The sequence below is a fragment of the Guyanagaster necrorhizus genome (genome assembly GCF_019112545.1).
Source record: "Guyanagaster necrorhizus MCA 3950 unplaced genomic scaffold BT62scaffold_78, whole genome shotgun sequence".
In the NCBI taxonomy this organism is placed as follows: domain Eukaryota; kingdom Fungi; phylum Basidiomycota; class Agaricomycetes; order Agaricales; family Physalacriaceae; genus Guyanagaster; species Guyanagaster necrorhizus.
The window spans coordinates 26,445-95,313 of NW_025064957.1; the positions used below are offsets into that span (position 1 = coordinate 26,445).

The 68,869-nt window shown below is 46.0% G+C and overlaps 9 protein-coding genes across 9 annotated transcripts; 5 read left to right on the top strand and 4 right to left on the bottom strand.

The window, feature by feature from the left end:
* Positions 1-27,503: 27,503 nt before the first annotated feature.
* BT62DRAFT_913951 (uncharacterized protein) lies at positions 27,504-27,701 on the top strand (the record flags this gene model as incomplete). Its single annotated transcript, XM_043183900.1, has 1 exon — positions 27,504-27,701. A coding segment is annotated over one exon (198 nt), but the record flags the coding sequence as incomplete, so codon positions are not given.
* An 8,137-nt stretch (positions 27,702-35,838) lies between these two features.
* Positions 35,839-37,780, top strand: BT62DRAFT_1081653 (S-adenosyl-L-methionine-dependent methyltransferase). Its single transcript, XM_043179690.1, has 9 exons — positions 35,839-36,193; positions 36,244-36,255; positions 36,305-36,476; positions 36,526-36,607; positions 36,666-36,810; positions 36,864-37,213; positions 37,269-37,280; positions 37,332-37,414; positions 37,462-37,780. The coding sequence occupies exons 1-9, from the start codon at positions 35,960-35,962 to the stop codon at positions 37,725-37,727; spliced, it is 1,356 nt and encodes a 451-aa protein (XP_043032817.1). The 5' UTR covers positions 35,839-35,959; the 3' UTR covers positions 37,728-37,780.
* Positions 37,781-39,194: 1,414 nt separating this feature from the next.
* On the top strand, positions 39,195-40,085 carry BT62DRAFT_1014106 (uncharacterized protein; the record flags this gene model as incomplete). The annotated part of the gene is made up of 3 exons (XM_043178163.1): positions 39,195-39,388; positions 39,443-39,529; positions 39,587-40,085. The coding sequence occupies 3 exons, from the start codon at positions 39,195-39,197 to the stop codon at positions 40,083-40,085; spliced, it is 780 nt and encodes a 259-aa protein (XP_043032818.1).
* A 4,784-nt stretch (positions 40,086-44,869) lies between these two features.
* On the top strand, positions 44,870-45,587 carry BT62DRAFT_924789 (uncharacterized protein; the record flags this gene model as incomplete). Its single annotated transcript, XM_043184661.1, has 4 exons — positions 44,870-44,880; positions 44,956-45,265; positions 45,314-45,443; positions 45,502-45,587. 4 exons carry the CDS (start codon positions 44,870-44,872, stop codon positions 45,585-45,587), a joined length of 537 nt encoding a protein of 178 aa, XP_043032819.1.
* Positions 45,588-45,942: 355 nt separating this feature from the next.
* BT62DRAFT_939081 (short-chain dehydrogenase) lies at positions 45,943-47,893 on the bottom strand. Its single transcript, XM_043187651.1, has 6 exons — positions 47,437-47,893; positions 47,201-47,381; positions 46,950-47,153; positions 46,865-46,896; positions 46,493-46,806; positions 45,943-46,430 (listed from the first exon to the last, which is right to left on the bottom strand). The coding sequence occupies exons 1-6, from the start codon at positions 47,729-47,731 to the stop codon at positions 46,353-46,355; spliced, it is 1,104 nt and encodes a 367-aa protein (XP_043032820.1). The 5' UTR covers positions 47,732-47,893; the 3' UTR covers positions 45,943-46,352.
* Positions 47,894-49,524: 1,631 nt separating this feature from the next.
* Positions 49,525-51,054, bottom strand: BT62DRAFT_740607 (uncharacterized protein). The gene is made up of 4 exons (XM_043182110.1): positions 50,990-51,054; positions 50,821-50,929; positions 50,663-50,707; positions 49,525-50,605 (listed from the first exon to the last, which is right to left on the bottom strand). The coding sequence occupies exons 2-4, from the start codon at positions 50,880-50,882 to the stop codon at positions 49,897-49,899; spliced, it is 816 nt and encodes a 271-aa protein (XP_043032821.1). The 5' UTR covers positions 50,883-50,929; positions 50,990-51,054; the 3' UTR covers positions 49,525-49,896.
* On the bottom strand, positions 51,055-51,551 carry BT62DRAFT_740606 (uncharacterized protein). The gene is made up of 2 exons (XM_043182109.1): positions 51,503-51,551; positions 51,055-51,436 (listed from the first exon to the last, which is right to left on the bottom strand). Exon 2 carries the CDS (start codon positions 51,395-51,397, stop codon positions 51,167-51,169), a length of 231 nt encoding a protein of 76 aa, XP_043032822.1. The 5' UTR covers positions 51,398-51,436; positions 51,503-51,551; the 3' UTR covers positions 51,055-51,166.
* A 1,083-nt stretch (positions 51,552-52,634) lies between these two features.
* Positions 52,635-53,114, top strand: BT62DRAFT_913978 (heme peroxidase; the record flags this gene model as incomplete). Its single annotated transcript, XM_043183901.1, has 4 exons — positions 52,635-52,742; positions 52,798-52,856; positions 52,910-52,983; positions 53,041-53,114. Coding segments are annotated over 4 exons (315 nt in total), but the record flags the coding sequence as incomplete, so codon positions are not given.
* Positions 53,115-54,310: 1,196 nt separating this feature from the next.
* Positions 54,311-56,658, bottom strand: BT62DRAFT_939086 (pyruvate decarboxylase; the record flags this gene model as incomplete). The annotated part of the gene is made up of 15 exons (XM_043187652.1): positions 54,311-54,442; positions 54,495-54,608; positions 54,660-54,738; positions 54,790-54,882; positions 54,933-54,960; positions 55,010-55,171; positions 55,224-55,364; positions 55,421-55,729; positions 55,782-55,896; positions 55,954-56,041; positions 56,097-56,140; positions 56,196-56,273; positions 56,325-56,368; positions 56,423-56,464; positions 56,514-56,658. Coding segments are annotated over 15 exons (1,614 nt in total), but the record flags the coding sequence as incomplete, so codon positions are not given.
* Between the last annotated feature and the right edge of the window lie 12,211 nt (positions 56,659-68,869).

Here is a 68,869-nt window from a genome sequence, read left to right on the forward strand (position 1 = left end):
ATCATGAATTCCAATGTATTCGAACCATCCTCTGCAATGTCACACCAGACCTCCCCCTCCATGACATCTCTGCCTCTGCCCAACAGTCCTTCTGACCCACAGAAGGAACAGACCTTGAAAATGTCCCTGGGAGCTTGACTCAGAAATGTCCTAGGGAAGAAGAGAAGCAGCATCAGCAGCACACATACCCTCCACAACCCCTGTCTGCAATCATCTGAGACCCTGGAAACCCTTGGACTACAGGGTTTCAATGACTCCAACCCAACACCCCCATTCTATCCCCCAAGTATGGCATCCCAGCAACAAGGATGACAAGCCCTGTCTCTAGCACCAGCATTGGGTGCCATGCTAGAGACTCCTTGGATACCCCATGGATGGCTTGAGGAACCATGGGTTCAAGAGGCTGCGGGTTCTAAAGATCAGCATCAGCATGAAGTAGAAGTACTGACCACAGGACAGGAGTCGACAATGACCTCTACTGGAATGACGACAGCAACAAGTGCCACTGGTAGTGAACTGCTGCTGTCAAGGCTGACTGGTTGGAGCACTGTGCAGCTAGCAGTGATACTAGCAGAACAGAGGGCATATGAATGATTCTAACAGGAACACAACCAACCCCAGTCTTCCCTTTGGTCCTCTCTAGAGAGGATCAAATTTGATGTACCCAAAACCTTCCCAAGTACAGGCAGGAGCAGGCACACATCAACAACAAAATCATGAGGGAGAATGCCCTCTTCAGGCAGTACCTCTGAGCACAAGCAGCAGAGGAGCATTGAAGGAATGAGGGAGGTAGTCAGACTACCACAGCCATTGGAACAACCACCTCCAACTCCCCATTCCAAAAACCAGCCACTCCCACCACTGAGTCTGACCTCTGGGCCAACCCCATCAGGAACAAGGCCCCAAGTCACCTCAGCAACAGCCACCCACTATTGTATGGGACTGATACCATTGCAGATACAGATGATATTCTAGTATGAGCAAATGGGATACCAGGAGAGAGGGAGACCATCAGAGGGGATGATGAGAGTATCAACCCCACCAGCAATCTCAAGAAGTTCCTTGACAGGAACTTTGCTGCCCTATTCCTCAATCTGAAGTTTTACAGAAACTTCCACTGGTATTGCAGAGCAATGGCACTAGGAGCAACAACAAGTGTCAAGGAGCCACCAGAGCAGCTTGAGCAGCCTGCTCCTTGACCTGGACCTGATGATGCCAGTCCCAGCACACAACCTCAGCCCAGCTGCCCCAGAGGTCTTTGATCCACATGACAGTTCTCTCCTAGAGGAAGAGGAGGCGACTGATGCAGATGATGAGGATGAGGGAGAGAACCTCAGTCAGGAAGCTGAGGATCCCCTCTCTGAGTGGAAGGTGGGATTTAAGCCCCTAACAGGGGAGGAGTTGCGACAGAAAGAATGTGAGATGTGAGAAGAGGAATTCACTCAGCTGTACCAGGAGTAGGTAGCTGAGTTATAGAGGGATGACCACTGGTTGAGGTCATCTATGGGACAAAGGTATGCCTCTGCCAATTTTATTGAGCATGAGGAAATTTTGCAATATGCAGCCACTGAGCAGGCCATTTTTAATTTTAATCAAAGATATTTACATTATCAGATGGAACCATTACCACTATACAAGCCAAAGTATGGCAGAAGAGAGGCACCCAAGCCTTAGATGCTAAGTGTAATGCCACCCAAATCGGCATACACAGCATCGTCAATCCGATTGGTGACATCATGATATTCATTTGCCATGTTGACTATATGAAGCTCAGCATCTCAGCTTTCTCAATACCAATCCAAGCTGAGCAGCCACTTCCTGAACCCATGGAGGTTTCCAGTTTGGTGACCATTTGTCAGACAACCACTGCCTGATGAAGCTGAAGACAGTGGAGTGGCTCCTGTGGCTCCAGAAGGCAATGATCCAGATACCATGGCCCAGGGCTGGACTATCCAGAATGAGTGGATCATGCGAAAGAAGCCTCCTCTGCTGAGAAGTCCCATCACTGATGACAGATCTCTCCATTCATTCCCTGGCCCACCAGAAGGATGGGTGGACCCACCTAGAGGCACACCCTTAAACCCAATGCCCCCTATCACTGCAGGGGTGCAGATTTTAAAGGTCACACTGACCCTAATATGAGACCCACTGCCCTTCAAGAGGGCTTCAGATGATATTGACTGATTCCTCATGGACTGTGATCAATATTTCCAGGTTTTTGCCTCGTACTTCCTACTCGACATGTACAAGGTGACATATGCCTCGACTTATCTGGAAGATAAGGTGAAGGTATGGTGGGTGCTTCTTGCCCCTGCCTTCTGGTCAACCACACAACAACATCACCAATATCCCTCATGGCTGGTATTCAAACAAATGATCTGAGACAAGTTTATGGATCTGGCTGTCTAAGAAGTCCACAAACAAAAGATGAAGGACTACAAGATGGGCGACAAAGCGGCCACTGACTACTTCGATGAGTTAGAATGACTCAGAAAGCTTGCCAGAGTACAGGAGGATGTGGCCAATACTGGACAAATAGTCGAATATATGAAATGAGGACTACCATCCTCATACCTCAAGACCATCTCTGACCTCAGTCATAGTATTTCAGTTGGCTACAAGGAATGGAAGGCCAGAATTATCATCATGTGATGCAAACGACAGTGGCAGAAGGCAGAGTCATCCATCCTATCATGGGATGGACACAAGACTCAGGGACAGGGCTGAAAGCCCTCTACCTCTCAGGCAACCACATCAAACAGGCCCAGTGGCTCAGCTCCAACTTCTCAATATGCTGAAAAGTGAACTGGTATGGGCACAATGTATACCAGAACGGGTAAGCCGATAGATGTGGATCACCTCAAGAAAGGAGAGAAGTGTTTCAATTGTGGCCAGAAGGGCCACATGGCATGAAACTGTCTCCAGAAGAAGAACAAGCACACCCAAGAAGACATTCAGGCACAGATCACTGAGCTGATGAAGGAGGAACAGAATCTCAACCAAGATGACAAGGCCAAGGAGGTAAAAGGTGAGGCTAAGCAGTGAGTGATTCTGCTGACTCAGCCAAAGAAATGAATAATGGATCACAAACTGCTGGACAGACTGACATTTTACCCTCTATAGTATCACTCCCTATGTCTAAATTATGTGTGCATTCAAATATACCTGACTCCATTATTCACCATCATGAATTGCCTAAAGAACTGACTCCAATGACTCAAGTGCCGACAAAGGGCTGAAAAGAGGCAGAGAGCCCCAAAGATGTGTCATCATCAAGGGTTCATCAAGCTAAACATATGAAACAGACTCAATCACCTTCAGGCCGAACAGGGGTAGAAAACTCCACTGATTGGCTAAAGCCATTCAACACTAAATGGACTTGGTGGGCCATCAGAGATGCAAAGGACAAAGCAGTGGTGAAGGCAGTACTCAAGAACTGGGTACACAAGACCCAAGCCGAAGAAGTGATCGATGAGATGATCACCAGAATGAAGGCTATAGAACGATGCTGAGCCTTGGAATGGCTTGATGAATTACATGGACCACAAAAATTCATTTAACAGTCTAAGTCCCTCAGACAAGACCTATTGGCCAAGGCCCAGATCGAGACATTAATATCTCGATCTACCTATGCAGTCACTGCCCTGATTGACAGTGGCTGCACAGAGAGTTTCATCAACAAGCACTAACTGCCTACTTGGGCAACAGCAGCACCTATCTCAGTCTATAATGCAGATAGAACAAAGAATCAGGCCAGGTCAATTACCAAATATGTAGAGCTTAGGCTCACTATTGGCAATCATTCAGAATAAATTGACTTGGCAGTGACCAAACTAAGGACCAAGGAAATATTCCTCAGTCATAATTGGCTAATCAGACACAATTTGTTAATCAATTGGAAGACCAGATGCATCATTTTCACTCAATGCCATTGCCAGAAGATTCCATTCGAATTGCCAGATGAAGATTCCAAGGACTAGTGAGATGAAGAAATGGAAGACAGCAAAACAATTCTCGCTGTCAACCTACAAAGGGCCATTAGCATTCAAGCAGTACACCATGCTAATGATCTAGCAGCAAAGGCCAATGCCAGAAAGAAGGAAAGGACATTCAAGGAAATGGTACCTGAATGGGCATGCAACTATTGGAATTTATTCAAAAAAGAAAGCTTTGATGAACTACCCAATGCAAAACCCTGGGACTATGCCATCAAATTAATTCCCAACTTGAATGCCAACTTAGATTGCAAGTGTTATTCACTAGGCAATAACAAACAACAGGAGCTAGATAAGTTTCTCAAGGAGAACTTATCTAGTGGAAGGATATGGCCATCAAAATTGCCAATGGCATCACCCTTCTTTTTCATCAAAAAGAAGGATGGGAAACTTCGACCAGTATAGGATTATTGGAAGCTAAATGAGATGATGATCAAAAATTGTTATCCACTTCCTTTAATTGTGAAGTTAATGAATAAACTCTAAGGTGCCAAGTATTACATCAAACTGGATGTTCGGTGGAGGTACAACAACGTGCACATTAAAGAAGGTGATGAGTGGAAGACTGCTTTTTGAACTAACCATAGTTTGTTCAAGCTGACAGTTATGTTCTTTAGACTCACCAACTCACCGGCCACCTTTCAGTGGATGATGAATGACATCTTCAAAGATCTCATTGCCATGGGGAAGGTAACAATCTACTTGGACGACATACTCATTATGTTCAGAACCAAGAAGGAACACTGAAGGATAGTACAACAAGTACTATCCTTGATGAGAAAGCACCAACTCTTCCTCAAGGCTGAAAAGTGTGAGTTTGAGGTATTAGAAACCGAATACCTCAGAGTCATTATCAGTGAAGGAAGCATCAGGATGAATCCTGTCAAAGTGGCAGGGGTAACTGAATGGCCAGAACTGACAAAGAAGAAGGAACTGCAATCTTTCCTTGGATTCACCAACTTCTACCAACAATTTATCCAGGATTACAGCAAAATAGTCTGACCTATGATGCAATTAACTGAGAATTCCTCATGGACTTGGAGAATTTTCCAACAGGCAGCATTTAATGACCTTAAATGCTGACTAGCCAAAGACATCATTCTGGCTATACCAAGTCAGGATGGAAGGTTCAGGGTAGAGGCCAACTCTAGTGAAGATGCTATTGGAGCTGTACTCTCACAGGAACAGGATGGCAGATGGCAACCCATCATCTTTATGTCAAAGGCACTCACAGTAACCAAGTGCAACTATGAGATCTATGACAAAGAACTCCTTGCCATAATACTCACCCTTGCCAAATAGTGGCATTATCTCATTGGAGCTAATCAAACCTTTGAGATCTGAACCGATTATCAGAATCTCTGATATTTCCAACAACCTCAAAAACTTAATCGCAGACAAGCCAGATGGGTTATGGAACTATCCGAGTATGAATATATGCTGCACCACAAAGCTGGCACAGCAAACAAGAAGGCTGATTTCCTCAGCCACAGAGCAGATCACAATCAAAGAGGAGATGACAACAAGGAGGTTGTTTTATTACAACCAGAACACTTCTGGGCAATGATCATGCCAATGGAAGAAGTGATGCATGAATGCATCAAGAGCACCACTTGGGACCCCCATAAGTGGAATCAAAGGATTGCTCCATCACTCAATCATGAGCAGGGACTGAAAAAAGAAGGAGGAATGATCTGCTATGATGGGCAGATCTATATCTCAAGAGATCAGGGACTATGAGGTGACATTATTGCCACCTGTCATGATCATGCGACCACCAGACACCCAGGGATTGCTAAAACAAAGGAATTAGTCTTGAGAGAATATTGGTGGCCAAAAATGAATCATGATATCACCCAATATGTCAAAGCTTGTGAAGTTTGCCAGTGAGGCAAGACTTCAACACAATCCAGGGCAGCTCCACTCCACTCAAATGAGGTCCCTTCATCACCATGGACCTACATCTCAGTGGATATGATAACCAGACTTCCTGAAAGTGATGGCTATGATGTAATCATCATCATAGTCAATCACTTCTTGAAGGCAATCATTTCAATCACCTGCTCAACAGAACTCATATCTGAGGGATGGGCAAAAATACTATGGGATGAGGTATATGCAAAATACGGCATGCCTCAAGTAGTAATTTCAGACAGAGAATCACAATTCATCTCCAAATTCTTGGATGACTTATATCGACTCCTCAACATCAAACAAAATGCTTCAACAGCATATCACCCACAGACAGATGGCCAAACAGAATGGGCTAATCAGAAAATTGAAAAGTATCTTAGACTTTTTGTCAACTACCAACAAGATGACTGGACAGAATGGCTAGCACTAGCAGCATTCCAACACAATAACAGAATTCACTCAGCAACAGAAAAAACACCATTCTTCATGAACTATGGATGAAACCCACCAGTTGCACAAATGGGGTGCATTCACACAACTACACCAGCTTCAATGGACTTTGCAACAACAATGGCAAAGATCCATGAGGAAACCAAGGCAGCACTTAAAAAGACTGCAATGGCAATGAAAAAGCAATATGACAAACATCGGTGGCCAGCACATCAATATTCAACTAATAACAAAGTTTGGTTGGATACAACAAATCTCCACCTACCAAGGCCAAAGCAGAAGCTTGCAGACAAATGGATGGGATCATTCAAAGTCATTGCCAAAATTGGCAATTCCACATATAAGTTGCAGTTATCTGCAACTTAGAAAATTTATAATGTTTTTAATGAAACATTGTTGACACCATACATAGCACCAGCCTTCCCAAACCAAGAACAACCATCCCCACTGCCAGCAGAACTCATCAATGATGAAGAACACTACAAAATCAATGAAGTGCTAAACCATAAAACCCAAAAGGTTAAAGCATGAGGTGGAAGCATGAAAACAACTGTTGACTACCTAGTCAGCTGAAAAGGCTACAGACCAGAATCAAATCAATGGGTCAATGAAAAATATATGAATGCAGAAGAGGCCATCTGAGACTATGAACACAGAATCAACAAGGTGGATGCAGAGGGGGTCATATTCAACATTATCCCTGATCAAATACATCCATCTCCAGTCAATGTCTTTATGAATCTACAAAGACATCCTACAATGGGTCCAGCAGATCAGCCATCTGAGATCAGCAGAGGACATGTAGGAATATAAAAGGCTAACTTCAAGGAGGATGGAGATGCTGACACTGTGACTGGCCAGGATGACTTATCCTAACTTAACCATTGGAATGATGGTCTTAAGGAGAGAGTAATGTTATGATTTTTCCTATTTTCTTTTCTTTTTCTCTTTGGAAATAACCCCTATCTTTGCTTAGTCAGGGCACTTAGGCCAGCACTTAGGACTGTGAGAATGCTTAGCTCAGCAACCCAGTCAGTCATCATCTTATCACACTGCTGTGTGCTGTGAAGAGAGAGACAATGCTTCTTTTGTTCCCCAATTGCAGTGCAGTGGTAACAGCACAACAGCAAGACAACAGTCTTTGTGGAGAGCCTGGCAACAGCAGAGGTAACAGCTCTATAGCAGACAATATCTTTTGTGAACTTCTATTAAAAGCTAGATAACAGAACAGTATTTAAGTAGCACTGTTTTTGTTGTAGTAGCTTTAGCATTAAGCTAAAGTTTATTCTTCACCATCTACTCTCAAGCTCAAGCTTCTTGCCATGCCTTGAACCACTACCACTATTACCTTGTGAACTCAGTCAGTCTAACCTGAAGTGCAAGGTTTTGAACTGTTTATCACATGTTGATAGTCATGTGGAATTTGGGCTTAACAGAAATCTTTCTTGGTCATGATTGGCTGATTTGACATAATCCACTAATCAATTAGAAAACTGGACATATTACATTCACATGATGTCAATGCCAGAAAATTCCATTTAAATTACTGGATGCAGATCCCAAAGACCAATGGGATCAGAAAATAGAAGACAGGGAAACAATCCTCCCTATAGATCTGCAAAGGGCCATCAATATTCATGCCATATACTACACCAATAACTTAGCAGTGAGGGCTAATGCAGGGAAAGAAGAAAAGACATTTGAAGAAATGGTATCTGAGTGGGCATGGGATTTCTGAGACTTATTTGAGAAGGAAAGTTTCAATGAACTACCTGATTCTAAGCCTTGGGACTACACCATCAAACTCATTCCTAATGCCAATGCAAACCTTGATTGCAAGACATATCCACTAGGCAACAATGAACAGCAGGAGTTGAACAAGTTCCTCAAAGAGAACTTATCCAGTGGAAGGATTCAACTATTGAAATCACTGATGGTGTCTCCCTTCTTCTTTGTCAAAAAGAAGGATGGCAAACTCTGACCAGTACAGGATTATCAGAAGCTCAATAAGATAATGATCAAGAACTGCTATCCACTTCCTTTAATTTTAGAGTTGATGGACAAACTCTGAGATGCCAAGTACTACACCAAACTGGATGTTCAGTGGGGGTATAACAACATGCATATCAAAGAAGGTGACAAATGGAAGGCCACTTTTTAGACAAACCATGGTTTGTTTGAACTGATGGTTATGTTCTTTGGACTCACAAATAGTGCAGTGATCATATGAGAACCAGCATACTTATCTCTAATTATACCATTGGAATGATGGTCTTAAGGAGGGGGTAATATTATGATTTTTCCTATTTTCTTTTCTTTTTCTTAGAAATGACCCCTATCTTGGCTTAGTCAGGATACTAAGGCCAGTGCTTAGGACTGTGGGAAGGCTTAGTCAGCAACCCAGTTGGTCATGATCTTATCATGCTGCTGTGTGCTGTGAAGGGAGAGACAATGCTCCTTTTGTCCTCGAACTGCAGTGCAACAGCAACAGCACAACAGCAAGACAACAGCTTTTGTGGAAAGCCTGACAACAGCAGGGGTAACAGCTCTATGATAGACAATATCTTTTGTGAATGTTTATTTATAGCTAGATAACAGAACAGTATTTAAGTAGTGCAGTTTTTGCTGTAGTAGCTCTAGCATTAAGCTAAAATTTATTCTTCACCATCTACTCTTGAGCAACTTGCAACACCTTGACTACACAACTCTATTGACACATCAGTGAACTCTGTCAGTATAACCCAAAGTGCAAGGTTCTGAACAGTTTATCACATGTTGATAGTCATATAGAATTTGGGCTTAACAATATCAGAGATGATCTTAGTGTAGAAAGAGGGAACTCTGATCTTCAGGGCTTCTACAAGATGTTCTGTTTTCTCAAGCTTGCTGAAGTATTTGCTGGCCATATTGTCAGCCATCAGAAGTTTCTTCATTTTGTTCTTGTGAATGTCCTGTACAGCAGAATCAGTGAATTTGTTGTGTATAGCCACTTTGAAGTTGGACCAGGATGGCAGGTGGTAATACCCCCTAGTTGTAGAGTAGAGATCTATCAGCTTCATTATCCACCACTCCTTTATCTTGTTCTCAAAGTATGATGCAGCAAAAGTGACCTAGTAGATGTCAGCTGTTAGATAAGTGATGTACATTTAGAAATATACTTTACAGTTGGTGAGAAAGCAGTCAATATCATCAGAGTGTCTCTTGAAGAGTTGAGGCTTCCTCATCAACTCTGGTTTGCACTGAATAAAAGCAGCATCAACTGCAAGGAGGCTCATTGGATTCAGATATTCACTGAACAGTGGATTGTTCCATTCATAGAGAGGCTCAGGGAGCAAGTGTAGAGAGTGGTCATCAGCAACTGGACTTTCCACTCTCATCTCTTGCTTCTTTCTGATTTGCCTATTAGTGATCTCAAAACTGAGCTTCTTGGCTTCAGAATCATCCTGCTCTTCTTCAGCTTGGTCATCAGGCTCATTGGCAAGTGGTTGCTTGGCAAACAGTCAACTCTCTCAGCCCTTCAGCCAGAGATATCATGAGGAAGTTGCCAATTCAGCATATGGAAATAGTCATCATGAGACCATGAGGGTGATAGATCAGATTGATGGTGCCATATAGATAGCTTGCTTTGGTTGGACAGAGAATGTGTTTAGCATAGGTTGGACTTCAAATCATGACTGATATGTTGGTAGGTTATCTATTGGCTCTTTGGAATAGGCCTCATTGAACAAGTAAATAACTTGTTCAGTGGTACAATACTGTAAAATATCAATTTTCTCCTGATTATCTGCTAATATATACTTCTTGCTCAGAGGAGTTATTTTTCAGATGACATTCTGTGGGATTCCTACTATTCATTCTCTGAATAGCTCATTAAATTCCTTCTGCCACTTCTGATACATCCTCTTGAAGAGCCACTCCTCATTCCACTCCTTGTTTTCCTCTTCTGGACAACCCTCAGATGGGTCAAACACTGAGAGGGCTCTCTGCACTTTCATAGTTGCTGGAGACTTATCTTGGCTGGCTGGGTCCAGGATCAGTAGGAGACTGGTCTCAAGGTCAGAAAAGTCTGGCAACAGATTGTCTGATCTGGTCTCAGGATCCTTCTGCTGTCTTCTCCAGTTGGTCACAATATTAGTAGAACTGGTGGAGAAACTCATTGCTGTTATAATTTTTCTATTTTCCTCTTGCTTTAACCTCTATTTATGCTTAGTCAGGGCACTAAAGACAGCACTTAAGACTATGAAATAGGCTTAGTCATCACAACAAGGCTGAGTCTATCATTGTCTTCCAATGCAATGATGCCTCTTGATGATAGACAACAATACTTTTGTAGGTAGTAATGACACTCAAGAATAAAGAGCACAAAGGCTCAAACAGACACAATTAGTAGTATTATATTTATCTTGATGGATGAGTAGTATATAAGTAGGATAGCTCTTGCTGTATAACCTCAGCTTTGAGCTAAAGTTTATTTCTTACCATTCTACCTCAAGCCTCTTGTAAACAGCCTTGGAACACAATGCCATACAAACACACACAAGTGAACTTAGATGTGCTTGTATGAATACAATGCAGCATCTATTTATCATGTGTTTAGGTCACATGTCACTTGGGCTTAACAATTGCTTCTGAATAATCCAGCAACTTGGCCTCTAAGGAATCATTGGAGGGTGTCATCACTGATGTAGATAAGATCAGATCTTCTGATACTATAGGTGAAAAGGAGAGTGTTACATGTGGTGGGGGGTGAAAAGTTGGTTCAACTGGAGACAGGCTTTGAGCTTGGCTTGTAGAAGGGTTGATGGGTTTCATCTCAGAATATGAGTCTGAGGTGCCAGAGGTTTGTAGTATCTTCAGATAAGAGCTCAAAGTCTCTATAGTCTGAGTACTCCTGTATGAGGTGTTCTGTGTCATTAGATCAGAGTTCTCCCATTTCTTCTTGGTCCCTTTGGCTAATGCCATTACTGTTAAGGTCAAACTTGAAGAGGATCTCTGAGTTGTAAGGGCTCTGAGTTCTGGGTGCTGAGTGATAGTTGAAGTCCTGGTCAGAAGCCAATTTGATAGCATTATCAGAAAAGTCTTGAGCACAGTTTTCAATTTCATGATCAGAGAGAGCAGAGGAAGAGTCAGTAATAGTCAGAGTGTACCAGAAGCCTCTTGGGAGATTGTCAGTGAGCTCAGCTGAGACTGGAGAAAGGTGTGCTGGGATTCAATTGAAGCAGCACCTTTACTGCTCCACAGAGAGACTGTCTCAGAGTCAGAGTGGATGCTGAAAGTTGCTGAGCTGGTCAGCTTCTTCCTTTTATACCTTATCAGCAGCTTCTTGAAGCAGCTGGAGGACAGTTTCAGATATAGGCCTATTCACAGGCTTGTTGGCATTTTGGAGAGGCTCTACTGGGAGGTTGTGGAAAAGGAGGATGAGTGAGACATTTCATCTAACTTAGTATGCAGTTCAAAGGACAGTATAGTATCTAATCACTCAGATGATGACTGACTGATTTTCTTGGCAAAGATAGATAATGACAAAGAGCCTGAGCAGGGTGCTAATGACAGTGCTCAAGAGCTTGAAAAAGTTTGATGTGAGATCAGAGGTTGATAGCATTTAGTTTTCTTCACACTGATATGTATAAAAAAAGAAAAACAAGAAGCTTTGAGCTAATTGTTAGATCTGCTTGGCATGTGATCAAGACATATGATAAACTAGTGCTGTATCAAGTTTATACAGTCATGCTAGAGTCCACTTATTGTGCAATCTGATTATGTGCATCAAGGCCATTGCAAGTTAGGCTCAAGAAGAAAAAGAGTAGTATAGATAATCTTTAGCTCAGAGCTGGGGTTTTACAGCAAGAGCTATCCTACTTATATACATTTCTGTGAAAGATAAATATAATCCTCTACTTGTCATGCATTTCTATGCTATGGTATCATAATTTGTCTGATTATTGAGAGTGGGACAATAAGGTATTGTCTGTTGATGAGGCATCTATTGCACATCAAAGGATAATAGTGAGAGATGCCTATTGTGGTTGGATAATCATCTCATGATTGATAAGCACCTTAGATAAGATAGATGCTCTGATAAGATAAGAAAAGATAAAATAAGTAAGAAAAAGAATAAGATAAGTGAAAAAACTGTAACAGTGCTAGCCACAGATCATTGGATCCTATTTCCTACTGCTTCTGAATGGGGGTGCTGTCTTTACTCAATACTCCACAACTTGCTATGGTATTATATCCCTATCTGTCTTAAAATATACTAGTCTTAGTAGCATATAGAATTGGTCCCATTTGAGATACTATTTTTAAGTCCAACTTGGACTTAATAATTTCCAAGGTGTGGTGCAGAACTTTTTCTCAGTTCAAACTCAACTTAGGATTTTTATCCTTATGCTGTGCTATTTTACAAAGTCTCTTTTGGACTTAGTACTGGTGACTAGCATGACTATCAGCTTAGAGCCTCAGCTATAGTTCTCTACTGGCTAAGATCCTCAGTTACTAGTGTCTTAGTGTATTATGCAGAATTTGCAAATTATAGGGCTGAATATGTACCTAGTGTATCATTGGCCAACTTGAAATAATCTTTTATAAACATGCAGCATGTTCTATATGTTTTCAGGATGGCTCTCATATCTCCAAGTTTCTTACACATTCCCCAATTGAGGATGACTTTTATCTGTTCTGTCTCTGATTTCTGTCCTTTATAAGTACACCAATAATCAACAACAATGATTTCTGAGACACAAAGTACAGCTTTAGATCTGAAAAGATGCCTCCACTGTACTTCATCTACTAAATAATGCAGTTAAGAATCTGAAAGTGCTTTTAGATGAATTTTCAGATTTCTGGATTCTCTGGTATAGTCTCATATCCTCCTCCTGGTAGCTCATACCTTGTCTCTGGTCCTCTACATCATCAATGTATAGTCTTATATATGGTAGAATCTCATCTTGCAAAATGTAGATTATATCATCATGAAATATAGAGACTGAGTTAGTCCAACCAATCAGCAATGTAACTAGGTGGAGTGCTCCAAACAGAGTTTAGAATGTGGTGAGATCTCTGAAAGATTCTGCTAAGAATCTTTCATCATAGTCTACAAATAAATCCAGTATTCCTTCACAAGCCCTGTCTGCAAAGTGTGCTGCTAGTTCTTTGGTAGCTGGTAGTAACTCCAAATATGCTATAGTTATTACATTCAATGGTTTCAGGCTGTGTATTAGCCACAGACTTTTACCATCTTTCTTTAAGACACAAAACCATCTGGAGCAGTATGATGAGTTAGAAGGCTTATATACTCCTGCTTCAATCTTGGTTTTGATAATTTTATATACATCCTGGTAAATCAGTACTGGGATAGAAATATTCTTAAGTATCCAGAGTATATGTGTTAAGCCCAAGCATCACGTGAACCAATACACGTGATAAACAGGCGTTCCTTCGCACTTTGAGGAATCACCTGAGTCCACTGGCATATATTCGTTCTGTGTGACCCAAGGTCAGATGTTGACTCAAGATAGAATGGTGTGTATAAACTTTAGCTCGAAGCTGGGGTATACCAGCGAGAGCTGTAGTCCTTATATACTGTATAGTCATCTGCTAATTATACTACTGCTTATTATGTGTCTCTGCATCCATTGTGCTCGTTGTCCTTGAGCGTCGCTATCGTACATAAAAGGTTGATTGTGTGTCGTCAAGCATGACCGTCATAATGTCTTGATGGAAAGTTTTAGTTGTGCTGACTAAGCTTTCCACGATCTTGTGCCTTCTGACTCATCGTAAATAGGGGTAAAAGGAGAGAAAAAAGGAATAAATCGTAACATTACCCCCTGCTTAAGATCATCGTCCCGATGGCTTAATTAAGGGATAATTCATAGTCATGTATTGCTGTTTCTGCGTTCATGTATTTTTCGTTGATCCACTGGTTAGATTCTGGACCATAGCCTTTCCAACTGACCAGATAATCGACCGTCGTTGTCATGCCGCCCCCACGTGCTTTTACTTTTCGTAGTTTGTGGTTTAATACTTGATCAATTTCGTAGTGTTCTTCATCATCGATCAGATCTGGGGGCGGCGGTGGTGGACATTCCTGGTTAGGAAAGGCGGGAGCCACATATGGCGTTAATAGGGATTCGTTGAACATGTTGTGGATTTTCCATGTGGCCGGTAAACACAGTTTATAGGTGGATTCCCCGACTTTTGCAAGGATTGGAAAGGGTCCCGTGCGTTTGTCGGTTAATTTGCTTTTTGGCCGTGGGAGGTGGAGGTGCGTCGTATCAAGCCAGACTTTGTCGTGGATGTGATACTCATGTGCGGGCCGGCGATGTTTATCATATTGGTGTTTCATGGTTGAGGCCGCTTTCTCGAGCGCCTTTTTTGTTTCTGTGTGTATTTTTGTCATCATTGCAGCGAAATCCATAGAGGCTGGAGTCGTTGTTTTATGGTGGCTCGTTTTTGTCAGGTTTGGGTGTCTGCCGTGGTTTACAAAGAAGGGGGTTTGGCCCGTGGCGGAATGAACTCTGTTATTGTGTTGGAAGGCAGCGAGTGCCAACCATTCGACCCAGTCGTCTTGCCTGTAGTTGATAAATAACCGGAGGTATTTTTCAACCTCTTGGTTTGCGCATTCGGTCTGTCCATCTGTTTGTGAGTGGTACGCTGTTGACGCGTTGGGTGTTATGTTCAGTAGTTTGTATAGATCGGTGAGAAATTTGGAGACGAATTGTGGTCCGCGGTCTGAGATGACTACTTGTGGCATCCCATGTTTTGCATATACTTCGTCCCGCAGGATCTTCGCCCATCCCTCCGAGTTCAATTCTGTCGAACATGCGATCGGGATGATCGCCTTGGAGAATCGATCAACTATGATGATGATCGCATCATAGCCGTTGCAGTCCGGTAACCCGGTGATCATATCCACCGATATGTGAGTCCATGGCTGTGATGGTACCTCATTAGGATGTAGTGGAGCTGCCTTCGGTTGTGTGGACGCTTTCCCTCTTTGACAGGTTTCGCATCCCTTGACGTATGCTGTGACGTCATTGGTGAGTTTGGGCCACCAATAGTCCTGTAGGACGAGTTCTTTTGTCTTGGCGATGCCTGGGTGTCCTGCCATGGCATGGTCATGGTGTATGGCGATGATGTCACTACGGAGGCCTTGGTTGCGTGGGATATAGATTCTTCCATCATAGTGTATCATCCCCTCCTTCCTTGTTAATCCTCATTCGTGATTGAGCGAGGCGGCGATTCTTTGATCCCATTGATGCGGATCTCGAGTCGCACTTTTGATTCGTTCGTGTATCTCCTCCTCCGTGGGCATTATCATTGCCTGAAAGTGTTCGGGGCGGAGAATAATGACTCCTTCGTTGTCGTTCCCCCCTTGGTCATGATCTGCTCAGCAGGAGAGAAGGTCTGCCTTCTTGTTGGTGACCCCGGCTTTGTGATGGAGTGTGTACTCGTACTGGGCGAGCTCAGTGACCCATCAGGCTTGACAGCGGTTTAGCTTTTGAGGTTGTCGGAAATACCTGAGATTCTGGTGGTCGGTCCAGATCTCGAAGGTCTCGGCTGCTCCGATCAGGTAATGACGCCACTCTTCGAGGGCGAGCATTATTGCGAGCAGTTTCTTGTCGTAGATCTCGTAGTTCCTCTCCGTCACTGTCAATGCCTTTGAGAGAAAAGCAACAGGCCGCCATTTGTTGTCTTGTTCCTGGGACAAGACGGCACCTATGGCCCCCTCGCTTGAGTCGGCTTCAACACGGAACCTGCCTTCTTGGGAAGGTATGGCAAGGATTATGTCCTCCACCAGTCGTCGTTTTAGGTCCTTGAAAGCGTGTTGCTGGGGTACTCCTCATCCCCAGGGGGCGTTGCTGGTGAGCTGAGTCATGGGTCGTACAATTTTACTGTAGTCCTGTATGAACCTTCGGTAGAAATTGGTGAAGCCTAAGAAGGACTGTAACTCCTTCTTTTTGGTCAGTGTCAGCCAGTCGACTACTCCCGCAACCTTTACTGGGTCCATGCGAATGCTCCCTTCGCTAATGATTACTCCAAGGTACTCGGTCTCTAGTACCTCGAATTCGCATTTTTCCGCTTTGAGAAACAACTTGTGTTTCCTCATGAGGGCAAGTACCCGTCGGACTAGACTTCAGTGTTTCTCCTTAGTCTTGGACATGATGAGAATGTCGTCTAGGTAAATGGTAACCTTCCCGGTGGCGATGAGGTCTTTGAAGATGTCATTCATCATCCACTGAAAGGTGGCCGGGGAGTTGGTTAAGCTGAAGAACATCACCGTTGGCTCGAAGAGCCCCCAGTTAGTCCTGAAAGCTGCTTTCCATTCATCCCCTTCCTTGATCCGGACATTGTTGTACCCCCAACGTACATTGAGCTTGGTGTAATATTTGGCCCCTCGGAGTTTATCCATCAGTTCGGAGATCAGGGGTAAGGGGTATCGGTTCTTGATTGTCATCTCGTTGAGTTTTCGGTAATCTTGGACGGGTCGGAGCTTGCCGTCCTTCTTTTTTACGAAGAAGAAGGGCGAAGCCATAGGGGATTTTGATGGTCGAATTTGCCCAGAGGACAGGTTCTCGTCAAGGAACTTGTCGAGTTCCTGTTGTTCCTGGTTACCGAGGGGGTAGGTCTTGCAGTCCAGGTTGGCATTGGCATTGGGGATCAGCTCAATGGCATGATCCCAAGGTTTCAGGCCTGGGAGCTTATCGAAACTCTCCTTTTCGAAGAGGTCTCAGAAGTCCTGTGCCCACTCCAGTACCATCTCTTCGAATGTCTTCTCCTCCCTTCCTTCGCGTGCTTTGGCAGCTAGGTTATTGGCATGATGCACTGCTCGAATATGGATCTCCTTTTGCAAGTCAACCACCAGGATGGTTTCACCATCCTCCATTTCCTCGTCCCATCGGTCTTCCGGATCTTCGTTGGGTAATTTGTATGGGATCTTCCAACACCGACATCGGGCAAATACAAGTCGTCCAGTCTTCCAATTGATAAGCGGATTGTGTCGGATCAGCCAGTCGTGACCAAGGAACAGTTCCTTTGTTCTGAGATCAGTGACGGCTAGGTCGATCCTTTCTGAGTGATCCCTGATGGTGAGTCGGAGTTCGACGAATTCCGTGATTGACCCGGCTTGGTTCTTGGTTCCATCGGCGTTGTATACTGGAATAGGTGCTGTGGTGGACCTGGTAGGGAGCTGATGTTGTTGGACGAAGGCTCGATTAATGGAACTCCCAGTGCATCCGCTGTCAATGAGGGTGGTCACCAAGTGTACTGTCCTGTTGGTTAGGGTTTCGATCTGCACCTTGGTGGTCAAGTCCCGTCCCGGGGTCTTGGTTCGTCTGACGAACTTCTGTGGTCCTTTCAGTTTGTCCAACTATTCCAAGGCTTGGCTCCGCTCGGCGCTTCGCAAGCCGTCAACGGTGTCTTTGGTGACTTCTCCTGTCCTGGTCCGGTGTATCCACCCATGCAGTACGGCCGTGGCTGCCTTTTCATCTCTTGCTTCTCTGATGGCTCTCCACGTCCATTCAGTGTCGAATGGTTTGAGCCAGGTTTTCAGGCTCTCTGCCTGTGTTCGGTCCGAGGGCGCTTGAGTTTTGTTTTGCGACTCTTTAGGGTGTGCAATAACGGTTCGGGGTATATTCAAATGTGTTGTAACTACAGAAGTATCATAAGTCTGTACAATGGTAGGGGCCTGCACACCATAAAGTCCTCTGGCCGATTCAGTGGAGTCGCTCACTGATTGGCCTTGTCTTTTACTTCCTCGATCTTCGTCTCTTTGCCCAGTTCTTCATCTTCCTTCTGTAACTCGGCAATTTGCGCTCGGATGTCTTCACGAGTTCGTTTCTTCTTTGGGCAGTCTTTGGCCATATGGCCTTTTAGCCCACAGTTGAAACACTTCCCTTCTTTCTTCATTCGGTCGATGTCCATTGGTTTTCCGGCGCCGGTATATGTAGTTCCCGTCCCGGTCTTCTGGGTGCCATAGCTTGGCATCGCAGGGGTCCCAGATGATTTCCCAGCAGTTTGCCCTGGCTTGTTCGGGGTTGGCGGCGTCGGTTTCTTGCTATACTCCTGCAAGGTCGATGCTTCCGCTTTTTGCCTTTGTCGTTCCTTGTACATTTCGATGATCCTTTCTTTCCACTCGTCATATCCAATGGGCATCAGTATTTTGACGCCCATGGCTGAGATCATCGTGAGGTACGAGGAGGGGACCCCCCGCTTGAGGGCTTCTACCATCCTTCCATCATTCGCAATGTCTTCTCTGATTCCTGCGAGTTTGGTGAGTCGTTCTAGCTCGTCGAAGTAGTCGGTGGCCGCTTTATCTCCCATTTTATACTCCTTGATCTTTTGTTTATGCACCTCCTGTACGGCAGGGTCAATAAATTTGTTGTTTAGCATGTGTTTGAAGACCGGCCACGAGGGGTACTGGTAGTGTTCCCTAGTGGTGGATCGAAAATTCGGGGAAATTAGGATCCACCATGTTTTGGCCTTATCTTCAAGATAGGAGGTGGCAAAGGCGACTTTGTTCATGTCGGTTCTGATGTATCCGATGTAAACTTCAAAGTACTGTTCACAGTCCACGAGGAACCGATCAATGTCGTCGGAGGCCCCCTTGAATGGGCGCAGCTTCCGAAGGAGGTCTGGGTGACACTGTAAGACGTTGGCATTATGAGGGAGCGCCCCCATCAGGTTGGGCCAGCCGTCGAATGGCGGCTGTTTCCATTCGGCAGGTGGTCCGGGAAATGAGTGCAGTGAGTTGTCGTCGGCAATTGGGCTGCCCTTTGGTTGTTCTACATGGACGATTACTCCGTCTCGTACCGTGAACCTGAGGCGAACCGCTTCCAGATCGTCTCGAACGGGGTCCTTCCCGCTCGATTCCACCTGGTCCGAGAGTGGCTGCCCCCCAAGGAGTCGGCTCCCCTTGCCGGTCCAAGGATTCAAAACCTTGGTGGGTTGCCATGCCGGCCGTTCTCTGGTTCAGGTGAGCCGTGAAGCCGTGCTTTGGATTGATGGATTGGTGTCAGCTTGGCTTCGGATTGATGGGGCAATGTAAACAGCTCGCTTCGGCGGCACGGGAGGGGTGCATGGCATTGGTGCTGGTGTTCTTTGTCTGCCGGGAGGGTGGTACGGAGGTATCGGCACGAGCGGGTCTTCTGGGTGCCGCCGGCCATATTCACTCCATGCATGTTCTGTCGCGGCGTACTGTAGAATTTTAATTTTTTCAGCATTCCCTGCATACCGATATTCCTGTCCTAACGACGTGGCCTGCCAGCGTGCGTCTTGCCATAGGAAATTCCTCCCTTGCTCGTACAACTCCTGATACTCTTTATCCCTTGCTCTTTCCATTTCTTCCCTTAACGCTTCTTCGTCAGTGTCTTCTCCCGTGCGTTCTACTTGTTGTCAGTATAGGTCGTCACTGTCCCCATCGTCCTCCTCGTCACCCTCATCCCCGCTGTCCTCTTCCTCGAGGAGGGAACGGACGGGCTGGTCGAAGATGGACGGTATGGCTGGTCGAAGGGTCATTGGGGACCCCTCTATTGGCCTGGGTACTGGGTCCCGTGGTTCCTCGGTCGCTGGTTCGGGTGATGGAAGGGTTTCTGAGACGGCTATAGCGCGTCCCTCCGCGTGCTCTCGTCTCCTCCAGTTCTCGGCTATAGAGGCCGAAGCGCCGCTGGAACTCGGGATCGAGGAATTGTCAAGCGACTCTACTGCCCAGGAATCGCTGGAGGGCCCTGTCGGGGACGTGGGCATTGTCAGGTACTCGGAGCCCATAGGCTCCGAGGACGGAGTCTGCACCTGAGGAGATAGTGTCGGTTCGGGCGGGATATTCAAGGTCGATGGGTCGGGGTCTTTCTGTTCTCCCGCATCTGATGGCCTCATTCCAACTGACAATGCTGGCGGGTCCGGTCCACGGGTCGCTGTCTGAGTCGGGCTCCCTAAAAGGGGACCCTGAGTCGGTTCGGAGCTCATACTCCCTAGGGGAAGCTGACCCCATCCTCTCGGCCTCTTCCCTTCTCCTCTGTGCTCTTCCCTGCCTGTCGTATTCTGCGGCCTCGTACTGCTCTCAGGCTTCCTCTCGTACGTAGTCGGCGAGCTCTTCTTGAGTTCGCCTGATTTCTTCTTCCCGGATTCGGTTCTGCTGCTGTACTGCTTCGTCATAATTGAAGGGGATGGTGAGGTCCCAGTCTGGGAATATCCTGTGTATAATTCTGTCCCATGCAGCTCTTCCCCTCTCGCTAGCGGTCCCGACCTCAGGCTCACTCCCCACGTGGAGGTGTCGGAAGGGATCTCCTGCTGCAGAGATGGCAATCTCTGCGTTTGCGCAGTCGGGGTGGATAGTTCTTCCATGTGGGTCGTCAATCCCCAGCCTGCTGACTGACGGGCTGGGGCCAGAGTCAGGCTCGGTGGGGGTCTCGGGGGGGTTCGGGGTGGGGTTGGGACTTTCGCGGGGTCTCGTAGCCATCCTAGTGGCATCAAGGGAGTCCCGAGCACGGTTTCCAATCCCTGAGGGAACTGGGGAGGCAGGAGACTTGGGGGAACCTGCTGGAGTGACGTAGTTGGAGACCTCCGTGGGCTCCTGAGCGACGTTTGTCGTCCACGGGTTCCGGAACCCTGTGAGAGCAGGGTGGCGGTCTCTGCTGTGTCGTCGAGAAGGGTGTCAGGGTCCTTCTTCCTCGAGAAGGCTCCCTGGATCCGGGTCGCTATTCCTGGCTTCTGGTACGGGTCCCCCTTGTGGGAAGAAGGACGTTCTGGTGGAGGGGGGGATGTCATAGAATGGGAGGTCAGGGGTTACGTTGCGTAAAATCTGTTGAATCTGTTGGAATGCTTGATAGTGCCTGACTATCCAAGCTGCTACTGATTGTCGTCCGTGACAGAGAGTGATGATGGCCAATAATCCGAGTAAAGTTCCAATAATGGAAGCGATAAGCTCGAAGAAGTCGTGATTTAGTTCAGCGGTTGTTACTGGAGGCATTCGGTTTCTCAGCACAATTGGGCTTGAGAAAGGGAAGGTGAAAGCTTCGAGCTAATTGTTAAGCCCAAGCATCACGTGAACCAATACACATGATAAACAGGCATTCCTTCGCACTTTGAGGAATCACCTGAGTCCACTGGCATATATTCGTTCTGTGTGACCCAAGGTCAGATGTTGACTCAAGATAGAATGGTGTGTATAAACTTTAGCTCGAAGCTGGGGTATACCAGCGAGAGCTGTAGTCCTTATATACTGTATAGTCATCTGCTAATTATACTACTGCTTATTATGTGTCTCTGCATCCATTGTGCTCGTTGTCCTTGAGCATCGCTATCGTACATAAAAGGTTGATTGTGTGTCGTCGAGCACGACCGTCATAATGTCTTGATGGAAAGTTTTAGTTGTGCTGACTAAGCTTTCCATGATCTTGTGCCTTCTGACTCATCGTAAATAGGGGTAAAAGGAGAGAAAAAAGGAATAAATCGTAACAATATGTGAAATTACTGGAATGTCTACAGGTGAAAAAAAGTCTTCTCAGAAGTGTCCTCTTTCAGAGTCATCCCAAGCAAAGGCTTCATTCTGTAGCATCATGAAATAGTGCATCAGCTTACACTCTTCAGCTTATAAGAAATCTTTCTTGTGTATCTCATCAGTCTTAAGCTTCTCCTCTAGAGCATACCTTCCAGTTGGTTTAAAATCTCCTGGATGAGGTGATAATTCTGAGATTCTTATGAGTGGATCATCCTGGATATCACAAATGATTCTAAAATTGAAGAGTAGTGTCATTAGCACTGGCTTGGTTTTTAAGGCCACCAGTTTATATTTATTGGTTATAAGAACCACCTCTCATTTCCAGGTATCACTACCAACATTCAAGGATGCATCATATGATGTTTTTAGATCAAACTCCATTTCATCTGGTTCTCTTCTTTTGGTTTCTCTTTGATTGGCTGCTTGGATATTGAACACTGATAAGGTTTCCCTTACTTATTGTACCAGTACATCCATTCTTCCATTAGAAATGTCTCCTAAGTACTTCTGAGTGTAAAACATGCTAACAAGAGACCCAGCTAGAGGATCCTCTTATACTTGTTGACTTGTGCTGAGGTAGAAATCTCAGATATTTGTCCTAGTAAATATTTCCTATGTGTCTGGAGGCCCAGCATAACTTTCCATTATAAAGTTACCCTCCTTATTCCATATAACAATGACTACTAGCTCTCCTTGATCTGGAAGCAGATCTTTGAGCTCTGAAAATCTGATTCTGGTTTCTTCTGTAGTACTGCAGATGGTTGTCCCCTTGTGTAAGTGTGTATCAGAGTCTGTTTCTTGGTATTAGAATTGATCAGAATTATTATCTGATCACCATCTAGTAGGTTCTTAACTTTGCTGGAAGTTAGAGTATCAAACAGTCTTTCAAGCAATAAGTCACATGTTGAGTTAGCTAATACATGTACTTGTCAGTATATGGTTATCTCTCTAAACAAGAAGGCCACATTTTCCACTAGCTCTAAGAACTTTTCTACTCCTCTATTTGCACTTGCCATTAGAATGTATATATCTAGATCATATTCCTATCTCATCTGCTTATCCAGGTTAGCCAAACATAATATGATTTATAACCCAGAGTTGCAGAGACATTTTAATTTCTTTTTTTCAGAGACTAAGAGATACACTGACCTTAGAGTCTGTGAAGAAGATGCAACAATCACTACTGTTTTGGCCTTCTCTCCTTCTAGAATAGTTTCCAGGTACTGGACTACTGGATCATTAATAATAGTGGATCCTTCCAGGATAAGACTATATTGCATGGTAGTGATATAAAAGTTGCACTCAGCTCCTAGATCCTTGATCCAGATATAGTTCTCCAGATTTGGTTTCAAAATATTGGCTATTATCTCCAAAGATACTCTGTTTCCTGCTGATTCATCATCATCATCTTCAGCATCAGTGATGTCCTCCAAAAATACTTTCTTGGTTGGGACTTGCTTTGGCATGACATAGGTCTTCATCTTTTGCCTAGCATCTGGTGAAGATGCTAGCCAATATTTAGCAGTAAGATGATGAGAGCCTTCATCATTTGGTCTCAGACTTCCTTCTCTAAGTTGCCAGACTGAGCCTTAACCTTCTTCTTATAGATAAGTTCCTTTCTTACTTCACCTGGTGAGGTGGAGAATTTCTCCATGCATTCTTGAGAGGAGAGCAATATCACATCAGATACCTTAGCATATGGGTTCTCCAGCTTCTGGTGATCATCATTCTCTATGGTTGAAAATACCAGGAGATGGGATCAAGGCTGTTCAACCATGCCATGATTGCTAGAGACAAAGTTCTCATCATTATTACTATTGTTACTAGAGGTGTATTTGCTTTGCAATTTAGAGCATGATCACCAGTTCTCTACTTTTATGCTTTGCTTTTGGTTTGCATTAATATCCTCTGGTGTAGAGTCACTTGCCCCAGTCACCACTGCTAGTCTTTTCAAGTGCTTCTCTACCTTCATTGGATGTTTACAAAAAATCCTTGGTATCTTGTGAAGGATCACTAATCTGACTAGCCTCATATCATTGTTCATCTCAGGTTTTTACAATAGATTCCCAGTGCAGTCCCTCCAAGTACTGATCAACTTTCTCCAGTGCTCTGGGCAAAGTCTGTTATACCAACTTCTTGAGCATATTTCTCAAGTAGCTGATATCTTGCTTCTCTTTCACTATCTAATGTGACATAATGTACTGAGGCACCAGGCCTGATAATTGCAGAGCTGTGATATAGGTCTGTCCAATATGGTTAGATCTAGAAGCCTTATGTGTCTCATAATAATGTTGAATCTTTACTCTTGAACTCATCCTAGCAGGTTCTTTTGGTGGCAAGTTTCCATTCTTTAGCCTGTACATATTCTGTGTTCCTGGTACATGAACTAACTCTTCAGTGGTAATCATCTCTAGCTTGTAGGGACAATCCATCTGGAAGTGACCAGGTGTCTCACAGAAATGACAGTTTTCAGGTGTGTTACTGCTATACTGCTCTTAAATACTCTAAACTGATGCAGTTTGAGTAATTTTAGATACTGTTTTAATTTGAGCCAACATCTTATGCAAATTCTCATCTCTCTTACTTTGTGCTGAAACCTGGTTCCCAAGCAACTTCACAATGAGCCTATTACTGTCTGCTATTTTTGCCAAGAAGCTATTTACTTCATCCAGCAATTCAGCTACAACTGGCTCCCTCTTGAAATTCATCATGTTTCAGCTCATTGGGATGCTCAGTTCTTTGATAGTAGCTATCTGGCTTGCATTTGAAAATGAAACATCAAATATTTCATTATAAACTGCATCAGATTGATCTCTTTAACACTCATATTTCTGAACACATCTTCTAAAGCCCAGGAATCACATGCAATCCTCACCAGGTGCTTTTCAGTTGCTGTCTAGCTGGCTGGCTATCCAAGCAATTTTTCATATGCTTTCACAGGATATCCTTCTTAAATAGTGAGATGAAGAGTCTCACCAGGTTTAAGTTCAACATTAGATCTTTCTGGGTCACTCTTGCTTTTAGTCTAGAACTCTCTTTGATAGTTTAAGTAATCAGCAGAGTCTGGGATGCCTTCTTTCTTGCATTTATGGGCTATCTTGAATAGTCCCTTCTTTGCATCTTTGTCTTCTTCAGCAGCACTATTGTAACTGTGCAAGACTTCTTTCTTAAATTCTTCTCAGGTTCTTTCTTCTTTAAAAGTTGAGAAAGCCCTCTACTAGTCTTCAATGTCAGTACCAGTATAGTGTACAGCCCAATCTTTCTTCTCCTCATCTATAGACACCCCTTCATGAGCTTTAAACATTTCCTCTAGTATATGGAAATATTTTTGAATCATTCAGAAATTTAAAGTTTTCAGCCTGGATGCATCTTTTGAATGCTCCATTGGCATCTGTCTTTTAACTATCATGATTATGGACTGTGATGATTGTGAAATCTGAGTGGGTTGCAAGATTGAGTTTGAACTTGGATTCTGACCTAGCACTATCAGAAAGAGTAGAGTCTGATGGAGGAGGGTTCAGAGAAGCATTATGCAATCCTCTCTCAATCCTTGCATGGTTGAATGCTGCTGCAGCAATTTTTGCTTCAATCTTGGTTTTGTTACATGCATGCCACCAGCCTTTATGTCACCTTGACCAACCACAAATTCAAACACAAGTTTCACTGGACTCTGCCTGCTTTCCATTACCTACTAATTTTATATTACTATTATCATTTCATATCTGTATTTCACATTTTAGTATCTAGACTCCAAACATAGTAGCAAACAGTTGACACTGAAACCCAATGGTCTCTAACTCAGAATTAACTACTAATAGTATATAAACCATATACAATCATTGTAACTACTCAGTTTGAATATCAACTTGGATAGCCATCTACACTTCATGCTCACTTCAGCTCCTCTTTATCTTGTCCATGAGATTCCACTCCAAAGAATATCCCTCTTCACTTCTCTGACAGAACTCTGTTCTGTCAATCCAAATCCTTGAGCCTTGACTCAAGAGTGATATTGCCAATAGCTTTGTTGATGCTCACACACCCCACCAGTCTCTGCACATGTGCTCAAGCTCACTCGATTGGCACATTCCTAACAGGTTTCTATGTCCAGATTCTTTGATATAACTCTTTTCTGTGCTTTGTGAAACTATACCAGCTTCTACTTCAGCTTTATGGAATCTGCTATGCTCTGCTTTTTCTTCTGCTTGCTTAAGTTTTTGTGCTTCTCATGCTACTTTATGCAACAATCAGACACTACTCAGATTGGGTTGGAGACAGGGATCATCCTCCAGGTTGTGGACTTGTTACTTTCAAAGACACTTTCAAATCTAGATATTAACTCTCTCTCTTGTGATGGGCTCCAGATGAAATGTTGAGAAGTGGCAATAAATGAATCAACAATGTGCAGGATGCACACTACTAAAACACTGACACCAAATCACAATGTGGCTCAAGGGAGGAATGCTAATGTCTGGATTCTAAGTATGTAGAGAATGTAATGTGGATGGGATGCAATAAAGTGTACTTCAAAGATATATATTGTGGTTTGCTTAGACAAAGCTGTTTGTGACACTGAACACAACAAAGCTTATCTCAAACAGTCTGCCTAGTGCAGGTTCTGAACTTGTACCATCTGCCTGATGCAGCTTCTGGACTGATATAATGTGCCAAGTTGTGACTTATACACAGTACTGGCTGCTCTGAACTGTCTCAGGTCTATTCTGACTGTCTGATATAAACTTTCAGTTGCTTTCTGAGGGTTCTTGCCCAAACAAAGTGACCTGGTCACCACAACACTATTCAGGCTGAGTCTATGACTCAAAGCTCTTAGCCAAACACAATCCATACTATTTGCTTGGTAGCATTTTTTTTTTGAGGGGTGGGAGAGAGGGGCAAGAAACCTGCTTTCCCTCTGTACATGACCTGGTATTTATACTTTCTGGCTACCTATGTCTGACTAACATAATGGACTACTGACTAATATACTTGCTGATCCAACCATATAGGCTAAACTCATCTTCTGGCAGATATGAACTCATATGTGGCTATCTGGTTGATTGATTGGACTAGGCCCTAGTCCTTGCTGATATGCCAGTCATTTGGGTCCCCATTCCCTGACCTGGGAACCTCACATACTAAACAGAGAGGTCTGCTAGTACTTTGGTCTCTGCTAGAAACTGAGATATCACACTTGATGGAATTGGGCCCTCATCAGGTAATTGCTTGCTTATTATATTTTACTAGGGTGGATACAAGGTGGCTAACTTGATAGAAAAAATAAATATATTCCTTTTCTACCTGGTACAGCTGCCTAGCATATCAATGTGTAAAAAAGTGTAAAGAGTACAACACCTTACAAGGTCCATTGACCAGAGAAAATACACACTCAAACAGGGTGTATTGAGCAGAGATGGTCCAGTAGACACTAGGTAAGGCAGACGTACAAGATGGCCGTAAAAAGTTAACAGATATCCCGATAAATAACCAATGAAAACTACCATGTGTAACACCGTTAGTAAGCAAGGATATATAGCGTAATACGGATCCCTTACATTCATGATGCACTCACCTGGGTGGAAGACCGTTGTTATCGGTCGACCAGGAGCAGGTTTCTGGCGTTGTGGACGGAGATACCGTCGTAGGGACGTGAAACCGATGCCATTGCATCTCACTACTGGAATGGGACAGCAATCTGGGTCCGTTGTAACGAATGTTGGCAATTCGAAAGCGGGCGGTACTTTGGATCCAACGGCAGAGCGATTCAACAGGATAGGATGGTTACTCTTATGCTCAAGCAATTTTCAATCAGCGATCCGCTTCTGATACACGAATCTCAGTCCATTTAGTCGTTCCTTAGACTATTTCATTCGTGCTTCTTGTTTACGAAATAGTAACAGCTAGCATCAAATCACCCAGAATCAAATATGACGTTACATGATGCGACATCCTATCCAAGAGACGTATCCCGTTGTAGGCTGCGCGATCGTATCCTAGGACAAATGTCGGACACTTGTCGGACGTTCGTCTTGCTGCCACGGATCCTTTTGGACCTAAAGGACGATGAAACATGACATCAGATCGTTCGTCAGCAACCGAAGGCCCGATATCCGTGTCAGAGACACATCGAGGATCGAAATGCTCCTACTATTCATGGAGCTATCTGTCTTGTTCAGCAATAACGCGTAGGTGCTCTGTCACGTTCGAACAGCTGATAGATCCCCAGAGGTAATAATTGCATTGAGCAGCAAAACTCGATAGACATGTGTATGCATAGAAATGGCTGTCTGCGCGTCAGACAAGAGTATGAAAAGCAGACGCGGGAACGCACAGACGATATGATCACAGCGGAACGCTTGTAGTCGATGGCAGGTGGATGGATTGATTAGTTCGTCTAGCTGCGGAACAGCCGCTCTGTATCTACGCTGCCCCTAAACGGACACATGCTACGCTCTGGTTCCGCCTCCGCCTTCTCCTATCTACGCTCCCAACAGCCCGATCCGGATGATTGAGGTAGAGTAGCGAACTAGAGAAGATCAGCAAGATGCTCTACAGAGGAAAGAGAGACTCACGCGCTGTCAAAACTTCCTGGTTCCGTACACATGAAGTCACCAGGGAAGCACTCGGTCCTCTCATTCCAAGTGACGAAAGCCGATTGGTTCAAATGGGCATTGAGAGAGACCGGCATACATACGAGCCGTGGATTCCTTCTTCTCTTGGTGGCCGCAATTATCCCTTCCCGCTACTGGAGAGATGAGGATTCTTTTAAAGCGTCGCAACGACGGCGCTGCTTACTAATGTCCCCCGTCAGGCTAGGAACTCCGCTCTTGGCCCTTGTTCTTGCTATAAACCAGTGAAGGCGAGGTTTATCTCTTGAGTGGAAATCATCACGAAAGGCAGGTAGGCGAGTAGTTTGCATATGCTGATGGTGGTAGGTGAAGGAAGGGTGACGATTGCTTGGTTGGACTCGGAAGTCTCCGTATCGTTTGCAGACAACGCGTCGACTCCTCGCGCGTCGCCGATGCTGAGGGAAGGTCAAACATAATTGGATTTTGTTTCGTTGGAATGTACCGAAATGTTGATGAACGATGCGCAGCATCCTGACAATTGGATGTCATGGTAGCGAATAAATACTACTGGGCAAAAGTGAGTCCACTTGAGCCAAGAAATAACGAAAGATAACAGGCGCACCCGTGAGCTATAAGATCGTTCCTTCAACGAGGTCATCAAGGCACTGGAACGTGGATATCAACATAAGCCGATGCAATGAAGATGGCAACGACACGCCCAGGAAGATGATGGAACTTGAGCACGAGGGTAAAAAGCAAGAGGCAACGGGCAAGAGATTTTCAAACTTGTGGCTCTTTGATCCTTACCATCGCGTCCATATTTCATTTTGGCCGCGACAAGTCCTACCATGCTCCTTGTGCTCTTTCCTTACTGAACATTATGGTTCCTATGGTTCCAAAACTCGATATTCAAATATCTGCGGTCCCGACATTGACAGAGCGACGTCGGACGATGGTACAGTACATTCAACGTAGCTCAAGCAGGCTGCCAGTGATATTGTCAAAATTGTAGAGGAGTAAATCTGCATGCTACAGGCATGTTGTACGACCTCTTACCGTGCTTGTTATTTCTATTTGACACCCCTCATTTTGTAGACAAATCTATCTCATTAGCCCGGCGACTGAAGAGGAGAATATTTCACCACCATCCGGTACAACCGTAAAGCGTACATTAGAGGCTACGACCTACAGTCTATTGATAATCCATCGGATTCTCGACAAACTACCTTTGCACTCTCTGTTCCCTCAGCCAAGTCGTAAACTGGGACAGAGCAGGGATGGCGGTCAAAGCACATGACTGCAGCTGCTGTGAAGATAGTCCGCCTTGAATAGTTGCCTTTGCTTCGCCATACTCGATAGCTGGCGATCAGTATCCTCACAGTCTTAGTACTGGTGGCGAGTTGGATTGCCTTAATACTCGGGGGTGCTGTCTGAAATCATACATAGGTCCAACCTTCCAAGCACATCAAAATCTGTGGAATTAACTATGACCCTTGATTAGGATGCGCCCCTCCTGAATTCCTTTATTGCATCTTAAACTGAACCACTTTTATGCCTCATCAACTGATGAATAAAGTGTTGGAGGATATCCGTACGTTTCATCTTATCTTACTTTTGATCACTCGCTCTATTTGCCTTATATATACTTACACCTCCTGTCGTTTCCCGATCACCTATATAGTCCAGCTGTTCCTATCTGTATGCCTCAGTCACTTCACCCATGTTGTGCCCAACTGAGGTATGTATATCCCTACTGTGCTTATGACTATGATACTTACATTTGTTCATAGATACTCACATATATTCTTCTGTCAATAGGTTATGAGGCCCTGTTGCCTATAACTACTCAGTCAAGAAGAATACGCAATGGAATTTCGACTCAACTTACTGCTTGAATTTATACCATACCACTACCCTCACCACTTTACACCACACCCCTAAACGATGTTGTTGATGTTGGGAGTCACTATCCTCCCTGACACAAGTAGCCATTTCAACAGAAAGAACTATGCCTCATGGAAACTCCAACTTACTGAGTTACTGAAGGGAAAAGGCCTATGGGGATACATTGCAGGAACTACTGTCTGTCCTGCCATCCCCACTACCACTACCACAGCCACCGCTACTACCACACCCCTCCCACCAGACCCTACTCCCATATACTCATCCTCTCCCTCATATGATGAGTGGGTCTTTCGTGATCAGCTCGCCCACTCAAACATTGTCCTCAACGTTCTTGACCCCATTGGTCTAGGGGTCAAGACTGACAGAACGGCAAAGGAATGCTGGGACTCTGTTGCTGCAGAACATGCAAAGAAAATGGATATGGCCCTTTCTGAGGCTGAGGCATTGCTGAATGCGGCGAAGTTTGACAGGAACAGTGACATCAATATCCACATCGCCAACCTGCGCACGAAATGATGAGCTGTGAATGACCTCCGAACCACAGCATTGAGTGATCAGGAGTTCAAGGGAATAATTATTCACTCAATAATCCTGACTGATCACTGGATGCCTATCCTCCCAAGTTTATATGGCATGCCAACATTCTCTGATGTGTTTTCCCATCTCCAAACCCATGCCGCCATGCTTCGTGCAGTGGGTAAAGGTCCTGCCAACTCTCAAGCACTTGCAGCTGGAGTCGGAACCTCTGTCATGGTACGTGGATGTCGCAATCCAGATTGCAAGGCCCATGATAAGACTAGGCACACCACCGAGAATTGTTATTGGCCAGGAGGGGGAAAGGAGAGACAATTTCCTGTCAACTTCGGCTGACCTCGCCATGCAAACCAGGCAATCTCGAACACCATGGCTGATACTACAAGGCATTTTGTACTTGCTATGTGTGCTACTACAGTGGAAGCCGATCATGATAATGATGGCATTGTAATTGAGGATGGCAGCACTGGTGAGAGGATATACGAGTGGAATGGTACCCATTCCTTCTGGCGCTGGGATGAAACAGAGAGCAGCACTATATTGATGTCGAAGGTTGAAGAAGAGACAGACCTCGAAATGCCTCCTCTCACTGACGTCGATGACTCTGATGACTCTGATGTTGCTGGAGACGATGAGATACCTTCTGTCAAGAGTATAGACACTAGCAAGGCCAACATTGAGAATGTAGGACACTTTACATGCGAGGCTGACCCTGCTACAACAGCCTTTGTCATGACTACATTCGAAGGCCATACCCCAGCCATCACTTTAACCTTCATGGATTCTGGCACGAGCAACTACTTCTTCAGGAATCGTGACGACTTCACAGAGTACATGCCAGTAGCTTTCCATACTGGCTCATCTGCAGTTGAGGGAAAGGGAACATTCGAGATTCTGGGCCAGGGTACAGCAACAAAGGTCTTCAGACTGAATGGAAGAGATATTAAGCTCACCTTCAAAAATGCCTTGCATTCACCTTCACTCGCCACAAATCTCATCTCCATAAGCATCTTAGACAAGGCTGGGTTGTCAACTGTGTTCTCTGATGGCCGTGCAGTTGTCCAGGATAAGTCTGGTAAAGAGATCTTTGCTGGGTGAGGCTCAGATGGCATGTATGTGCTGGATGCTGCACCTAGCCCCCAAGCTATAGCATCCTGCTCATCTCCCACTTTGCTGAGTACTTGGCACCATCGTTTTGTCCACATGAGCCCTGCAAAAATCGAGGAGATGGCATCAAAAAGGCTGGTGGATGGCTTGGAAATTACCTCAGAGCCTATCCAGGGACGCTGCAAGGACTGTATTCTAGTGAGACATGCTCGCCATCTCTTCGATGAGCCCACCGATCCCAACATCGACCCACTGGAGCTTGTTGCAACAGATATGTGGGGACCATCTCGAATGGCATCACTGAGTGGAAAGACTTATATGATGATATTCATCGATAGTGGTACATCGTTCAAAGCAGGGGAATTCCTGGCAGACAAAGCAGATGACACTACCGTGGCTGCTTTTGACAGATACAGGCACATGGCTGAGACCCAGACTGGCTGAAAGCTTAAGTGTATATGTGCTGATCATGCTTTTGCAGGGGTAAAGTGGAAACAATATTGTGAGGAGCATGGGATCATCCTGGAATTAACTGCACCCCACTCATCAGCCCAGAATGGATTAGCTGAATGTGCTCTACACACCACCATGGAGGATACAAGAGCTCTACTAAGTGACTCTGGCCTTGCTGACCACTACTGGGCTGAGGCTGCCTCTATGTCAATCTTCACACGAAACCTTGTTCCTTCGAGTCGCCATCCTGGAGTGGTACCAGCAGAGGGTTTCTCGAAGTGATGACAGAATATGGGATTTTTATGAGTGTTCGGATCCACTTGCTGGGCAAAGAAACCTATAGCTGGTGGAGTTTTGGTAGATGGCGGAAGCAAACTCAATGATCGATCAAAGAAATGCATCTTTCTGAGATACTCAGGGTCCAATTACCATGTACTTGATCAATCAGGATGTGTGTTCATGTCTCGTGATGTCATCTTTGATGAAGGACCAGCGCACCGAAGTGTGAGTGTAGGGGAGATGGAGGACGAACCTGCACTCACCACTTCTACTCATACCGAGATGCCTATGCCAACCGAGCCAACCGAGCAAATGCCAGATGCTCTCACAGAACCAACTTTTCGCCGATCAATGTGCTTAATGCGTCCCAGTGCTGATGCTGCTGAATCTCTGATGTCAAAGCAACGAGAGGCTGAGGCCCATGCAAGCGGAAATGACTGGGCAACCAACAGCAAACAGCCACATGCTTCAATGGCTTCTGGTAATCCACCTGACCCATACATCCCACGAAATCATCAAGATGCACTGCGTGTTGATGAAGAGCGATAGAAGGCAGCTATGGATGTGGAATACCAAATGCATATGACGAAGCATATGTGGGACCTAGTCGACAGACCAGTAGGTGTGAACATGATGGATTGTAAATGGGTCTATGGTATGAAATGAGATGGTGATGGTAACTGGATCAGAGACAAGGTGAGGCTCATTGGGAAGAGCTATACTCAACAGTATGGACTCGACTATAATGACACTTGGGCTGTGGTGACCCGTCTCGAATCCGTACAGATGTCGGCTGCTGTTGCAGCAAAGCTCGATCTTGTCCTATGGCAAGTGGACTTCATTTCGGCATACTTGAATAGTGAGACAAAAGAAGACATCTATATGCGTCAGCCTCCAGGGTACGTAGTCGAAGGACAAGAGGATAAGGTGTGCAAACTTGTCCATACTATTTATGGAACTATGCAGGGTGGCCATGATTGGTTCGAGATGCTTGGGAAAATCTATGAAGACCTTGGATACCATGCATCGAAGGCAGACCCATGTGTATGCACCATTGGCAAGCCTGGAGATGAGTATACCATCACAGACACTTACACTGACGATGTGTGGGGAGCATCGTCGACTACAGAGGAGGCAAGCCGACGGAAGAAGGAATTAGAGGAGAAATGGGAGCTCACCGATATGGGGGAGAACTGTTACTTTCTGGGGATGAAGATTGAACAAGACCTTGAAGCTGGCACCATCACCTTCTCGCAGCATCCATATTGGGAGAATGTATTTTTGGACTTCAACCTTGGATACGTATGATCACGGACCACCCCCCTACCTGTTGGAATCGTACTCGACATGTCACAGTCTCCGAATACCCAAGCAGAGAAGGACACTATGGAAAGATTCCCATACCGATGACTGCTAGGCCGCATTATGTGGGGACAGCTTGCAACTCGTCCCGACTTGTGCTTTCCTGTGAGCCTGCTCGCTCGCTTCCAGTCTAACCCAGGAATAGAGCACTGGAAAGCATTAATACATGTCCTTGGGTATATAAAGGAGACAATGGACCTTGGTATCTCCTTCTCGCATGAGCAGCCGTTAACACCTGTTGGATTTGTAGATGCGGACTATGGGGGTTGTAGGGACACGACTCGTTCGACATCTGGCTACGTCTTCACCATGGCGGGTGGTCCGATTTGCTGGAGCTCAAAGCGTCAGGCTACCATCGCCCTGTCCACTGTTGAGGCTGAATACATTTCCCTTACTCGTGCAGCACAACAGATGATGTGGATATTGTCTTGGATGGATGAGGTCCAACTACCTCAACCTCGCCCCGGTGTATTGTATGGTGACAACCAGGGTGCTGTAGCATTAACAACAAACACACGGTCCCATCAGAAAGTCAAGCATATCCGCATTCGAGAGCATTTCATTAGGGAGCTCATGAAGGACGGCGAATTACGTGTCGAGTTTGTTCGAGGGAACGCAAACCCTGCAGATATGTTCACCAAGCCCTTGCCTCATGATACGCACAATGGTTACTTTGAGATGCTCAACGTTATCCCAGTAGATTGAACGGATATGGGGGAGTGTTGGAGGATATCCGTACGTTTCATCTTATCTTACTTTTGATCACTCGCTCTATTTGCCTTATATATACTTACACCTCCTGTCGTTTCCCGATCACCTATATAGTCCAGCCGTTCCTATCTGTATGCCTCAGTCGCTTCACCCATGTTGTGCCCGACTGAGGTATGTATATCCCTACTGTGCTTATGACTATGATACTTACATTCGTTCGTAGATACTCACATATATTCTTCTGTCAATAGGTACAGTAGACTCAATACAGTTGCTTCACCCACGTTGTGCCCGACTGAGATACTCACATATATTCTTCTGTCAATATAAAGAACAGCCGGTGCAGTTCCTGCCGAATTGTCACTACGTCGCAGAACAGCACCCTCCGCGTCTGTTGCCAAATTCGTTATCTAGATCATCTCAAACAACACTGCCATTCTTGTTCTGTACACCCTTTTTCCGTCGTAGGCCTCGGATGCTGTCTAGTAGGAGCTATGGGCATGGTCCATCCCCTCCGTGACCACGAGACGTATGCTATACTTCTCCGTTTGTCCATAGTCAAATCTGCAACTTGCACTAGCTATCCCACATTCCCTATCGGACCTAGCGATACGGTTCCACTTTCATCTCCGTCGATCTGCTGCGTTGACCGCTTTGGCTACCCGACTTCTAAGATCAAAATAGAGCTACGTCGGAACTTTTCAATTTGAGACAAAAGACAGCGATGCAGCCTCATAATAACCCAATTAACCTGCTACTTCACGTATCGTTACATCACCTTAAGAACACCGCATCGCTGGTGCGCTGTGTCGAGTCTCCATCGGGACGTTGCTGCGTTAGGTAGCTAGGTAGTGTTACTCGGCAGTAGCGAACGCCGATTGCAGAAATGTGTACGCAGTATGGGCCGATGTTCCGAAATGCACGACGCACGAGAACGGGATGACCGAGCTTCCCTTTCTCTTCAATGAGGGTCGCAGCTGGCTTGGCGTACGGCATATACGCTGGTTGAAGTAATCAATCAGAGCACTATGAAGGAGCTTTCCTTCCCCTATGACGCACTCGATGGGAAGGAGTCTGGCTAAACACCTACTTCTGACGACAAATATAGGGATTGCATCACAATATTGAAGATAAGTCGTCGCGCTTATAAGCCACAGACTTTGGGACTCTAATTCCCTACCCAAAATATGACTTCCCAGCTGTCCCAGCTTGTCTCTCTCATCTCAAACGCCACCAAATCCGTAGAGGATGCCTTCGCAAAGACAGCTAAACCTGACGTCCCTTCGTTGGACGACACCACTCCCCATCCCTTAGATGATCAGGTATCATCTACGGAGATGAGAGAAGCCATCCAGACGATAGAGGGCGCATGCGCGCAGCTCTGCGCTCTCGTTGCTCACCCTAACCGTGCCATGCTGAACGTAAGGTTTTTGTTAGGATTGAACAGCACTCACCATTAACCCCCTGGCAGAGAGTATTCAACGTAAGTGTGTCCATCAGTGGCCAAACCTGTCTAATACGATCTTCTATAGATGTTTGAACCAGCGTGTATCCGCGCCGTCATCAATTTCAACATTGCTGACCACCTCCTCGACAAACCGGAAGGCGTTCACATGACAGAGCTCGGCAAATTATCAGGTGTAGAACCTCGCAAGCTGGGCAGAATCATGAGACTCCTCGCAAGCAATCATTGCTTCCGTGAAGGTAGGCTCCCGCTTCTCTGTTTGTTTGTTTTCTTGCTAACAAGTTGCAGTCAACCCCAACGTCTTCGCGAACAATCGGCTCAGTATGATGCTCTTGAGCACAAACGGTGCATCAGCCTTTTCCGATCTTATGTGAGTCCGGTCCTCGAATGAAAGAACAAAACGCCAACATGATCCATCTCTGCTTCAGAACAGACGAGACAAACAAAGCGGCCGCCATGCTCACCGAAAACTTGAAGGATCCGGATTGGGGACATTCATATTCGCCTACCCACACTCCTTTCAACTCCTGGAGCAAGTATCCTGGAACAATATTCTCGTGGTATCAGGGTCCGGTATGTGTCGCGTTCCATTGACATTCAGGTTCTTGTGTTCAGAATTGGAACAGGGAACAGATATCGGAGCTGCGAAAGGCATCCGTTTCGGGAAGGGAATGAAAGGATGGGGCGACTTCCTTGAAACGTCGGCTGTCGTCAATGTATTCCCGTGGAGCGATCTTCGTGATGGTGCCATTGTATGCGATATGGGAGGAGGAATCGGGGTCGTCTCTATGCAGTTGGTTGATGCCTATCCCAACCTTCACATCGTGCTTCAAGATGTACCTGCACAGATCGAAGTGGCAAAGAACGAAGTTTGGCCAAAGTTCTGCCCAATGGCTATTGGCGAAGGGCGCGTAGAATTCAAAACTATGGATTTCTTTGCGGAATTACCGGTCAAAGGCTGTGATGTGTACTTTGTGAGCACGCCATCTCATGCTGATTGTTTCTCCCTTTGACCATAATGATCCGAAGCTGAAAAATATCTTGTTAGTCGCATCCTCATGAAGCCTGGGCCGGGTACTTACCATTTTTTCTAGACACGACTGGCCGGACAAAGAATGCAAAATGATTTTAAGGAATTTGGTGAACGCTATGTCGGCGAATAGTCGTCTGCTAATCAGTACGTTTCCTCTCTGCTATGTCTTCCGCCGCTGACTATGGTCGCAGACGACTACATCATTCAGCACGTGAATAGAGACAGCAACACGCCCGAGTCGGTATCAGATCTTAAGCTAGCGCCGGAACCTCTTCTGCCCAACTACGGTGCGGGGGGCATGACCCAGTACAACATGGATCTGGCAGTGATGTGCTTGTTCAACAGTCAAGAGCGCACTTTGGAGCATTTCATTGAAATGTGCCAGGAGGTTGGCTTGAAGTTTGTGCGTGTATGGGATGCAGGGGAGACCAGTGTTATCGAATTTTGTTTGGAGTGAAGGCCCGCCCACAGTGGGTCCATCAGAAGGATATGCTAATAACATGATTCGAGCGTATATGTAGGGACAAAATCTCTTACCAAAGTATTGAAAGCGAATACTGAGAGGATATCAGCCTAGACTTTCACAAGAGCCTTGCAAAGATCATGCAAGATTGAGAAGGAGATCTGAGGGGGAAATAGCATACCGCAGACAGGGAAAAATCTCCTTGCATCTCCATCAATCTAGCCCGCAATGCTGCATAAATGCTATTTCGTAGTCTTGCTAACCATGTTAACCGGATTTCCTCGTTAAGTACGGCACTGTAGTCAAATGATATGAAGGTTCCGGGGGTGTTCATAAAGAGATGCCTCATGAAATTACAGAGGTACAGGGAACAAAATTCGACCCTGTGCTAAAATCAAAAGCATTGGCAAAATATTGCCGTAACGCATCCAGGATCCTGGCTGGACCAGCAGATATATGCTCCTTCAACGACACCGAGAATCAACGAAGCTGCTACTGAGTCTGTCGTTGTCGTGGTAAGAAGGCAAAAAAGGCGGGATGATTACGTGAGCCGACAATCTTCGTATCAACTTTCACCCTGCAACTGCTGCCCCTCGATGTCTCGAATTCCCTGCGGCTTCAAGCGAATGGGGCTACGAGGAAGTTATTACCTGGTTCATTTACTTGGTGCTGAGCTCACTTTTTCCTTCTGACCCACAATTTTTTGGTGCGTTCATATACTTCAAATCTCAGATATGATCATCAACGAGGACTCGAATCGAGATTTCAGTGTCAATCTCGCTACAGGCTGCGGAGAATCTGATGAAACATAAATAATAGACAATGATAATTCTTTCTGTGCCGAACAAGAAGGTGGTCTTAGTATCGAATTTTTTCCATTCAGTACTAATCTCGCTGAAGTGTCGACGTGTCACTCGAGCGTCGAATTTTTTAGCAGTCTGAGTACTTTGTCCCTTAAAAGATGCTGTCATTATCGATGAATCTTGCCCCGATTCGGGAGCGTGCACGCGCTACGAAACTCTACTTTGTATCCAAAAAAGGATCATCTCCGACAGGTAGTAGCCACTCTTCTGGGTTTTCCCCATTCACGTCCCGTTCATAGTGGGTTTCTCTCCGTCTGTAGTTGTAAGTATTAGAGTCCTTATGCCAATAATCAGGCAAGAGGAATGGGAAAAACACAGTGCGATACCTTTACGGAGATGCAGGGTTCATCAGCACCCGTGTCCGCTCGCAGAACAAAGACAATGTCGGACCTTGTTCCTGGGTGGTTCTGTCCTGCTCCCATCTTGATTACAGTTTAACCAGCCGTTGCGGCATCTTCCGCAGGAGAACATGGCTGAAAATTTCGATCCAGAACTGGTTCACAGGTTACAAAGTTTAAAGTCATTCTTCAACTTGGATCGTTGCAAGAACACCCTCTGACATTTTCCTCCCACCTACCCTTGCTTCCGGATCCCTCCCATGGCGGTCAGACAATTTATTTTTGCTCTTACGCCTGTTTCTTTACTTACCTTTATTTTATTCCAGCGCCTTCAAGCTAAGCACCCACAGATCTATGCCTGCACGTATTCTGGATGCAGGGTGAAAATGACAAGGAAGCACGACGTCCAGCGACATGAAAAGACTCACCTCACAGGTGAGCCTTTGAAAACACGGTCAGTAATGCATTATATCTTTCTCTTTCTTCTCTGACAATGGTTCTGACACAGAAAATTCCCATGCCCGAGCACTGAGTCTGGTTGCTCCTTCAGCAGCCTGCAACTCAGCAACCTAAAAGCTCACATCCGGGCTAAGCAGTGAGTCGTCCAATGTTCCGTCTTCCATAATAGTTGTACTTACCACTGATATCTCAGCTCCGAAGTCGAGCACCTTATGTGCTTCGACTGTAGACCGACGTACAGACGGTTCTCGGATGCCGCCAAATTCGCTGAGCACAGACGAGTCGAACACCGGCCTACAGAGACATGGAACCTCCGCCCTGGAACCGACCCACACAAGCCCTGCCATGAAGTCGTCAAGGGACCCGAGGGCATCGTCGGTCGTCCGCCGGTGCTACTCAGCCCTCCCCCACCCCCCGTCGACAAGTTCCCGCTCCCGCCAACCGCTCCTCTGTCACGAACATCGACGCTGCCCATGTTTATCACCACACCCACTTCGGCACTCCCCAGCCATGAACCCGAACCTCATCGTGATCCTTCTCGCCCTCGGCGGCAGTGGTATCGCGCCCCACAGCCACCTCAACATCACCCAAGGCTTTCCTCATCATCAGAGAGACCCTGCGACGTTCATCCCGACGAAGTGAAAATGGGTGCATGTGGTGCTCTAGCTCCCGGGGTGGCGGTGTGCATGTAGATGATACCCAGTGATGGGTTGATGATGAAGTGGCACTGGATGAAGGAGAGAGTGTTGGGATAGCAATCCTGAGTGAGTATGAGAACATACTCGAAGATACAATGCCAGTCAGCACCAGCTGACTTGGATAGTGATCCGGACTTATTTAGTATCTCATAGAAAGATCTCGAAGTAATACAAAATGTATTTAAGTAGAACATCTCTCTCTCAAGAGGCTAATTCTAATCCTCTGTACATTACTCTGCTCTCTACTTACAACAGGTTATGGGCCCCAGCCATAATTGAACTTATGTCACTACTCACTTCACACTCTTTCATACTTTATGTACACACATAGAACTGCATGGATAGCCAGTCCATGTATAGAATTGACCCCCTTAAGGGCCTGGAAAATTATCCGACATGGAAAATCAAGATGATCAATATCCTAACCAATTTAGGACTAATTGATTATGCAGATGGAAGCATTCTGGCCCTGGCAGACACAACACTGGTGGCAGATTGGAAGAAGAGTGATAGGAAGGCTCTTTCAACAATAAGATTGTGGGTTTCAGATGGCCCACTGGTATATATTGCTGGTTCAAAGGCTTCAGCAGAAGCCTGAAAAGCTCTGAAAGATATGTATGAGTCCAGGGGACCCATGGGAATTGTCTTTGTCAGAAGGAAATTCTTCAGAGCTCAGTGCAAAGAAGAAGGAAACATAGAGGAGCATATTAGGACTTTGAGGTCCTATCAGGAGAAGCTGGCATCCCTTAAGCAGAAAGTTGAGGAGGAGGACTTCTCTATTACACTGCTTACATCACTCCCAGAATCATGGAATTCATTCATCTCATCAGTGAATACTGCTGACTTGAAAGATTCTTACAAGTTGATTTCCCAAATTCTTCAGGAGGACATCTGATTAAAGGAAAAGGCTTCTGATCAGACCACAACACTTGCAGCACATGGCAAGGAGTCCAATTCAAAAGTCACATGTTATGAATGTGGGGAAACTGGTCACATCAGAACAAATTGCTCAAATGGGAAGAAGAATTCCAGAAAGTCATGGAAAGGAAAGGGAAAGGGCCAGACTCAGGCACATGTTGCCAAATCGGACTCAGAAGAAGATGACTACATATTTTGTGCAACAGACATCACACTTACTTCACTCTCAGGAGTATCATGGCTAGGGGACTCTGGCACTACCAGACATATAGTCAAAAATAGATTATATTTTTCTGACTATGTTGAAACCTCAGGACATGAAGTCATTGGTGTAGGCAAATCCAAAGGCTTGGGATGGAGAACTGTCAAGATTAAAATGGTTGAAGGAGAAAAGATCACTCTAGTCACACTAAAGGAGTACATCCACTGCCCTGATGCACCATTCAATCTTATGTCAATAGGGTGTATTACACATGCTGAATTTGAACTCAAATTCAAAGAGTTCAGAATGAATATTATCTCACCACATGGCAAGATAATTGGCTATAGAGATAAAATATCAAAGCTGTACAGCCTTGACATTATTATTCCAGAAATAACCCAGGCCCATGCTATGAAATCAGCCTGATCATGGCAAAAGTGGCACAAAACATTAGGCCACTTAAATATGAGATCAGTAAAGAGACTATTTAGGAAGAAAATAGTCAAGGGGATAGACATAGATAAGTCAGCCAAGCCTCAGACAGATTGCATAGCTTGCATAAAAGCCAAACATCATACCAAGCCATTTCCACAGGAAGCTGAAAGAGACTATACTGAAATAGAGAAAATGACATTTTCAGATCTATGGGGGCCAGCCCAAACTCAGGGTATCCATGGTGAAAGGTATTACATAAGCCTCACAGATAGAAAATCCCAAAGGACAATGTTGTATTTTTTGAAGTCAAAGCAAGGTATGGAAATTCAAAAGAAGATCCAGCAGTATCAAAAATACATCAAAGTCCACAAAGAGAAGGATCTGAAGTTTATGAGGATTGACAATAGAAAGGAATATATCAATGAAGAGGTAAAGGAATACCTCCAGAACAATGGCATACAGTTGGAATTGACTGCAGCATATTCTCCATCTCAAAATGGAGTTGCTGAGAGAATAAATCAGACCCTTGTGGAGCATGCATGTGCCATGCTAGAAGAACATCACTTACTGAAGTTTCTATGGCCTGAGGCAGTGGCATATGCCATGTACCTGAAGAACCAATCACCAACCAGAGCCATCAAGAATGATCTAACTTCAGAAGAAGTGTTTCAGGGCATAAAACCAGATATTTCAGCACTCCAGGAATTTGGAGTAAAGTGCTGGGTGTTGCAGCAAGACAACAAGAGGTCAAAACTGGACCCAAAGTCAAGGGAATTTATTTTCACAGGTCTTACAGATGAATTCAGGGCCTGGAGATATTACAACCCTCAAACCAGGCAGATTCAGACCTCAAAAAATGTTATATTCTCTGAAAACAACACTACAGAGCCTATAGACACTGACTATATAGTCTCCCACCCTTCATCACTCAAGGGAGAGTCAGGGAGCAAAGTCGAGCAGACTCTGGATGGAAATAATAGCATTTCAGACAATTCTGTGGATGCCAGAAATGCCAAACTAAAAGGGGAAACAGCCCCTGATGTGTCATTGATCAAATCAAAGTTCCCAATATGGCATGAGAAAATGATCAAGCCATATGACAAATCAGCCCGGATCACATCAAAGACCCAACCAAGTTACCGGACACTTTATAATCCAAGTGCATGAGCTGTGAAAACATCAGAACAACAGCATACCTCAGAAGAATCATCTTTGGAAGCTGTAAATGTTGCAATAGACTATGCATGCATTGGAGAAACTGCAGACAACCTCAGTGATAAGCCATTAAGCCTTGAAGAAGCCAAGACAAGGCCAGACTGGCATCATTGGAAGAAAGCAATAGATGAAGAATACAATCTATTGACTTCTCTAGGCACATGACAGCTGGAAGAATTACCCAAAGACAGATCACTTGTGGATTGCAAGTGAACTTACAGATTGAAAAGAGATGGTGATGGGAAAATCACCAGGTACAAGGCCAGACTTGTTGCAAAAGGATTTTCACAGGTACTCAGCATTGATTTCTTTGAGACATATACACCTGTTGTCAGGCTGGACACATTCTGCCTACTCATAGCAATTGCCACTCAAAGAAACCTAATCATTCATGGAATGGATGTTGTTGGAGCTTACTTAAATGGTAGACTCAATGAATCCATTTACATGGCACAGCCATCTGAATATTCAGATGGGAGTGGAAAAGCAGCACATGTCAAACTAACATTGTATGGACTTAAGCAATCTGGCTGAGTTTGGAATGACAAATTAAATGCTACATTTTTGGGACTTGGATACATCAGATTGATCAGTGATCAATGTGTGTACATCAGACAAATGGGTTCTGGTCCCATAATCATAGCTGTACATGTCAATGACATGACATTACTTGCTCCAGATGATGAAACCATGTCTAAAATAAAAGAAGAGCTTAAGAAGAAGCTAAATGTCATAGACATGAGAGAGATTCAATATATATTGGGCATGAAGATAGACAGAAATTGAGACAAGAGCATCATCACTCTATTCCAGAAGGCATATATTCTCAAAGTACTTGAGCAAATGGGCATGAATGACTGCAAACTGGTTAAAATGCCTATGGACCCAAATGTACAGCTAGAGAAATTTCTGACAGAAGACCCATGAGGTGTTGACACAGCCACCAGGCAATATTACCATACTAGTGTCGGATCACTAATGTATGTGGCCAATGGATCTCAGCCTGACATTACACATGCTGTCACCAAACTAAGCAAGTACATGCAGAATCTGGCTGCTGAGCATGTCACAGCCTTGAAGTGAGTTTTCCACTATCTGAAGAGAACTCTAGACTTTGGAATCACATATGGAGGGACTATGGATGAGCTGATACCTTATTCAGACTCAGACTGGAGAGAAGACAGAACAGATAGAAGATCAACATCTGGTTATGTCTGTACCTATGCAGGAGCTGTTACTTGGAGTTCAAAGAAACAGCCCACTGTAGCCTTATCCACTATGGAAGCAGAATATACAGCCCTCACACACACAATCTGGGAAGTAATTTGGCTATGAGCACTCTTAACTGAATTAGGATTGCCACTATATAAAGCAATGACTATTTTTGTTGATAACCAATCAGCAATCAGATTTTCTGAGAACCCTATATTCTATGCACAATCAAAGCATATAGACATATGGCACCACTTCATTCATGAGCACATGGCTTCAAATGAAGTCAAAGTTCAGCACTATGCATCAGAAGAGAACTTAGTGGATATATTCACTAAAGGCCTACCAAGACCATTACATGAGTATCTATCTGCAGGTATTCTAGGAACTCAGAATTGAGGGAGAGTGTTGGGATAGCAATTCTGAGTGAGTACAAGAATGTACTCAAAGATACAATGCCAGTCAGCACCAGCTGACTTGAATCATGATCCAGACTTATTTAGTATCTCATAGAAAGATCTTGAAGTAATACAAAATGTATTTAAGTAGAATGTCTCTCTCTCAAGAGGCTAATTCTAATCCTCTGTACATTACTCTGCTCTCTACTTACAACAGAGAGAAGCCAGGAGGGAGTGATAAGTCAGTAAGGTGGGAGTGGAGGCAAAGGAAACTGGCTAGAGCTTCCACCAGCAGTATGACACAAAAAAATTGTACTGGGACCATGGATCTGATGCACACTCTTCCAGTTCAAAGACACATGGAGCTGTTGATGTCACAGATGCCAGAGTAAGTCATCATGTGGCAGTAGTGAGCCCTTCTGTTTTGTGGTACATTACCAATTTTGCCATTTTGCTCATATTTCTGTTAGGCCTTTTTTCTCAGTAACCAGCTTGCTGTAGCATATCCTCAATCTCAACATGATCCTGACTATCCATCAAAATCCAGCAAGGAAAAGTTTCCACCATTCAAAGGTCTTGAAGAGTGGGAAAAGTATCCAGGAGCAAAGCTCAAGGTGATCTTGAGATTGTGCAGGCACTATTTGTCTGATGACAATGTGTTTCCACCACATATCAAAGATGGTCACCTTATTTTTCCTGATCCTCCTGCAATGGTGAATGGCAATAAGAAGATGCAGCAGATAAAAATCCTTATCTTTCATGAGTTCCCTATGATGGATGAACTCATCATGTTGGTATGTAATTTGAATCTTTCTTATTCATTGCATACTCATTTTGTTTAGGCCTTCATTATGCATGGCATTAAAATCTTGTCACTGAATGGCTCTGTGAGGCTCACAGCATGTCAACAGGTGATTGAGAAATTCCTCCATCCTGATTCAGATGTTCACATGCTTCTGCTGAGCCAGGTAGGTAGCTCTGGGCTTAACCTGATGAGAGCTTCTGTCATCATCCTCTTTGTAAGTTTCAGCATTTTTGCTAGTTGACATGGCTGACTCTGGATTGTCTTTGAGAGGAGGAGAGGAACTCAGGGTGGTAAAGATCCCAATCAGTTGAGGTGCCACATGGAATTTTGTCTTTACCATAAAATTGTGGCTTGTGTTGTCTTTTTGTTGTCTTGCCTTTTTTGCTACTCACCATCTTGCTATCTCTATGTTACCACTGGTTGGACTATTTACCAGAAGCTCTTGTTTGCTATCAAAGGTTCTTTTTTCATCTTGCTATAGCTATCCTCATCCTCTGTTTTGTATGCTGTATCTACTCTACTGTCTTAAATATGTTGTTCTTTATTATGCTCACAGACATCTATTTCTCTTTTGATGTTCTTTCCAACATATAAATACATTTTCCAGTTCTCATCATTACAAATACACCTGTAGAATGGGCCACGATAACTGTAGCTAATTCATTACACGCAAGCATAGTAAGTGTAAACAGGTCTGATTTTGGCGAAAGAGAAAGATTGAACGACGTGAGCAAAACATTACAAACTTCGTGAGGAACAACAGAAGGGCGAACGCTTTTTTCTGCCCTTGCGAAATCGTATAGGATGTCAGTTCAGCGTGAACAGGTCAAGATTCGGGCATATACAATATAAAACACCAAGAAATCGCCTAGAAATAGGCCGGCGCGGACCGGCCTGACAATCGAATCGACATAGTATAAGACGAAAAACTGAGTGGTGCATGATAGATAATAACGTATAGGTTTAACCAAATTAACACCAGCTCGCTTTCTTAAACAGACGAAGAGAATGATGATGCAAACCGACGCGTCATCACTCATCACCCTACATCCTACATGTTCATCAACTAGCGAATATCAGGCCTTCGCTAGATGAGCTTTAGCCACCTCCGGGATCTTAGGATCAACTTTCCCAAAAATCTCCAACATCTCCTCCTAAACACAAACAAATCAACAATCTACCCCGCAAATGGTCCCAGCAAAAAAAAACCACTCACCCAAACCTTATCCTGCATGATCTTGCCATCCTCGCTGATCACAAAGTCACTCTCCTCCACGACTTCAGACAAGTGAATATACTTTCCCCGAAGCTTCTCCTCGTCATCTGGAGACCCCACGGCAGCATATACTAGCTGCCGGCTCCCCTCTTCTGTAGTGAACGCTAGCTCTTTTCGCATCTTTTCTAGGCGTTCGGCCTCCTCTGGAGGAGCACCAGATCCGAGGCCCGAGAAACAGAACCCGGGGTTAACAGAGTTAACGGTGATCGTTGGGACATGGGACTGCAGAGCGCGGGCAAAGAGAACATTGAGCACTGGCGAAGGTATGAGGCAGGTCCATCCATTGTGAAGAAGAGTCAACGTGTTACGCACATTTGGTATCAGAATATCGGCGTTTCATTACTCTGTTCACAGGTTAGCGACAGCGGGGGGGTAGATCATATGGATTTGGACGCACTCTTTTGTGCAATAATCCTTGTCTGACAGCTTCACGAGGATATTGGGAGAAGCGATGACGTCCTTTTCAATCGTCGTCCAATAATGCGTGTCGCTGGCGACGACCACCAGTCTTGGGTTGACGGAATGCTTGCGAGCCGTTTCGAGCATCTTGGGGATCAGATGAATAGCGAGTAATCCGGGACCGAGGTTATTTGTATGCATACTGAGATGATGGTAAGCCTTTATCCTCTGGAAGAAGATCCCATATACGTTTTCTCCCAACCTTCGACTTGTTCGTATTCCCACATTACGACACCGGCATTCTCCACAAGAATATCTAATCGGCCCAGTTCCCGTTCGGCCTTGTCAGCGAACGCGATGACGCTGCTGAAACTCGTGAGATCAATGATCCAAAGCTCCGCCTTGGTATAGCCAGTGTCCTCCTCGATCTCTGAGAATACCAGGATGAGCCGGGCTTGTAAATGTGATAAGCGAATGAAACCTACGGGCTAGAGCCTTCTTCCCCTTTGCTTCATCTCTTGAAGTCAGCACTAGCCGCGCAGGGTTCATCCTAGCGAAATGCTTCGCAGCTTCGAATCCCAGACCGGTGTTGGCGCCAATCAGGACGAGTGTCTTCCCGCTTAGGTCGGCGGTAACAACGGCGGGTGCGGGTCTAGTTTGGTTTGCGACTAATTGTTCATGGGTTCTGGGAGCCATTACGAGGGATAGTGAAGGACGAGGTCTATGCTTCCCAGCTTTATATGCGATCTTGAACCGGAGTCTGCGCTCCCATGCGTTCATGCCGATAGCCTACGCAAATGCTGATATTTATAGCGTTAGGTCCTTAGTAAAACGAGTCTTCCAAGCAGTGGCCTGTAGTGGAATGGACAGGAGATTGTTGGTCATACGGCTAGCGATATAGTATCATTTTTGTCCAGCAGTCTGATGAAAGAAATCATGGTCGCTAAACAAACAACAGCTCATGTGCTCACAACGTCTGCTGACTCTAGATCACAGGACGAATTTGAAAATCTCTTACCCTTGCCTGTTGCCTTTCACCCTCGTACTAAAGTTCCACCATCTTCCTTGGCGATGAATTAACAGTCAATTGCGCATATTATGTTTCAACTGGATCTGAAGGTCGAGAATGGGATGATGTAGAAGATTACAGGTGCGTCGTTGCCATCTTCATTGCATCGGCCTATGTTGATATCCACGTTCCAGTGCCTTGATGACCTCGTTGAAGGAACGATCTTATAGCTCATGGGTGCGTCCGTTATCTTTCGTTATTTCTTTTCTCAAATGGACTCACTTTTGCCCAGTAGTATTTATTCGCTACCATGACATCCAATTGTCAGGATGCTGCGCATCGTTCATCAACATTTCGGTACATTCCAACCAAAAAAATACAATTACGTTTGACCTTCCCTCAGCATCGGCGACGCGCGAGGAGTCGACGCGTTGTCTGCAAACGATACGGAGACTTCCGAGTCCAACCAAGCAATCGTCACCCTTCCTTTACCTACCACCATCAGCATATACAAACTACTCGCCTACCTGCCTTTCGTGATGATTTCCACTCAAGAGATAAACCTCGCCTTCACTGGTTTATAGCAAGAACAAGAGCCAAGAGCGGAGTTCCTAGCCCGACGGGGGAGATTAGTAAGCAGCGCCGTCGTTGCGACGCTTTAAAAGAACCGTCATCTCTCCAGTAGCGGGAAGGGATAATTGCGGCCACCAAGAGAAGAAGGAATGCACGGCTCGCATGCATGCCGGTCTCTCTGAATGCCCATTTGAACGAATCGGATTTCGTCACTTGGAATGAGAGGACCGAGTGCTTCCCTGGTGACTTGTTGTGTACGGAACCAGGAAGTTTTGACAGCGCGTGAGTCTCTCTTTCCTCTGTAGAGCATCTTGCTGATCCTCTCTAGTTCGCTCCTCTACCTCAATCGTCCGGATGGCGCGGTAATCATATCGTCTGTGCGTTCCCGCGTCTGCTTTTCATACTCTTGTCTGACACTCAGACAGCCATTTCTATGCATACACATGTCTATCGAGTTTTGCTGCTCAATGTAATCATTACCTCTGGGGATCTATCAGCTGTTGGAACGTGAAAGAGCACCTACGCGTTGTTGTTGAACAAGACAGACAGCTCCGTGAATAGTAGCAGCATTTCGATCCTCGATGTGTCTCTGACACGGATATCGGGCCTTCGGTTGCTGACGAACGATCTGATGTCACGTTTCATCGTCCTTTAGGTCGAAAAGGATCCGTGGCAGCAAGACGAACGTCCGACAAGTGTCCGACATTTGTCCTAGGATACGATCGCGCAGCCTACAACGGGATACGTCTCTTGGATAGGATGTCGTTTGCCTGCATGGAGTAATGTCCAAGTCGGGTCGAGCTGGGTTTTTCTCCGGGCTTGGGGCTGGAACCCGGGGATTTAGAGGGTCATGGAAATGTGTGAGCCCGAGCTGTCTCAAGGTCGAGCTTGGGTATTTTGCAGCATACAAGATGAGATAGAGATATGCTAAGTTTTGCGTTACAGCTGTTTGCATATAGCTTGGCAATAACGCGCTTATTTTGGGAGTGGGGGGGGGGGGGAAGCAGTTTGGATGTGGCAAGGCTTTGCGGACTCGGGAGTCAAATGCTCCTTGAGTTTTATGGCAGTTATGGCCATTTCGGGAACCTCAGCTCGTACTTGGTCATAAACCGGACTTATAACGCACAAAAAGAAGATTTGATAGCGAACGAGAGCTTCTGGTAAATAGTCCAACCAGTGGTAACACAGAGATAGCGAGACGGTGAGTAGCGAAAAAGGCAAGACAGCAAAAAGACAGCAAAAAGACAACACGAGCTACAATTTTATGGTAAAGACAAAATTCTGTACGGCACCTCGACCGACCGGGATCTCTACCACCCCGAGTTCCTGTCCTCCTCGTGAAGGCAATCCAGAGTCAGCCATATCATCGGAGAGGCCATGCGCGCTCCGCGCTGCGATGTTCTTCCCGACGAAGCGAACACAGGTGCATGTGGTGCTCTAGCTCCCGGGGTGGCGGTGTGCATGTAGATGATACCCTGTGATGGGTAGATGATGAAGCAGCACTGGATGAAGGAGAGGGAAGCCGGGAGGGAGCGACGAGTCGGTAAGGTGGGGGTGGGGTCAAAGGGAACCGGCTAGAGCTTCCACCAGCAGTACGGGCCTGTGATTGCAGCCATTGAGCGGCGTGCTTGATGCCGCAGGTGTCTCGTGCCTTCTTGTGGAGTGAGGAAAGCCTTCGGTACTGTTGAGGCGGCTGTGGGGCGCGATACCACTGCCGCCGAGGGCGAGAAGAATCGCGATGAGGTTCGGGTTCATGGCTGGGGAGTGCCGAAGTGGGTGTGGTGATAAACATGGGCAGCGTCGATGTTCGTGACAGAGGAGCGGTTGGCGGGAGCAGGAACTTGTCGACGGGGGGTGGGGGAGGGCTGAGTAGCACCGGCGGAGGACCGACGATGCCCTCGGGTCCCTTGACGACTTCATGGCAGGGCTTGTGTGGGTCGGTTCCAGGGCGGAGGTTCCATGTCTCTGTAGGCCGGTGTTCGACTCGTCTGTGCTCAGCGAGTTTGGCGGCATCCGAAAAGCGTCGGTACGTCGGCCTACAGTCGAAGCACATAAGGTGCTCGACTTCGGAGCTGAGATATCAGTGGTAAGTACAGCTATTATGGAAGACAGAACATTGGACGACTCACTGCTTAGCCCGAATGTGAGCTTTTAGGTTGCTGAGTTGCAGGCTGCTGAATGGGCAACCCGACTCAGTGCTCGGGCATGGGAACCTTCTGTGTCGGAACCATTGTCAGAGAAGAAAGAGAAAGATATAATGCATTTCTGACTGTTGTCAAAGGCTCGCCTGTGAGGTGAGTCTTTTCGTGTCGTTGGACGTCGTGCTTCCTTGTCATTTTCACCCTGCATCCAGAATACGTGCAGGCATAGATCTGTGGGTGCTTAGCTTGAAGGCGCTGGAGTAAAATAAAGGTAAGTAAAGAAACAGGCGTAAGAGCAAAAATAAATTGTCTGACCGCCATGGGAGGGATCAGGAAGCAAGGGTAGGTGGGAGGAAAATGTCAGAGGGTGTTCTTGCAACGATCCAAGTTGAAGAATGACTTTAAACCTGGTAACCTGTGAACCAGTGCTGGATCGAGATTTTCAGCCATGTTCTCCTGCGGAAGACGCCGCAACGGCTGGTTAAACTGTAATCAAGATGGGAGCAGGACAGAACCACCCAGGAACAAGGTCCGACATTGTCTTTGTTCTGGCCTAACGACTCTAATACTTACAACTACAGACGGAGAGAAACACACTATGAACGGGACGTGAAATGGGGAAAACCCAGAAGAGTGGCTACTACCTGTCGGAGATGATCCTTTTTTGGATACAAAGTAGAGTTTTATAGCGTGTGCATGGTCCAGAGTCGTCGCAAGATTCATCGATAATGACAGCGTCTTTTAAGTGACAAAGTGCTCAGACTGCCAAAAAATTCGATGCTTCAGCGAGATTAGTACTGAATGGAAAAAATTCGATATTAAGACCACCTTCCGGATCAGCGCAGACTGAACAACTACCATGTGATATATATCATTCACTGAATCTCCGCAGCATCGTCGAGATTGAGCTGGAATCTCGATTCGAGTCCTCGTTGATGATCACAGACATTTGAAATGCATGGACGCATTAAAAAATTGTGGGACGCGAACAAACGACGCACTCAGTACAAATTTAAATGGAACAGGTCGTAATATCCTCGTCAGCCCCATCTGTCTAAAGCCGCAGGAAATTCGAGCCGTCGAGGGGCAGCAGTTCGAGGGTGAAAGTTGACGCGAAGATTGTCGGCTCACGTAATCATTCCTTCCTTACCACGATGACGACACGCTCAGCGGCGGCTTCATTCACTTGTTGGAGGAGCGTATCTCTGCTTGGACAGACAGAATCCCGGACGCTATACAAGCAATATTTCGCCAATGGTCCTGATTTTGGCGCGTAATTGACCTGGGGCCAAAGACGCGGTGTCGTTTAAATATGATCACGAGACCGTGCGTCATACAAACAATTTCAAAAAATGTGAACGCCTCTTTTTCTTCCTTTCAGTGGCAAACTTTCCCCTTCGTTTATTAACATTCTCTGCGAAATCTTGGGTCAATCCTATATCATCGACAAATGAGAATATCTCGGATGCTGGGGGCTAGTTCTTTTCAGTCCCTGCTGATATCACCTCCCTCTTGACCAAGTCGTGGGGGGCTGACATATAATGTGCATAGGGGAGTATGTAGAAGAGTGCCTCCTACATGAAGATATCTCACAAGAGCATGCCTGTGCTCCCAATTCTGACCATGATCCTTTCCTCTGGTTGGCAGTACCGCGCAGGTGTGTTTTGGTGTGCCAAAGTTATCACTCGCATGTGAGCAATGTATTGTACGCGACGTGTTATTTGACGGGCCCGTCTCGCAGTTTTGTCTTCCTGTCTTGTTTTTGGAATGAGAGAGGCATATAAATGATGGACAAGGTGAGCCTTCACTGCAGTAGTCAACACCACATGGCATTTGCACACCTCCTTGCTGTTCTCTTCTCTCTTTCCGTTGTACGTCAGTCCGACGGTATTGCTTAGCCTTCTCTGCTTGCGATGACTCTAATGGACTTTATCTAGCTGCCCTCACCAAGCGAGTGGCATGCGCCGATGGTATTCACACCGCCACCAATGAGGCTTGCTGTGCCCTATTCCCCATCATGGACGACACCCAAGCGAACCTGGTCGATGGAGAAGAGTGCGGAGAAGACGTCGGAATTCTTCTTAGTCTTGCCTTCACTGATTATGGGCGGCATTGGTATTTAGGTACACGAGTCGCTTCGTTTGACCTTCCACGATGTAATCGTGTCTTCTTTTACTGAAGGGTGAGCTCTATTTCTACTTTTAACTTTTAAATGACACCTGATGTCTTGGATAGTGGTGGTGGTGCTGATGGATCCATCATCATCTTCTCCGATATTGAAACGAACTTTCACGCAAACATCGGCATCGGTACGGTCATAATAATCGTATTTCTTTGAAACTCGTATTCATGGACTTTTTATCTAGACGAAATAGTGGAAGAACAGAGGCCTTTTATTGCTCCCCACAACATTACTCCAGGAGACTTGTACGACATTTAATACTTTCCAAACTATGATATTCTGAAGATATCTTCAATCCCATGGCAGACGACGGATCCGCAGACCAAGGGATGGTCGCAAGCAGTACGTTGCAAACACCCTTATAAGTTGCTAATTCCTTTACTGCCACGTCCCCCCGCATATAAACACGCCTCGTCAGATTCCTCAAGACCATTCCACGCAAGCTTCAGGTGTTCCAAGAGCGTATCTGCTCGTGTCTGCCCCCAATGTGTATAATGTCTGTTTTTCCTCAGAAACAGGGAAGTCGTTGATTTCGTCAAGTTCTTCGTATGGGAGGTGGGGGATGGGTTTGACGTGAAGCTGCTGAGTGCGGTCGAGAATGACGAGGAGGAATGGGAGGACGTAAATGAAGACTAGGTTTGCTCTTAGTCGTAACTTATGTATTCCACCATGTACCTGTTGTTTAGTTTCTAAGTTGGCAAGCGCTAGGCGTAACCGATTACTGACACTTAGGGTTCACACAATTAAGTGGAGATGGCAAAGTAAGTCAATTCGATATCTGTTCAGGTGCATTGATACAATAAATCTATACTAGCTACTTTGTCTAGAATCTTCTAGCTAAGTCAGGAAATTTGGGGAGATTGAGAAATTTCTGTAACTGCATCGAAAGGGAAAGAAATAAAAGGAAGTGGAGGCTCACTCATACTTAGTCATCATCCATAACAAGGCTGAGAGGAGCTCGACTCTTTGAAGGTTTGTTGCGACTCGATTTAATGGATATTGAGTAATGATTTCTATCAGGACTTTTTGGGTAGGGTGTAATACGTTGACCTGAGCACGTTTTGTCTCTCGAAAGTCTGGAAACAAAGGATGTAACATGTAACGAGGGGGTTGGTTTCATCCTCGGAGTGCATTACCCACCCAACTTTCAGCCAACCTGACAACCAACAGCACATATCCTCTTGTAGCATTTTGCAAAGTATTGAATGCAATTCGACGTAGAACATGAAGGCGTTGCCACCGATGCAACGAAAATCTGTACGCCTAATAACTAAAAAGTACAACCAGTGAGGTAGGTTCAAGGTCTATCGCGAAAGAAACATAAAAAGTTCATCCTTCATTTGGTGTAAGCATTAGTCTTGCCACACCATTCGGTTTGGACCTTCAATGCCAGAGGAGCATCGAGCATAGGCATCAGGACCTCGACGAGTTGGATCTTGCTGGCGCTGGAAAACTCGGAATCATCTAAGAGATTCATCAATTCCTCCTTAGTATTGACAATATAGGACATTGAGCGCGTCCCATCAAGGTCACCGAAAGTTTCAAGAAGTGATGTCCATTTCCAGTTCGTAATGTCATTGTATTTTCTGGGATTGTTTGCTTAGGTTGCGCGCAGGAGAGGAAAGAAAAAGTACGTACCGAGTTTGACCATGGACGTACCGTTCGATGGTATAGCCACTGTTGTTCAAGACAAAGATGATGGGCTTGAGGTCTTCGCAAATCATAGTCGACAGCTCTTGTGCGGTGAGTTGACTAGGAGGTTGCAGTCGATGTTTGATCTGGAAAAGATCAAAGAGTACTCACAGACTACCGTCACCGACAAAGAGAACGACACGACCAAGGTCCCTATCTTTCGTAGCTAACGCAGCCCCAAGGCAGCTTCCTATAACGGTATCAATATATGTCTGAAAGAAGGAAACGATTTGAAGCTCACCAACAGACCAACCGATACTTCCCCAGAAGAACTGGTTAAGTAAAATTGAATCATCAGGCAACGGAACGTCCAAGATACCGAAAATTGGAGTCCCTGAGAACGAAAATTGATCTAAGAATACACATGAAGAAAGTTATGCTTACCAGTCTCTGCGACAATAACATCCTTTGGCTTAAAGAATTTGGCCATTGTGGGCCAGAGCCAAGAATGGGGAGATGACGTCGTCGTCTTCCTGAGGTACGACAGCATGGAAACGCGGAACATCGTACTTGAGTGCTGCACTCCGATAGGACTGCAGTCTTCTGGTCAACTTTGGGAGCAGGTATTTCATGCCGATACCCGCATAGTTGGAATACTGGACTTTAGTCCAAGAGGAGTGCAACTACATGAAGGATAAACAACACATGCAATAAGATGCAAAAAAAAACATATACCTCAACGGTGTGCGCAGTTGGGATACTATAAGTGAAATTGCCACTGTTAAAGTCACTCTTCAAGCTGCCAAGAGATAAAATGAGCTTTGCCGACTCGATCTTCTCCTTAATCTCGGGGTGACTAATCGCTCCGACGTAAATCTACGTCGAAAAAGTCAGTAAGTGCGCGGTATCTTCAGAGGCAAGAGTATACCCACGCCTCCGAAACGGTCCCAACTCTCGTTTACAGCCGTCTTCCCCATAGGCGCAGCGTAAACTGGGAATCCGGTCGTCCTAATTAGCTCCTTTGTCTCTGCGCGTGCATAGTGTCTGACAACACACGCATCAAGGAGAACAACCACATGTCCCTCCGCCTCCTTCACGAGTCCCTCAATTTTGTCCAAGACAAATGCCTCAACTTCTGGCTCGTTCGGTGGCGGAGTACCGGACAAAGGTATTTTAAGACGCGCTGAGGATATCTTATCGTAGACGATATCCGTGGGCAGGGTCAAGTAAACAGGACGGGCCTGAATAATGACCAGGTTAGATCTTTGGGTCGACCGCATATCACCATATCACCTTTGTCATACATTCAGTGAGGAGGTTATCAATTCCAACCGCCGCCGTGGCCGCATTGGTGAGGTATGCATGCGCTACACTGAACTGCTCAGCAACCTTCATATTAGCATCATACCTGCACAGGCTTAACCGCATGACAGTCAAAGGAATCAAGAAACTTGCCTTCCATCACCGAGGCTGATGAAGCATGGGTTTGGTCTTCTGCTGGGCAGTGCTGGGGACACCTACAACATGAAGAACAGGAACCATCTCGGAGAAAGCTGAACAAAGGTAAGGACATGCTCTCAGGACCGCTGTAGCAGACAAAGCACGTACCTCCTGCGATGCCATTGGTTGCTGATAGCTCTCCAACACCAAACCTACAAAGATGGTATTGGAAACGGCGCGTCGCGATAGCGGTAATAGAATACTCACGTCGTCAATACGACACCGATACTCTGCTCTTTCACGCGGGCAAATCCGTCTGCTGCATAGGCCGCGTTTAGTTCATTACTATCAGAATAGGTTAGGTCAGGCGCTCATTCACTAGAATGAGTTGTGTACCAGTTACCAACCCAATCGATGATGGGGTGATCCTCTACCAGGTCCTAGATACCGCATAGTCTGTGTACCGAAGAGATCAAGCGAAATATGGGTCTCACCAAGAAGCCCAAGTTGAAGTCTCCAGGAAGACCGAACATGGACTGTATCGCAAGATAAGCGATGCTACGATGAGAACATTGGCGAACCGACCGTGACGCCCAGCTGCTGCAACCTGGCAAGTAGGTATTGTCCAACGTATATCTGTTCTGAACCATCTTCGACCCTGCGAGCTTGGAGCTCGAGCTTGAGGCGGTCGACCTCGGTCTGGATAGCAGTATCTGTCGAAGAGAACATGGTGGTACAATTGAGAGAGAATGATGATGATCACACTCTGTCTCGAGATTATATACGGATCCGGGCTAAATAGAACGCGAAGAACCGAAGCAGGGCAGTAGCATGGCTCGGTGACGATTAGTGACGACAATAGGATGTGGTAACCAAAAGGTCAGGCCTCCATTGTTCCAGACACATGGGAGTAGCGGAGCATACATAGAGTGCATGTAACTAGTTGCATGTCAGATAACTCCAAGAGGCTTGCCTGGCACCAGCTTTAATTTTGACAACGATGCACACGGACCCTGTTCCACCAATCAAAGCCTGATGGGCCTCGGAAGGGTCCCGAGCACCTAGATGGGGCGGTATGATAGTTAGAACATTGAAACAACAGAGATAATCGGAGACATACATCAAACGACGGACCTAAGAGGGGGATTGAGGGAAATCCTTATTCCTCTTGCGAGTGAGATTCCAGAACGATACGAGCTTTCCTGGAATCAAGACTCGGGTGTAGGTGGGTGGGTAGCGAATTTGGCTCTGGTTATGCTGACTGCAATCTCTCGCTCGTTTAGTCGCCACCTTATGTGCGCTGCCCTGACTGGCTCACAACATCCAGCTGCCTAAGCCGCTTCGGAACTTGACGGACCTAAGAGGGGGATTGAGAGAAATCCTTATTCCTCTTGTGAGTGAGATTCCAGATACGAGCCCTCCTGGAATCAAGACTCGGGCGTAGGTCGGTGGGTAGCGAATTTGGTTCTGGTGATACTAAGTGCAAGCGAGAGATGTACCTTATGCGCGCTGCCCCCGCAGGCTCGTACTGCTCACAATGTCCAACGACGTAGACGAGACTGGTACTACCTAACGTAACGAAAAAGTCAACGTAGCCTCAGAAGCGCACGTTCAATCCAGATTCGGGCTACACTTACCGCAGCATACACATAAACATAAATGTCAAAGAAAATAAAAGGCGGCAACCTCGGGGAACTCGACAGAGTCAGGCCGCCCGACGAATAATTATATTGTAGGAAATTGTAAGGAGACTCGGCTTCAAATAGTCATTGAGGATTCCGCTGTAACTGTTGCAAAGCTATTGCAACATGTTGTTCAATGTTGTTATGCCGCTATCTGTCGTCCTCCATGGGGCACACCTTGAAGGTTGAAAGAAACACAGCCATAGTCTGGCAAGCCGCTTTATAGATACTCGCAGAAGTCGCACCTGCATATAAAGCCTAGTACCCGGGGCGGGGGCTATACTGGTAATCGAAATGTTTGCTATTTTCAAACTCCGCGAGATGACGCCATCTGCCGAGCAGCTGCCGACAGTGTAATATTGCTGACACATACCTCTAATTATATAGTGAAGCTCACTCAATATATAGCTCTCTGGGCTCCTGTATTTTCAACTGAGTCTTTAGAAAGCCAGAGCAGTCTTTCTAGCAATGGGCCTAATCCTATCCAAAATGTAGTTGTGAATATTATGAGAAAGATTCTGCTGAATCAATTGTCTAGCCAGTTTGAGCTCAGCTGGAGCTGAAATCCATTGGGGATTGACTTTTACAGTACCAGTGTGATTGGATTTGGTCATTGAGCATGTTCAACATGCAGACATGGAGTGTATCAACAAGACAGAAGCAAAAATGCATTGATCAATGAGACATGATTATGGTTAAGATATCAACCCTACCAGTGTACTCTGCACCCTGAGTCTCAGAATAACACAGCCACAAGTCCTGATGTGCATCATGTGACTACACATTGATGAGCCTTCTTCACCAGACATATTTGATTGTCAAGGCTCTATTAATAGCCTCTGGTATGTCATAGTCTAGACTCTGCACTGCCATCACACTCAATTGGACTATGACATTATGATTGATGCAAAGCCTACATGACTGCCAATAAAATACTTTATGAAAAAATAAGTCAGCTGCAGTAATATTTACTAAGGCTATTACTTCAATCCATCAGCAGAAGCTGGCTTCATAAGGAATGTAGAGAAAAACCACTGCATAGCCTTATAGCACAGTATTCTATTACTGCTGTGCTCTGTTTAGTGTTAGTAAGGAAAAGACTAAGAATACTTTAAGTACTTTGCTAGCAGTATGAATTAACATGACAAAAACAAATATAATCTATGCCTTACTTACTAAATAGTAGTGTAAAAAGTTAATAAAGTGGTAGAACTAAAAAAAAACCATACACAGATATTAGGCTTTCACTAACACTCACAAATCTCTAGCACTGCTTCTTTCAGGGTCCAATTATAGATGCTGAGTCTGGGTCTGGTTTTGATATAGAAGCATGATGAGATAAGCTATAAGAATTTTGTGGAGAGGGATGGAGAGTTGTAGCTGGTAGATATAGTCTGCTATTATAGCAAGAGTATTCACACCAGATAGTCAGAGAGTGTAGTAGATGTATTAAACTTTAGCTTAAGACTAGGATACATCAGTGTGTACTACTGTCTTATATACTGTCTAAAGAACCCTATGTCCTACAGATGACTATTGTCTGCTTTGCATGCTCTCTGCTCATTGTCTGAGATAACAATAACTGTGCCCTTGCTTTTGTTTGTTATTGTCACTCTGCTGTATCATCACTATAGTGAGTTTTCCATATGCTACAGTTTCTATTGTATTCAAGATGTGAAATGGCAATGATTACCATATTGTTCCTTATCATCTTATTGTGTATTGATAAATAAGGTGTAGCTATAGTGTCATCATGTCTTCATCATCAAGCATTGGCAGGCCATGATTTAGGGGTAAAAATCATGACAACAGAGATCTGACTCCACACATCTACAGAAACCAAAGAAATTCATAAGTGTTAGACCCAAGCATCATGTGAGCACAACCACATGATAAATAGAAGCTATCTCACACTTTAGGTAGTCATCTGAGTCCACTGATGTGATCTGCAGTCAGTGTGTCACAAGGCCAGGAAGTAAGCTTGAGGATAGAATGATATGTATAAACTTTAGCTCAAAGCTGGAGTTTTCCAGTGAGAGCAAGCCTCCTTAAATATTGTACATGGTCTGCTATCAATACATTATACTTATTGTGTGTCTTTTTGTCCTGGTTGCCCATTGTTCTTGAGCATTGTTACTATACATAAAAGATTGATTGTGCATTTGTCATTAGGTGTCAATTGCATCAAGGAATCATAGTGAAGTTGGTCTGTTGTGATAACTAAGGTCTTTCCATAGTTCCAAGTGCTGGTTGTTTGACATCTTGACTAAGCATAAATAGGGGTTTTTGATAAAAGAAATGAAAAAATGGTAACATTACCCCCTCCTTAAGACCATCGTCCCAATGGCTTAATTTAGGGATATTTCATAGTTGTGGATAGCATCATCAGTGTTCATCATCTTTTCATTGACCCACTGATTGGACTCGGAGCCATAGCCTTTCCAGCTGATAAGATAATCGACTGTTGTTGTTGTTCCCCCACCTTTTGCCTTGACTTTGCACAGTTTATAGTTTAGAATCTGATTGATTTCATAGTGTTCCTCATTGTCGATCAGGTTGAGTGGTGGTAGTGGAGGTTTGTCCTGATTGGGGAAGGCTGGCACGATGTAAGGGAATAATAGAGCTTTATTGAAGACATTATGGATTTTCCAGTTTGTTAGGAGTCAAAGTTTGTATGCACTCACCTTGACTTTTATGAGGATCTGGAAGAGGCCTGTTCATTTGTCAGTGAGTTTCTTTTTAGGGCACTCTAGATGTAGGTTGATAGTGTCTAACTATACTTTGTTGTTAACAGAGTATGCTTGCACCAGGTGATGGTGTTTGTTGTATTGTGCCTTCATAGAGGTTGCAGCACACTCTAATGCTGTTTTGGTTTCACTATGGATTTTGTCATTGTGAAGGCAAAATCCATGGAGGCAGATGTGGTAGGTCATAGCCATTCAGTGTTGGGTGATGTTTGGGTGCCACCCATAGTTGATGAAGAATGGGGTCTTCTCTGTTGCTGAATGAATGTGGTTATTGTGTTGGAAGGCTGTGAGGGCCAATTATTCCACCCAGTCATCTTGCTGGTAATTGATGAACAGTCAAAGATACTTCTTGATCTCCTAGTTGACATGTTCCATCTGTCCATCAGTCTGTGGATAGTATGCAGTTGATGCATTGTGTTTAATGTGTAGGAGTCAGTAAAGGTCATCTAAGAATTTAGAGACAAATTGTGGGCTCCTGTCTGTGTTACGATTTATTTTCTTTTCTCTCCTTTTTACCCCTATTTACGCTGAGTCAGAAGGCACAAGACCGTGGGAAGCTTAGTCAGCACAACTAAAGACTCCCATCAAGACAGTATGACGGTCACGCTCGACGACACACAATCGACCTTTTATGTACGATAACGATGCTCCAGGACAATGAGCACAATGGACGTAGACACACATAATAGGCAGTAGTATAATTAGCAGACAACTGTACAGTATTTAAGGACAGCAGCTCTTGCTGGTATACCCCAGCTTCGAGCTAAAGTTTATACACACCATTCTACCTCGAGTCTACACTTGACCTTGAGTCACACACGAACGGGCATACTCCAGTGAACTCAGGTGATTCCTCGAAGTGCGAAGGAACACCTGTTTATCATGTGTGTCCATTCACGTGACGCTTGGGCCTAACAATTAGCTCGAAGCATCCACCTTCCCTTTCTCAAGCCCAATTGTGCTGAGAAACCGAATGCCGCCAGTAACCACCGCAGACCTAAACCACGACTTCTTCGAGTTAATAGCTTCCATCATCGGAACATTACTCGGTCTCTTAGCCATCATCACCCTTTGCCGTGGATGACAATCAGTAGCAGCTTGGATAGTCAGGCACTATCAAGCATTTCAGCAAATTCAACGAATTCTATGCAATGTAACCCCCGACCTCCCTTTCCATGACATCCCCCCTTCCGTCAGAATGTCCTTCTTCCCGCAAGGGGGACCCATACCAGAAACCGGGGATAGCGACCTGGATCAGAGGAGCCTTCACGAGGAGGAAGGACCAGAACGCCCCCAACGACACAACAGAGACCGCCACCCTGCTCTCACAGGGTTCCGGAACCCATGGACGACGAACGTCGCTCAGGAGCCCGCCGAGGTCTCCAACTACGTCACTCCGGCCAACTCCCCCGAGCATCCCGCCTCCCCAATTCCCTCAGGGATTGGAAACCGTGCTCGGGACTCCCTTGATGCCGCTCGGATGGCTGCGGGACCCCGCGAAGGTCCCCACTCCCCCCAGAACCCCCCCGAGACCCCCACCGAGCCCAACTCCGACCCCAGCCCGTCCGTCAGCAGGCTGGGGGTCGACGACCCACGCGGAAGAACAATCCACCCCGACTACGACAATGCAGACATTGCCATCTCGGCGGCAGGAGACCCTTACCGGCACCTCCACGTGGGAAGTGGGCCCGAGGACGGGACCGCCAGCGAGAGGGGAAGAGCTGCAACATGAAGAATTATACACCGGATATTCCCAGATTGGGACCTTGCCATTCCCTTCGACTATGACGAGGCAGTACGGCAGCAGCAGCAGAATCAGAACCGAGAAGAAGAAATCAGGCGAACCCAGGAGGAGCTCGCCGACTACGTCTGGGAGGAGGCCCGAGAGCAGTACGAGGCCGCAGAGTACGACAGGCAGGAAAGAGAACGAAGAAGGATGGAGGAAGTCGAGAGGATGGGGTCAGCCTCCCCTAGGGAGTATGAGCTCCGTTCCGATGCTGGATCTCCTTTCAGAGAGCCCAACTCAGACAGTGACCCATGGACAGGACCCGCCAGCATCGTTAGCTGGGACGAGGCAATCAGGCGAGGAAATGCTGAAAGACCCCGACCTGTCGACCTCGAATATCCCGCCCGCACCGACACCATCTCCTCAGATGCCGATTCCATCCTCGGAGCCTACGGGCTCCGAGTACCCGACAATGCCCACATCCCTGACAGGGCTCTCCAGCGATTCCTGGGCAGCAGGGTCGCTCAGCAGTTCCTTAATCCCGAGTTCCAGCGACTCTTCGGCATCTATAGCCAAGAACTGGAGGAGACAAGAGCACGCGGCAGAACACGCTATAGTCGACTCAGGAGTCCTCCCATCGCCCGAACAGGCAGTCAAGGAAGCGGCGGACCCAGCACTCAAGTCAACGGGAGGGTCCCCGATGACCCTTCAACCAGCCGTGCCGTCCATCTACGACCAGCCCGTCAGTTCCCTCCTTGAGGAAGAGGACAGCGGGGACGAGGGCAACGAGGAGGACGACGAGAACAGTGATGACCCGTACCAACAATGACTGGAGCGAGCAGGAGAAGACACAGACGAAGAGGCACTGCGAGAAGAGATTGAGAGGGCCAGGAACAGAGAATACCAGGAGCTATACGAGCAGGGGAGGAACTACTTATGGCAGGACAAGCACTGGCAAGTGACGTCCTTAGGACTTGAATATAGGTACGTGGAGGGTACTGAAAAAGAAAAAATTCTGCAGTATGCCACGACGGAATACACGTGGAAAGAATATGGGCGGCGGCATCCAGAAGACCTGCTCGTGCTGATACCCCCATATCGGCCCGTTAACAAATCGAACGCACCAGCACCAATGCCGCGTACTCCCCCCATCCAACCAAAACGAGCCGTCTACGTCGCCCCCTTTATCCGGAGTCGGGCCGAAGATAGCCCGTCAATCCGAAGCACGGCATCACGGCTCACCCGAGCCAGAAAGCAACCGGCCTGGCAGGCCACCCAAACCCAGAATCCCTGGACCGGCAGAGGAAGCCGGCTCCTTGGCGGGCAACCTCCCCCGGACCAAGCAGAATCAAGTGGGAAGGACCCTGTTCGGGATGACCCCGAAGCGGTCCGCCTCAGATTCACGGTGCGAGACGGAGTGATTGTTCGGGTCGTTGACCTGAAAGGAAGCCCAGTCGCTGACGACAATTCCCTACACTCCTTCCCTGGACCACCAACAGAATGGAAACAACCGCCGTTCGACGGATGGCCTAACCCAATGGGCGCACTCCCAGTCAATGCCAATGTCCTACAATGCCACCCCGACCTCCTTCGAAAGCCCCGCCCCTTTAAAGGGGCCTCGGATGACATAGACCGATTCTTGATAGACTGCGAGCAGTACTTCAAGGTTTATATCGGGTACATCGGTACCGACATGAACAAAGTTGCCTTCGCTACCTCGTACCTAGAAGACAAAGCCAAAACGTGGTGGATCCTAATCTCCCCGAACTTCCGCTCCACCACTAGGGAGCACTACCGATATCCCTCGTGGCCGGTATTCAAGCGAATGCTGAACAACAAATTCATTGATCCCGCGGTGCAGGAGGTACATAAGCAGAAGATCAAGGAATACAAAATGGGAGATAAGGCGGCCACGGACTACTTCGACGAGTTGGAGCGACTTGCGAAGCTCGCCGGGATCAGAGAAGACACCGCAAACGATGGAAGGATGGTGGAGGTGCTCAAACGAGGAGTTCCCTCCTCATACCTTACGATGATCTCGGCCATGGGCGTCAAAATGTTGATGCCTGTGGGATATGACGAGTGGAAGGAACGAATCATCGAGATGTATAAGGAGCGACAAAGGCAGAAAGCGGAGGCAACGATGCTACAGGAATATTCCAAAAAGTCGACCCCGCCAACCCCGAACAAGCCGGGGCAAACTGCCGGGAAATCATCGGAATCCCCTCAAACGCCAAGCTACAGGAGTCAGAAGACCGGGACGGGGACTACATATACCGGTACCGGTAAACCGATGGACGTCGATCGACTGAAGAAGGAAGGGAAGTGCTTCAACTGCGGGTTAAAAGGCCACATGGCCAAGGACTGCCCGAAGAAGAAGCGAACCCGCGAAGACATACGAGCGCAGATTGCCGAATTACAGAAGGAAGACGAAGAATTAGGCAAAGAGACGAAGGTTGAAGAAGTAAAAGACAAGGCCGATCAGTGAGTGACTCCACTGAATTGGCCAAAGGACTTTATGGTGTGCAGGCATCTACCATTGAACGGGCTTATGATACCTCTGTAGTTACATCGCATTCGAATATACCCCGTGTCACTATCACACACCCTAAAGAGTTGCAGAACAAAACTCAAATGCCTATGGGCCGAACAAGGGCAGAGAGCCCGAAACAATGGCTCAAACCGTTCAAAACAGAATGGACGTGGAGAGCCGTCAAGGAAGCAGCTGATGAAAGCAAGGCGGCCGCCGCCTTACGCGGATGGATACATCAAACAAGAGCGGGAGAAGTTACCGCCGAAACCGTCAAAGGGCTACAGACCGCAGAATGAAGCCAGGCGTTGGAGTGGCTAGACGAGTTAAAGGGCCCACGAAAGTTCATCCGGAGGGCCAAGACACTAGGGAGAGATCTGACCACCAAGGCCCAGATAGAAACCCTAACCAGTCGAACCAAACACTCGGTAACCGCTCTCATCGATAGCGGCTGTACCGGCAGCTCCATCAATCGAGCTTTCGTCCTTGAACACGGTCTCCCCACCCGATCTACTGCCGCCCCTATACCAGTGTACAATGCCGATGGGACAAAGAATCAAGCCGGGTCAATCACAGAATTCGCGGAACTTCGATTAACCATTGGAGATCATTCGGAACGGATCGACCTAGCCGTAACCGATCTCGGAACCAAGGAATTGTTCCTGGGACACGACTGGCTCATCCGGCACAATCCGCTCATTAATTGGAAAACCGGGCGGGTTACGTTCGCACGGTGTCGATGCCAGAAAATCCCATTTGAACTACCTGACGAAGACCCGGAGGACAGATGGGACGAAGAAATGGAGGACAGGGAAACCATTCTGGCAATCGACATGCAGGAGGAACTCCACATACGGGCAGTACACCATGCCAACAACTTAGCTGCCAAAGCAAACGAGGGGAAGACGGAGAAGACGTTCGAAGAGATGGTGCCTGAATGGGCACGCGACTACCGAGACCTCTTTGAGAAAGAGAGTTTCGATGAACTCCCACACCCAAAGCCCTGGGATCATGCGATCGAGCTGATCCCCAATGCCAACACCAACCTAGACTGTAAAACCTACCCTCTCGGTTATCAGGAACAACAAGAACTCGACCAGTTCCTAGAGGAGAACTTATCCTCCGGACGGATTCGACCGTCGAAATCCCCCATGGCCTCTCCTTTCTTCTTTGTAAAAAAGAAGGATGGGAAACTCCGACCAGTACAAGACTACCGAAGACTGAACGAGATGACCATTACAAATCGATACCCCCTACCTCTAATCTCAGAACTAATGGACAAACTCCGAGGGGCCAAATACTATACCAAACTTGATGTTCGTTGGGGGTATAATAACGTCCGAATCAAGGAGGGAGACAAGTGGAAGGCGGCATTTAGGACCAACAGGGGACTATTTGAACCAACGGTCATGTTCTTTGGCCTGACGAATTCCCCCGCCACCTTCCAGTGGATGATGAACGACATTTTCAAGGATCTTATCGCCATGGGGAAAGTCACCATATACCTGGATGACATCCTTATCATGTCAAAGACCAAGGAGGAACATCGTGACCTAGTACGACGAGTACTCGCTCTCATGAGGAAGCACAAGTTGTTCCTAAAAGCGGAGAAATGCGAATTCGAGGTGTTGGAGACCGAATACCTTGGGGTCATCATCGGGGAAGGAAGTATTCGAATGGACCCAGTTAAAGTGGCGGGAGTAACGGAATGGCCGACGCCAACCAAGAAGAAGGAATTACAATCCTTCCTCGGGTTTACCAACTTCTACAGAAGGTTCATTCAAGACTACAGCAGAGTCGTTCGTCCAATGACTCAGTTAACCGGGAACACCCCGTGGAGGTGGGGAGAACCCCAACAACTCGCCTTTGAAGACTTAAAACGACGACTGGCAGAGGACATAGTCCTCACCATACCATCCCAGGAGGGGAAATTCCGCGTAGAAGCCGACTCAAGTGAAGGCGCCATAGGTGCGGTACTATCGCAGGAGCAGGATGGAAGATGGCGACCGGTTGCATTTCTCTCAAAGGCCCTCACCGTTACGGAACGGAATTATGAGATCTACGACAAGGAGTTACTCGCGATAATGCTCGCCTTAGAAGAATGGCGGCATTACCTAATCGGAGCCGTCGCTACCTTCGAGATTTGGACGGATCACCAAAATCTCAGGTACTTCCGCCAACCCCAAAAGCTAAACCGTCAACAAGCTAGATGGGTAACCGAGCTTGCTCAATATCAATACACGCTCCATCACAAAGCAGGGGTCACCAACAAAAAGGCAGACCTCCTCTCCCGACGTGCCGATCACGATCAGGGTACGAATGATAACATGGAAGTTACACTTCTGCAACCGGAACATTTTCGCGCATTAATAATGCCGACAGAAGAAGACATCCATGAACGGATCAGAAGTGTGACTCGGGACGCGTGGCAGTGGGATCAGAAAATTGCGGCTTCGCTCAATCATGAAAGAGGATTGACAAAGGAAGGGGGAATGATTCGATATGATGGACGGATCTACATCCCACGAATCCAGAGTTTACATGGGGAAATCATTGCGACATGTCACGACCATGCAACGGCGGGACATCCGGGCATCGCCAAAACCAAAGAGCTTGTCCTGCGAAACTACTGGTGGCCCAAACTCGGCAACGATGTCACCGCCTACGTCAAGGCCTGCGAAACGTGCCAAAGGGGAAAGGCATCGACGCAATCAAAGGCAGCCCCCTTACACCCAAACGAGGTACCCTCCCAACTATGGACCCACATTTCTGTGGACATGATCACCGGGTTACCAGATTCCAATGGGTATGATGCAATCCTTGTCATAGTAGACCAGTTCTCCAAGGCTATCATCCCTATCAGCTGTTCCACCGAGCTAACCTCAGAAGGATGGGCGAAAATCCTACGAGACGAGGTCTACGCTAAATACGGGATGCCGCAAATAATCATCTCGGACCGTGGTCCGCAATTTGTCTCGAAATTCCTCGACGACCTATACAAACTCCTGAATATCACATGCAACGCATCCACAGCATACCACCCACAAACGGATGGTCAGATGGAACGAGCAAACCAAGAGGTTGAAAAATACCTACGCTTATTTATCAACTACCGACAAGATGATTGGACTGAATGGCTCGCTCTCGCGGCTTTCCAACACAACAACAGAATACACTCCACAACGGGCAAGACACCCTTTTTCGTCAATTACGGTAGACACCCCCTTGTTGCTCAGACAACCCATTACAAAACGACAACACCCGCATCGACAGATTTCGCCACTACCATGGATAAAATCCATATGGAGACGAAGCGAGCGCTTGAAAAAACGGCACTGACCATGAAGCGACAGTATGACAAACACCATCACCCAGCACACAACTACGCCGTCAACGACAAGGTGTGGCTGGACACAACAAACCTCCATCTCCCCCACCCGAAATGTAAGCTCATGGACAAACGTACCGGACCCTTCCCAATTCTCGCAAAGGTCGGAGAAGCCGCCTACAAACTCCGATTGCCCGGGGCTTGGAAAATTCACGACACCTTTAATGAGTCGCTACTAAGCCCATATATCGCCCCCGCCTTTCCAAACCAGGAACGACCGCCCGCACCTCCCCCAGACCTGATTGATGACGAAGAACACTACGAAATCGATCAAATATTAAATCATAAACTACGAAAAGTAAAAGCACGGGGGAGCGGCATGACAACGACCGTCGATTACCTGGTCAGTTGGAAGGGCTACGGACCGGAATCCAACCAATGGATTAATGAAAAATATATGAATGCCGACACTGCGATTCATGACTACGAACTATCCCTTAATTAAGCCATCGGGACGATGGTCTTAAGCAGGGGGTAATGTTACGATTTATTTCCTTTTCTCTCCTTTTTACCCCTATTTATGCTGAGTCAGAAGGCACAAGACCATGGGAAGCTTAGTCAGCACAACTAAAGACTCCCATCAAGACAGTATGACGGTCACGCTCGACAACACACAATCGACCTTTTATGTACGATAACGACGCTCCAGGACAACGAGCACAATGGATGTAGACACACATAATAGGCAGTAGTATAATTAGCAGACAACTGTACAGTATTTAAGGACAGCAGCTCTTGCTGGTATACCCCAGCTTCAAGCTAAAGTTTATACACACCATTCTACCTCGAGTCTACACTTGACCTTGAGTCACACATGATGATGTGCTTGGTAACAGCTAAGTGACTAAGAGAAGTGAATGAGGAATGA

Bases quoted from the DNA above. Each gene is read 5' to 3' on its own strand.
- BT62DRAFT_740606 (XM_043182109.1), bottom strand. From the start codon at position 51,397: ATGAATCTTGCGACGACTCTGGACCATGCACACGCTATAAAACTCTAC.
- BT62DRAFT_1081653 (XM_043179690.1), top strand. From the start codon at position 35,960: ATGACTTCCCAGCTGTCCCAGCTTGTCTCTCTCATCTCAAACGCCACC. The intron at 36,811-36,863 runs GTATGTGTCGCG...GAATTGGAACAG, and splicing joins TCTCGTGGTATCAGGGTCCG to GGAACAGATATCGGAGCTGC. The intron at 37,415-37,461 runs GTACGTTTCCTC...CTATGGTCGCAG, and splicing joins GAATAGTCGTCTGCTAATCA to ACGACTACATCATTCAGCAC.
- BT62DRAFT_939081 (XM_043187651.1), bottom strand. From the start codon at position 47,731: ATGAACGCATGGGAGCGCAGACTCCGGTTCAAGATCGCATATAAAGCT. The intron at 47,382-47,436 runs GTAGGTTTCATT...TGGTATTCTCAG, and splicing joins GGGGAAGAAGGCTCTAGCCC to AGATCGAGGAGGACACTGGC. The intron at 47,154-47,200 runs GTATATGGGATC...CCATCATCTCAG, and splicing joins GTCGAAGGTTGGGAGAAAAC to TATGCATACAAATAACCTCG.
- BT62DRAFT_740607 (XM_043182110.1), bottom strand. From the start codon at position 50,882: ATGCAGGGTGAAAATGACAAGGAAGCACGACGTCCAACGACACGAAAA. The intron at 50,708-50,820 runs GCGAGCCTTTGA...TTGCCCATTCAG, and splicing joins CGAAAAGACTCACCTCACAG to CAGCCTGCAACTCAGCAACC. The intron at 50,606-50,662 runs GTGAGTCGTCCA...CTGATATCTCAG, and splicing joins GCTCACATTCGGGCTAAGCA to CTCCGAAGTCGAGCACCTTA.